The sequence below is a fragment of the Brienomyrus brachyistius genome, chromosome 8, assembly GCF_023856365.1.
Source record: "Brienomyrus brachyistius isolate T26 chromosome 8, BBRACH_0.4, whole genome shotgun sequence".
In the NCBI taxonomy this organism is placed as follows: Eukaryota; Metazoa; Chordata; class Actinopteri; order Osteoglossiformes; family Mormyridae; genus Brienomyrus; species Brienomyrus brachyistius.
In genome coordinates, this window is record NC_064540.1 from 10,241,634 (window position 1) to 10,302,581 (window position 60,948).

The following is a 60,948-nucleotide window of genomic DNA, read 5'->3' on the forward strand; positions in this document are numbered from 1 at the left end:
GAGTGTGTTTATGGGAATTTATGACCATTCTTCCAGGAGAGCATTTGTCAGATCAGGCACTGATATTGCACTTGGTAATGTAAGGCCATGGAAACCCAGTCCATTAAGTTCTCAAACGCACTGTTCTTGAGTTAATATGTAGGCCACATGAAGTTTGCAGGTCTGTAGCTACTGACTCTGCAGACAGTCGGTCACTTCTGCGCACTGTGCACCTCAGCATGCATTGTCCCCGCTCCGTGATTTTACGTGACCTACCACTTTGTGGCTGAGTTGATGTTGTTCCCAATTGCTGCCACTTTGTTATAATACCACTAGCCGTTGGCCGGGGAATATTTATTAGCGGGGAAATTTCAAGAATGGACTTATTGCACAAGTGGCATCCTATCACGGTACCAGGCTTCAATTCACTGAGCTCCTGAGAGCAGCCCATTCTTTTCGCAAATGTTTGTAGAAGCAATCTGTATGCTTAAGGGTTTGATTTTATATAGCTGTGGCAATGGAAGTGATTGGAACACCCGAATTCTATGATTTGGAGTCCCAGTACTTTTGACAATATGCTGTATATGAAGCTAAAACTTCCACTCTGGCATTGCTACCAATAACTTGATGCTGCTGAAAACTAATTAACCTACAAAATCTCATCAGATTTGTATGATGTTTAAGGGTCCCAACTTTGGTTTGAAAATGTGGTTAAAGCTTAAGCCTGTTCTTTCTATAGTTTCATACAAATTAGGATACTGATTTTTCTTACTGTGGCATACCAACTTTGTAGTATATATTTCAAATTTGCTGGAGGGACCACTGGCGACTGTGAGGCAGGAGTCGGAGGTACCACCAGAGGGGGCAAGGTGGAAGGCAGAAGGACAGGAAGGGAGGAGGAAGATGGATGGATGGCCAGAGGAGGGACTTGGAGCTGCAGCAGGCGACCGTGCGGCAACAGCCCACGAAGCACAGGTGACGGACAAGATGGAGCAGGGGGGACTGCAGGCAACCGACGAGCTGGAGTCGGAGGGCCTGGCTGCGACTGCCGAGCAGGAGCAAGGGGGACCGTAGGTGATCCTGGGGGTTGGGTGAATGGGACCTTAACCCAGGGTAGATGACCCCTTCCTTTTCAGGAAATGGAGACACGAGCCCCTGTTCTGGACCTTTTTTTGTTGGGGCATTTCTCCGGAAGGTGTTTTTAGGGAAGGTTTCAGGGTAAGCCTCGAAGGATCCCACTCCGATGAGGAAGGGGGAAAGATGGCTTGGAGGGCTAGGTTCTCTGGGTCTTGGACAGCAGGGAAGTGTGCCTCTAGGACAGGCGCAGTAGGAAGACTCGCCTCCGGGGCAGGCGTGGCGGGAAGACTCGCCTCCGGGGCAGGCGTGGCGGGAAGACTCGCCTTTGTGCATGGACTAGGGCAACATGGTTGTGGCATCTTCACGGCAACCCATAATCTAAGTGCACCCGCCTTATCATTGCCTCAGCAACCTAGCTTTCAGCTAGGTCAGGTTCCGCCGCACCTCCTCCATAAGGTGCGGGTCTTTAGAAACGGAAATTTCATGCAGGATTTCCCTCAACAGAACCGCGAGGGCTCTAGCCACTGGGTCCTCCTTGACCTCGGTCTGTCAGAGCCAGTATATCACCTCATCTACCAGACGTCTTCTCATGGAGTCTGGTCATTCTGTTATGATTCTGGTATGCAGGGCAGGGAAACAGGTGCAGGAGTCCCAGATGTCGGGCAAAACATGGGATTAATTAAAGGGGTAAACACACTTAATGACCAGACTGGGGAAAGACTCACAGGAAAGCACTTAAATACACAGAATCAATTGGACATGACTAGAAGACTAGCTGGTAACCAGGAGGATTCCACACGAGGTTAATAATTTAGAAGTGTTACAACCTAATAACCAAATTATATATCATTCATAAACCCTTTATATGGGTAGCCTTATTGTAAAGTGACACCCAATATTGTTACCTGAATCTTTCATTTTATCGTCTTTTGCGGATGTGGGGTCCTCAGGGTGGTAAGGCTCAGAGCCGTGCAGCAAGTCACATCAACTGTATTCCCTCCAATGGACTGTTTTTTTTTTTTTTTTTTTGGAGGATCCCGGAGCCTATCAAAGGTTCCCAAAAGTTATCAAATACTAGCAGCTCAGAGTTGCAGCAGAATAGACCATCTGTGATGCACTTTAAGGATAAGACTGTTAATAAAAAAGCAGCAACATTACGGGGCTGCGAGATGGCACTGCTTGGCCGAGAGGCGGCATGTCGTAGTTTGGAAGGCCAGCTGGCTCAGAAGCACCAGAAGCTGCTGGAGGTGGAGGCCCAGCACATGAAGGAAATTCGCGAGCAGTACGAGTTGGTGGCCAATCTGCTTGGCACACCTGCAAGAGGCCATCCACCTGGAGCAGCTTTATAGGGCCATCCGATCCTGCAAACAGGAGGCCCTGCGGCAGGACCCGCTTGTTGCACAACACCAGGGCTCTTCTAGGCGGGGTAGACAGAAGAGCCGGGGCCAAGAGGCCGTGCTGTCGTAAATCTCCAGCAGCCCTGTGGCTGGTTGTCTCTGAAGGGAGCCTGGCTGTGGGATGCCTACTCATGAGGTCAATCTGCAAGTTCAGCTTACTTGTACAAGTAATGCCAGTTCCTCCCCCAAGAACTACACCACCTACCATCTAGTGGTCCCAAAAAGTGAATGCTGGATTTGAGTGCTGCAAAGGAAGAGTGATGGTGCCACTTCAAGTAACCCACTCAAGTTTAATATTACCAATTTTATTCAGCACCAGTTTGATACAGCTGGAAAATGGCATTTCTTAGTCAGATGGTAGCTGGAATGTACTCCCAGTTGAATTCTTTTGATGCAAATCTTAATTTGCCAGACATTTACAGGTATTTAAATCAGTAACAGCAGTTGAATATAGACCATTCCATTTAAGGTTCACAGCTGCTCAGGAAATCAAGCAAACTGCCTAAAGTACATCAATATTCAGAAGCAAATACAAATCCATTCCATCAGTAAGCTACCCTAAACAGCACCACCCAATATGAGTCTATAGCAAAATTCATGGCGACCACCTTCCTGACTGGCAGTCTGGCACACAAGGCAAGCTGTGGGGAAAAGCCTAGCAGAAGATTGCAGTGAATGTACTGGGTAAACTGGTTGATAGTGGGGTTTTCCCAAAGCAGTGTTAGAGGGCATTGTGGAAAACTGGTTAGTGGACTAGATGAAGGGATTTAAGCAAATTGACTATAAGGATTTGACTGCTACAACCTCATTGGGACAATAGGATCAGAAAGTGCAGTAGGGGATTTGGTATGTTATTTGGGTCAGCTGATACATTACAGGGTGCTTAGGGAAAGGAACCACTGTACAGCTGGTATTGGAGGGCAGCAGTAGGTGGCGTAGGGGTAGGAGAACCCAAGGGATACCAGAATTTAAGGGGGTTTTGGAACTGGTATTGGACGGCAGCAGTAGGTTTTGGGGTAGGTAGACCCATTAAGGAATACCAGAATCTAGGGGGGTTTTGGAACTGGTATTGGAGGGCAGCAGGAGTAGGCTTTGGGGTAGTTGGACCCTTGAAATACCAGAATGGAAAGGGGTATTTGGGGACAGCAGGAGTAGGCTTTGGGGTAGGTAGACCTATCAAGGAATACCAGAATTTAGGGGGGTTTTGGAACTGGTATTTGGGGACAGCAGGAGTAGGCTTTGGGGTAGTTGGACCCTTGAAATACCAGAATGGAAAGGGGTATTTGGGGACAGCAGGAGTAGGCTTTGGGGTAGGTAGACCTATCAAGGAATACCAGAATTTAGGGGGGTTTTGGAACTGGTATTGGAGGGCAGCAGGAGTAGGCTTTGGGGTAGTTGGACCCTTGAAATACCAGAATGGAAAGGGGTATTTGGGGACAGCAGGAGTAGGCTTTGGGGTAACTGGGTAGTAAGGGACAGGATAGGGAGCAAACGGGGGATACACAGGTGGAAATACAGTGGGAGCAACAGTTGTAGTAACTGGAGCTTTTAACAAGCTAAAAGGAAACCACGGGTAGAATGCTGGGAATTTAGGATATGGGGGTGTGGTAGGTGCTGGAGTAGTAATGGTATAGTATGGGAAATATATCAAAGGTGTAGCTGGAGTAGGAGTACTTGTCAAAGGGCACACCAGGGTCATCTCTCCACCTGCAGAACGCAGCCTCAAGGTAGGGCCTGAGTCCTAGGACCAAAAAAAAAAAAAATAAAACTGGTTAAGCAATTCCACTTGTCAAACCTGTGTCTAGATGTGGAACACTTCTGGCTCCATGTCCAAGTGCTTTGCTTGCCTAGTTGATCTAGTAGATACTCAGAACTATGGAAAGACTGACATAGGCTAGAAGCATTGCATCTAATGAAATGTGTGCCTTGCATTTACTTCAGCAAGTTCTGTACTTGCATCCTCTCAGAAGGTCTGGCACCACGTGTCCCATCAAGGTTAAGCATGACCATTCCACTACACCAATGTCAACCCATTAATGATCACACTGATGAGCACAGCTTACCCTCAGCTCCACACAGGGTGTGGTAAAGGGAACTGTAATAAGCAGCTGTCCAGGGCCTTGGTCCACGTTGTAACCACATTTCCCACAGACTGCCAGCAGGGGTTCCCATGAGCCACTCACTGTAGCAACAACCCAGTGGTTAATGCTGATGTGGGGATCCAAGGAGCCACAGCTTGCTTAACTGAGCATGAAACCCAGCCATGTGTTCAGTAAAACCAATGTCATCCTGTACACATACAAAGCCAAGCTGCAGAAATGCATCCCTGTCACCATCTTAAGCACTCCCAATATGCATTAGCCAGTACCATTAATCCTTGAGTTAGAGAAAGAGGCCAGACACGGTTGAGACCCAAAGAAATGGCTAAACAAGATTCAGTCATGAATCAGTTGACCACAGCTGCAGAAAAATTTGAGCACACTCTTGTTTCCACCCACAATCATGAACCGCTTTCCCCACCAAGTTCAGTTACACTTCATATGGGGTTCTGTAGTGTACAAATACACTCCTGATATTGCTGTACATCACTAGAAATACATGGGATGATTCTTCAATATACACATTGCCCAGCCATTTGCAGCATATCACTATATGTGACCACATATTGTCCAAGTGGTTGTACTTCATGCAAAGTTGAATTTCACTCACCCTTTACACTAAGCTCTTCTGCTACAGCCCCCTCCAGCTTAACCACCATACTGGAGGAGCCACAGGAGACCGTAGGGGGAGAGGGGGAACTCTCAGGACAGGACATCATTACAGGAATCCCCCAGACTTGCAGTGGCAGGGTATAATAGCCACGCTGGGATCGAACACAAGGAACGAGAATCATTTGAAAGCCGTAGCTATGGGGGGGGAATCATGGGGCTACATGGCAATAACACACCTGTCTGGTCACATAGCAGCCATTATAGGGAGCCACCAGTGTTGCATCTCGTCGTGCCCGTCTGACAGAGAAGCCACAGTGGGAAGGCAGCTGTGACAGGGGTACTGCTGGGGCACCATCTACAGGACAGTCACCATACCACTATGAGCCACAAAGGGATCAATAACTGAAAATTCACCACCTCAAGTCACTCACCTCTACCCACCCGCAGGTGGGAAACCTTATTTCCCCTCAATTTCAATGACATGCCATCATGGCCACACTGCACTGACAGCCCCAACTGCTCCAGTCTCTCCTGATCACCTGCAAGACACACTCTAGTAATCACAGGATGTTCTGCATTATCCCAGAGACTAGAAACCCTCCAAATAGTGACCATTTTCACCACACAATAGACCCCCCTAAACATACAGTAACCACAACCTTTGTAAAGAACCTGGTCCGACTGGTAACCATGACCATAAACCAGACTCCCGTTAGCTGCCTCGATAGCGTTAGTCGCATTCCCAGCACTGGGTGGCATCAGAGAGCTGCGACCCATTTGTAACCTGCCGAAACCATTTCTCTCCGCATTTTGGTCTCGGTCATCGCTTTTCCGAATAACTTCGAGGTTCAAAGGAGGATCAACTCTGCTTGCAGTAATCATCCCATGGTTTAGTAACAAACAGCTGTATATCAGTATTAAAAGGTAATTTATCCCGATTACTGGCGCCATTGCACACGTACAATCTGATTCACAGGATGGCAAAAACCTAGCAAAACACTAAAAGGATTTTGAAAACACATCCTTATAAATACTGGTTCAGTCCAATTAAAATTAACGCAGACGTCATGCTACATTTTCACGTGTATTTTACGATATTCCGGTAAATAGACTTCTTTCTTAACAATCACATTAAGTTTTTACGCTCTCCTGGGATCAGTAAAGTTTCATTCAATGTGATGAAAGTTTATCCCATTTATTTGAACACCTCTTTTCTGCTTCTCATTCGAAACGTCACACCATGGATATGCACTCGGATCTTTACAAATGTAAAATAGTCTATTGTATGTTACTAAAATAGTCACTGTATTTGGAAGGTTTCTGTCCTCCGTTTTATTTCTTTCTACCAGTTGGTTCCCGGATTGTCCCAGATTTTGGTGAAAATTCACATATAACTTAGAATGTCGTAAATAAAACGTGACTTTCTTCTACCGCTGTTCTTTTTTCTTTCCTGGTTATGTTTATGCATCCAATGTGTCCGTAAACGGTTAAGAACTGGTAAAGACTACAGCAACGATTGGTCATGTTTATATTTTTGTTTGATTAATAAAAAGATATGAGAGCATATAAACGCCACTATAAAGTCGTATATACCAGTGGAAAAACTCGGGACTTTTTAAACCCGAATTGGGGGTATATCATTACAACAATCATGGCGTAGGCAATGGATAGCTCCACTGTGAAAGACAAATTACTGTATTTTTAAAGCAGTACATTTCTTATGTAGCGCGTTATTGCAAAACTCTATATTGTTTTAAATGTTGAGATTGTTATTAAATGGTGTACCATGGAAAAAAAATTTCACAAACCTGTCTGAGTAATTTTAAATAGCAAGGATGAAAATGATTTGGATGGTCTCAGAGAATGCATGCAGTCAGTTGGAGTACACCTGAAAATCTGTTGCTTTAAAACCTCCCAGTGCTTTTGTAATACACTAAATTGCCAACAGTATTGGGACATCCCTCCAAATCATTGAATTCTGGTGTTCCAATCATTTCCATAGCCACAGGTACAGTGAGGGGAATAATTATTTGACCCCCTGCTGAATTCCTAAGTTGCCCCATTAATAAATAAATGAGAAGTCTGTAATTTCAGTGGTATGTTTATTTAAACAGCAAAAGATATATTATTAACAAGAATTTAGCAGGGGGTCAAATAATTATTTCCCTGACTGTATATAAAATCAAGCACCTAGGCATGCAGGCTGCTTCTACAAACATTTGTGAAAGAGTGGGTTGCTTTCAGTTCAGTGAATTCAAGTCTGGTACCATAATAGGATGCCACCTGTACAATAAGTCCATTTGTGAAATTTCCTCGCTACTAAATATTCCACAGTCAACTGTTAGTGGTATTAAAACAAAGTGGAAGCAATTGGGAAAAACAACTTAGCCACAAATGTAAGGCCACGTAAAAACCACAGAGCGTGGGCAATGCATGCTGAGGCACATTGTGTATTAGTCATCAACTGTCTGCAGGGTCAGTAGCTACAGGCCTCCAAACTTCTTGTGGTCTTCATATTAGCTCAAGAACATCACCAAGTGCAACGCAAAGCGTCGGATGCAGTGGAGTAAAGCACGCCGCCACTGGATTCCAGAGCAGTAGAGACATGATTTCTGGAGTGACAAATCACGCTTCTGTGTGGCAGTCTGATGGACGAGTCTGGGTTTGGTGGTTGCCCAGAGAGCGGTAATTGCCTGAGTGCATTGTACCAGTTTAAAGATGTTAAACCCCAAGGGGTTGGGCTTGGCCCTTTAATTCCAGTGAAAGGAACTTTTAATGCTGCAGCATTTGATACCATTTTAGACAGCTTCATGCTCCCCAACCTTGTGGGAACAGTTTAGGGATGGCCCCTTCCTATTCCGACATGACTGCGCACCAGTGCACAAAGCAAGGTCCATAAGGATATGGATGAGCGAGTCTGATGTGGAAGAACTTGACTGGCCTGTGCAGAGCCCTGACCTCAACCCAACAGAACACCTTTGAGATGAATTAGAGCGGAGACTGTGAGCCAGTGCCTGACCTCACAAATGTTCTCTTGAAAGAATGGTCAAAAATTCCCATAAACACACTTCTAAACTTTGTGGACAGCCTTCCCAGAAGAGTGGAAGCTGTTATAGTTGCAAAGGGTGGGCCAACTCCATATTAAAGCCTATGTATTAATAATGGGATGTCAGTAAAGTTCATGTGTAAAGGTGTCCCAATACTTTTGGTAATATAGTGTAGCTTTGTCTCTATCCAAATTGAAGTAGGGTGACCAGATAATCCATGCCATCCCGAGAACCACAGGCAGGAATGATTTCCTGTGTCGTTCAGTGGAGCATTTGGGTAATCTTAGTCTCTCACTGAACATGCTCCTGTGACTATCCAGCACGTCATGGAGGGGGTGGGAGGTATTGTCCAGCATTGTCCTGAACTTAGATAACATCCGCCTCTCCAACACCACCTTTAGAGGGTCCAGCTCCATCCCCACAACATTACTGACCTTGCGGATCAGTTTTTTGAGTCTGTTGGCAGCCGCTACTCTCAGCCTGCTGCCCCAGCATGCAACAGCGTAGAGTACTGTATGGCACTGGCCACAACAGACTCATAGAATACCCTGAGCATTGTCCTACAGATGTTAAAAGACCTCAACCGCCTCAGAAAATAGAGGGCTCTGGCCCTTCTTGCGCAGTGCAGTTGTGTTTTTAGTCCAGTTTATCAATGTATACTCCAAGGTATTTGTAGTCCTCCACTATGTCCACTGAAACAAGGGTCACTGGTTTTCTGGTCCTCCTAAAGTCCACAATCATTTCCTTGGTCTTTGTCACATTCAGCTGCAGATGATTCTGCTCGCACCACGCGACAAAAGAATCCACCACAGCCCGATACCCCATCTTATCACCTCCACTGATGCATCCAACCACCGCTGAGCCATCAGAAAACTTCTGAAGATGGCAGGTCTCTGTGCAATAGCTGAAGTCTGTAGTGTAGAGGGTGAATAGGAAAGGAGAGAGGACTGTCCCTTGTGGTGCCCTGGTGTTGCTGATCACCTTGTTAGACACACAGCGGTTAAGACGCACATATTGTGGTCTTTCTGTCAGGTAATCTACAATCCAGGACACTAGAGAGGCATCCACCTGTATCGCAGTCAGCTTCTCACCCAGGGGAGTCGGCCTCATGGTATTGAATGCACTGGAAAAGTCAAAGAACATGACCCTCACAGTGCTCGCCAATTAGTCCAGATGGACGTAGACACGATTGAGCAGGTAGATGGCGTCCTCAGCTCCAAGGTGGGGCTGGTAAGCCAACTAAAGGGGGTCCAGATGTGGTCTGACCATGGGACAGAGATGGTCGAGGATGAGCCTTTCCAGGGTCTTCATGATGTGGGAAGTCAGTATCACAGGTCTGTAATCATGGGGACCAATGGATGTGACGCCTTTGGTACAGGAGTGAGGCATGACGTTTTCCATTGTACTGGGACCCTCTGCAGCCTCGAGGGCATGGGGACTCACCCCGTCTGGTCCTGGAGTCTTCTCAGCTGTCTCTGAACTTGGTTGTAAGTGAAAGCGACAGGTGAGAAAGGGGTGTCAGGTCTTTCATAGGAGGCTATGGTACAAGGAGGAGAGAGGGGGAGAGAGAGTGGCGTGGCTGAGGATTGCAGGCTGACTGCAGATAAGTGAGAAAGGGGGTAGGCATTAACTGCAGTGTCGAATCTGTTGAACAAATTCAACTCGTTGGCTTTGTCCTCACCGCCCTCAGCCCCTCTGCTGTTGGATGGCCTGAATCCAGTGATGTTCTTCATGCCTCTCCGCACCTCTCTCATGCTTTTCTGGAGTTTCCACTCCAGCTTTCTCCTATAATTGTCCTTAGCCTTTCTGATCTTGCCCCTCAATAATCTCTGAATCATTCTCACCTCCTCTCTATTGCCCTCTCTGAAGGCCCTCTTCTTGTTGAGGAGGGCTTTGATGTCTTTAGTATCCAGGGCTCTTTATTTACATAATTCTTATAATGGACAATAGAGTCGGTGCAGAAGGTTATGTAATCAGTGATACACTCAGTAAGCCCACTGATGTCCTCACCATGGGGCTCACATAGCGCTTGCCAGTCTGTCACCTCAAAGCAACCCTGTAGTTCTACCAAGGCCTCCTCTGACCACCTCCTAATACTCCTTGTGGTCACAGGCTCCCTCTTCACGATAGCCACATAGTAGGGGTGATGTGAATCAGTTTACAATCTGACTTACCCAGTGAGGGGAAGGGAGAGGAACTGTATGCGTGACAGTGTCACATGCAGCTGTGGCGTTAGTGGAGGGAGGAACATAAACAGCCACCAAGATCACAAAACTGTACACTTGGGTCAAAAATTAGAAATTAGGATTATGGTATCAAATGAAAGAGCACAAAAAAATCCTCAAAAAATATCTAAAACTATGGCCATGCGACTTCCATACAGTTTTGTGCTGGAGGGTCACATATGGCCTGAGTGCAACAGTGCTCAGTTAAATGTCCAGGCAACAAATCCGTTCTTTAATTGATATATGAGCAGGGTTACACCCCCGGTTGTTGTAAAGAACAGCAAGCCCCTCTCCTTTCTGCTTACCGCTTATGGAGCTGTCCCTATCAGCCCGAACAGTGTGGAAGCCTTCAACAGATGCATTCTCATCGGGAATATTCTGGTTCAGCTATAATTCCATGAGGCACATCAGGCTACACTCCTGATACTCCCGCTGACTCTGGGCTAACGCTGTTAGTTCTTCCATCGTATTAGCTAGCGATCGCTAATATGACAATTCAAATAAATGTAAAGTAGCCTACAGACTGACAATCAACTTTATTAACTTAATCCTCTCCTTCCAAGGTTCCCCCAATGTTATGGGTGTAAGACTGCACCTATGTCCATATCCAGGCCCCATTTGAACCTGTAGAGGCAGACTATGTCAACTGCAAATCTTTCCATAGCCTGAATATACAGGGTTCAGCTGGCCATACACCGTTAGGCAGAACAGTAGGACCCGGGTTTGAGTCTCTGCCTGGGTCACATGTGTGCATGTTCTCCCCATGTCGTCGTGGGGTTTCCTCCGGGTACTCCAGTTTCCCCCCACAGTCCAAAGACATGCTGAGGCTAAATGGAGTTACTAAATTGGCCGTAGGTGTACATGTGTGAGTGAATGGTGTGTGAGTGTGCCCTGCGATGGCCTGGTCCCCCCATCCTGGGTTGTTCCCTGCCTCGTGCCTATTACTTCCGGGATAGGCTCTGGACATCCCGCGATAGGATGGATAAGCAGGTTGGAAAATGGATGGATTATATTGTCATAACTGTTATTCTTTTCTTGCCAATAAAAGTTACTCAAATGGTGAACATACAGTAAATTTGTTAGAAGAGAATATTGAATGTATTTTTAGTAAATCTTAAGTAACATGCAAATATAGAAAATCTCAGTGTGTGTAACAACTGGAACATGGACAGATGGAAATATATTCAATGTTATTACAATCAAGTTGGAACCAGAAAAACTTGTCATCAAGTTAGAATGAAATAGGGCCATAAAAACATAATTAAAAATGGTAGGAGTTATTAATCCCAACATTTATCTGACTGTTGACTTTAGCTAATGTTAAGTATTCATTGGGGATGAATGGATGGATGGAATGGGGTGGACTTTGGAGATGTTTGTCCCCCCAGTACTTTTAACATAATCAACACTGACTTTTACATGTAATAAATGGTCTCTTCCCAAAGAGCAATGGTATTATTATCTAACAGATCCTACTACCACAATAGAGACTCATGCTTTTATACATAGTTGATTATTTCTCAGATGTTGCCTGATATCACTGAATGCATTACATAAATTAAACCATGTGTCAAAGGATGAAGATGAGGACCCATGTCATAGTAGTGCAGTGCTCCCCAACCATTTTGCTACCACTGACCGGTTTTATTCCGTTAACATTTCCACGAACCGGGGGCGGAGGGGCGGGCGTGTTAAGAGACGTACGGAGACGTGTAACCGTCCCCAACCTTTTTTGCGCTATGAACCAATTTCATGTCAAACATTATTTTCACGGACCGGTATAGAAACAACTAAAAACAAAGTGCGTAAAAAAATAACTCACCATCCCGCTGAATTAAAGTCCTGAATGAGAGCCTGTATGTCCGTTATAGCGAATAAAACTACAGCTGGATATCACTGGCACGCCACGCACTTTGTAGATGGAGCATGCATGCCCGTTATAACCGAACAAAACTACAGCTAAAAGCGGCCCTGAGGACCAAATCGTTTGTCCGTTATCAGCGAAATTTCGTTATAATGCGATTCCGCTGTATGAGATGCTTTTTCTGCATGTTCTTAAAGGCTCACGGCCGAGACCAGCGGACCTCGTCCGTTATAGACGATATTCTTAACGGGATTTTACTGTAATCACCAAGTGCGTTGCTTATGAGCCACAGATGGAAGTGTTTTCCAAAATAAAACAGCCTCTGTTATCCGTTCGCCGCGGCCCGGCACAAAATGCTCCACGACCCGGTGAATGGGGACTAGGGGACACACGGGGAAGTCATAGGCCTATCTGATTATATGTAGTTGCTTATTGTCCATCTGAAGATGAGGGTTCATTCACCTTAACAATACAGCTGAGCCCAGTAAGAATTTAAAAATTAAAGTATATGTAGAGAATTAACAAAATGTTCTTCTCCTAGTCGTCTTATAAGGAATAATACATGGTTTATCCGTATAAGCTTATAAACCCTTTAAATATTCTATGAAGTTTTTAAGGGAGAAAAACTAGAAAAATATGCAGTATCATTTTGAGTACACACATATTTTGTGGATAGCACGACATACCATTGGTTTGCCAATGTGTTCCGCATCTACTATATAATATAAAGGAAAAAACGAAGGCAATACATAAAGTTTGTAAAAATGTGACGGCAAATCCACGGTGGGTGATGTTTCAAATGAGAAGTTCAAATAAACCAATAAAAAAAGTAAAAGTTTAAATAAAATGAACACGTGTTCAAATAAATAGGATGAACTTACATCAAATTCAAATTAAGCTTTGCTGATCCAAAGGGAGCGTTAAGCTACTAAATAAATCATGGACTGGCATGAGAAACTGTACCGTTAGTGAAAATATTGGCCGGAAATGGACAGAATGTCTAGCCGGGGAATAATTTCTGGTTCTATGTCGACCGCCTCTTGAAGAAAAGGTTGCGCCAAATTAAACTTTAACGTGATTCTAAAGAAGGAAGTCTATTTACTGGAATTTCGTAAAATACACGTGAAAATGTAGCCTAACGCGTCCAGTAATTTTAATTGGGCAAAACCAGTATTTATAAACACATGTTTTCATTACTCCTTTTCGTGTTGTGTTAGGAGGTTTTTGCTATCCTGTGAGCCAGCTTGCAAGCGTGTAATGCCGTCAGTAATTGGCATACGTTACCTTTTAATACTGACATACAGCTGTTTGTTACTAAACCATGGGATGATTACTGCAAGCAGAGTTGATCCTCCTTTGAACCTCGGAGAAGCTATTCGGAAGAGCGATGACCGAGACCAAAATGCGGAGAGAAATGGTTTCGGCAGGTTACAAATGGGTCGCAGCTCTCTGATGCCACCCAGTGCTGGGAATGCGACTAACGCTATCGAGGCAGCTAACGGGAGTCTGGTTTATGGTCATGGTTACCAGTCGGACCAGGTTCTTTACAAAGGTTGTGGTTACTATATGTTTAGGGGGGTCTATTGTGTGGTGAAAATGCTCACTATTTGGAGGGTTTCTAGTCTCTGGGATAATGCAGAACATCCTGTGATTACTAGAGTGTGTCTTGCAGGTGATCAGGAGAGACTGGAGCAGTTGGGGCTGTCAGTGCAGTGTGGCCATGATGGCATGTCATTGAAATTGAGGGGAAATAAGGTTTCCCACCTGCGGGTGGGTAGAGGTGAGTGACTTGAGGTGGTGAATTTTCAGTTATTGATCCCTTTGTGGCTTATAGTGGTATGGTGACTGTCCTGTAGATGGTGCCCCAGCAGTACCCCTGTCACAGCTGCCTTCCCACTGTGGCTTCTCTGTCAGACGGGCACGACGAGATGCAACACTGGTGGCTCCCTATAATGGCTGCTATGTGACCAGACGGGTGTGTTATTGCCATGTAGCCCCATGATTTCCCCCCCCCCCCCCCCATAGCTACGGCTTTCAAATGATTCTCGTTCCTTGTGTTCGATCTCAGCGTGGCTATTATACCCTGCCACTGCAAGTCTGGGGGATTCCTGTAATGATGTCCTGTCCTGAGAGTTCCCCCTCTCCCCCTACGGTCTCCTGTGGCTCCTCCAGTATGGTGGTTAAGCTGGAGGGGGCTGTAACAGAAGAGCTTAGTGTAAAGGGTGAGTGAAATTCAACTTTGCATGAAGTACAACCACTTGGACAATATGTGGTCACATATAGTGATATGCTGCAAATGGCTGGGCAATGTGTATATTGAAGAATCATCCCATGTATTTCTAGTGATGTACAGCAATATCAGGAGAGTGTATTTGTACACTGTACAGAACCCCATATGAAGTGTAACTGAACTTGGTGGGGAAAGCAGTTCATGATTGTGGGTGGAAACAAGGGTGTGCTCAAATTTCTCTGCAGCTGTGGTCACAAGATTCATGACTGAATCTTGTTTAGCCATTTCTTTGGGTCTCAACCGTGTCTGGCCTCTTTCTCTAACTCAAGGATTAATGGTACTTGACCAAGTACTGGCTAATGCATGTTGGGAGTGCTTAAGATGGTGACAGGGATGCGTTTCTGCAGCTTGGCTTTGTATGTGTACAGGATGACATTGGTTTTACTGAACACATGGCTGGGTTTCATGCTCAGTTAAGCAAGCTGTGGCTCCTTGGATCCCCACATCAGCATTAACCACTGGGTTGTTGCTACAGTGAGTGGCTCATGGGAACCCCTGCTGGCAGTCTGTGGGAAATGTGGTTACAACGTGGACCAAGGCCCTGGACAGCTGCTTATTACAGTTCCCTTTACCACACCCTGTGTGGAGCTGAGGGTAAGCTGTGCTCGTCAATATGATGTGATCATTAATGGGTTGACATTGGTGTGGTGGAATGGTCATGCTTAACCTTGATGGGACACACGGTGCCGGACCTTCTGAGAGGATGCAAGTACAGAACTTGCTGAAGTAAATGCAAGGCACACATTTCATTAGATGCAATGCTTCCAGCCTATGTCAGTCTTTCCATAGTTCTGAGTATCTACTAGATCAACTAGGCAAGCAAAGCACTTGGACATGGAGCCAGAAGTGTTCCACATCTAGACACAGGTTTGACAAGTGGAATTGCTTAACCAGTTTATTATTTTTTTATTTTTTTGGTCCTAGGACTCAGGCCCTACCTTGAGGCTGCGTTCTGCAGGTGGAGAGATGACCCTGGTGTGCCCTTTGACAAGTACTCCTACTCCAGCTACACCTTTGATATATTTCCCATACTATACCATTACTACTCCAGCACCTACCACATTCCCATATCCTAAATTCCCAGCATTCTACCCGTGGTTTCCTTTTAGCTTGTCAAAAGCTCCAGTTACTACAACTGTTGCTCCCACTGCACTTCCACCTGTGTATCCCCTATTTGCTCCCTATCCCATCCCTTACTACCCAGTTACCCCAAAACCTACTCCTGCTGTCCCCAAATACCCCTTTCCATTCTGGTATTTCAAGGGTCTAACTACCCCAAAACCTACTCCTGCTGTCCCCAAATATCAATTATACCCAAACCCCTATGCCTTCTGGAATTTCAAGGGTCTAACAACCCCAAAACCTACTCCTGCTGTCCCCAAATACCCCTTTCCATTCTGGTATTTCAAGGGTCTAACTACCCCAAAACCTACTCCTGCTGTCCCCAAATATCAATTATACCCAAACCCCTATGCCTTCTGGAATTTTAATTGGCCTGTAATGCGTCCAGCTACCCCCAAACCCATTACTGCTGGCTGCAGTTGACAATTCTACCAAATCCCCCACTACGCTTTCTGGTATCCTATGGTCTCAATGATGCATTTGGCTACTGCAAAATCTATTGCCACTTCGACAAAATCCCTTCAGATGGTTCACTAATCAGTTTCCCCAGTGCCTTCTGTAACACTGCTTTGGGAAAAACCCAGCTACCCCACTATCAACCAGTTTACCCAGTACATGCACTGCAATCTTCGGCTAGGCTTTGCCCCACAGCTTGCCTTGTGTGCCAGACTGCCAGTCAGGAAGGTGGTCACCATGAATTTTGCTATAGACTCATATTGGGTGGTGCTGTTTAGGGTAGCTTACTGATGGAATGGATTTGTATTTGCTTCTGAATATTGATGTACTTTAGGCAGTTTGCTTGATTTCCTGAGCAGCTGTGAACCTTAAATGGAATGGTCTATATTCAACTGCTGTTACTCTGATTTAAATACCTGTAAATGTCTGGCAAATTAAGATTTGCATCAAAAGAATTCAACTGGGAGTACATTCCAGCTATCATCTGATTAAGAAATGCCGTTTTCCAGCTGTATCAAACTGGTGCTGAATAAAATTGGTAATATTAAACTTGAGTGGGTTACTTGAAGTGGCACCATCACTCTTCCTTTGCAGCACTCAAATCCAGCATTCACTTTTTGGGACCACTAGATGGTAGGTGGTGCAAGTTTCTTCTACAAGTAACCTAAACTTGCAGGTTGCTCTCAAAGCCATTACTTGTTGGACTAAGTTTGCTCAATGTAGTTCCATTAAAAATGAAATTGAATTGTTCGAACTTGATACCAAGTCCAAATTGGCTTTTTTTTTTTTTTTTAGGAACACAAAGATTCACATGACATAAATACTGGTTTGATCCAATTAAAATTAGTATATGCATTGGGCTACATTCTCGTGTATTGTATGAAATCCCAGTAGATGGACCTCCTCCTTTAGAATGATAAGTTTTGATTTGCTGGTTGACACAAGCATAAATTTTTCTCCAGTTAGACATTCTGTTCATCTGTTACATTAACACTTACTAAATGCTTGTAATTGTCAAAAGCCTAAGTTCATGCAGAGTCAATGTGTGTCCTTCATTTTCAAGACATCTGCGATTCACCTTGCATGTGTCAACTTCTGGGCTAAATCCTGTCTGATGGCAGCCCATTCTTGCATAATTAATGCTTGGAGTTTTTCAGATTTTGTGGGTTTCTGTTTGTACACCTGCCTCTTGAGGATTGATCGCAAGCTTGTGGGACTAAAGTCTGGGGAGTTTCCTGGACACGGATCCAAAATGTTTCGTTCCCCAGTCCACATCAGTTTTGCCTTATGGCACGGTGCTCCGACTTGCTGGAAAAGACATTGCTCATTAAACAGTTCTTGGATGGTTGGGAGAAGTTCCCCTTGGCTGTTTTGGTATCATTCTGTATTCATGACTGTTCTTAGGCAAAATTGTGAGTGAGCCCACTCTCTTGGCTGAGAAGGAGCCCCATACCTAAATGGTCTCAGGATGCTTAACTGTTGGTCTGAGACAGGACTGATGGTAGCACTCTCATCTCCGGACGATCTTTTTCCGGATGCCCCAAACAATCGGAAAGGGGATTCATCAGAGAAAATGACTTTACCCCAGTCCTCACCAATCATATGCCTTTTTCAGAATATCAGTATGTCCCTGATGTTTTTTTTGGAGTGAAATGGCTTTGCTGCCCTTCTTGACACCAGGCCATCCTCCAAAAGCCTTTGCCTCACTGTGGGCATAACCCCTTTTCTCTGCTTGATGAATGATGGAGGGCTAATGGTATGGGGCTGTTTTTCAGCAGTTGGGCTATACCCCTTAGTTCCAGTGAAGGGAACTCTTAATGCTTCAGCATGCCAAGACATTTTGGACAATTCTATGCTTCCAACATGGTTTGGGGAAGGCCCTTTTCTGTTCCAGCATGACTGTACCCCAGTGCAAGGTTCATAAAGACATGGTTGGTGAGTTTGTTGCAGAAGAACTTGATAAGCTAGAATGGGGATTGTGAGCCAGGCCTTCATGTCCAACATCAGTGCCTGACCTCTCAAATGCTCTTCTGGATGAATGGGCAAAAATTCCAGTCCAAAATCTTGTGTAAATCCTTCCCAGAAGAGTGGCGGCTGTTACAGCTGCTAAGGGCGGATCAACTCCTTATTGATGCCAATGGATTTATTGTCATAATAGTTCCTGTAGGTGTATTGGCCAGATGTCCCAATACATTTGTCCATATAGTGTATCTGTTTGAATGAAAGAGGAGGATGGCATGGTGGTGCAGTGGTTAGCACTGTTGCCTCACACCTCTGGGACCCGGGTTCAAGTCTCAGCCTGGGTCACATGTGTGTGGACTTTGCATGTTCTCCCCATGTTGTCGTGGGGTTTTCTCCGGATACTCCGCTTTCCCCCCACAGTCCAAAAACATGCTGAGACTAATTGGAGTTGCTAAATTGCCCGTAGGTGTGCATGTGTGAGTGAATGGTTTGTGAGTGTGCCCTGCGATGGGCTGGCCCCCCATCCTGGGTTGTTCCCTGCCTCGTGCCCATTGCTTCCGAGATAGGCTCCGGACCCCCCACGACCCAGTAGGATAAGTGGTTTGGAGGCTGGATGGATGAAAGTGGTGTCATTATGAAATTAAGTCTTCAGTCTAAGAGAGAGACTTAAGACCGTAAAGGTATAGAGTGGGAGGCAGGCAGCTGGTCAGCAAATTATGGGTAAGATCTCTGAAATGTGAAGAGACAACCTAACCCAGGCCCGCTCAGAGTCCTCAGAACAGTGATCACTGTGTGATGGAGGGACGTAACCAAAAGTCTCAGCCCCTGCATGAGTCTCAGACTGCATTTCTCTGTTGCATGGCTAATTCATGCTTAGAGTACCTGTGGTGGTCTGGTTAAAGAACTGTTATTGTGTACGCAAGTATGGATTAGAGGTGCGAAAGGAACTTGTGGAGTTCTGTAGTTGAGATAAACAAAAAGAAGAAGCGATTATACAATGGCATACGAGTTTGTTCACAATATCTATCACCACAGGTTCTATGTTGTGGACTAATTGGCCTAATTTAAGTAGGAAACATACTTTAATTTTGGTGAATATGAAAATTCCCTTTCTGTGTCAGCCTGACCAGTTGTGTGAGCTGTGTGAGTGGCAGTGCCGGAAAAGGGGGGGGAAGGGAGAGAAGGAGTAGGAGGAAATGTTTGAAAAATCAGAATCTGAAGCTATTGAACTAACCATATTATGATTGATCAAAGAACTGCTGCAGCTGCTCCGCTGTCACCAAACCAGTCAAGATGGTATAACGGGAGGAGGGGGGGCTCTATACTCCACATGTCCTATGCGAAGAAAGGAAAGGTAGAATGGAAGGATTTGGAACCATTAGTGTTGGATTGTGAAAACAGAACAGATTGGATGGTGGGTTACATCAGATGGGCAAGTGCGCAGTTGGGAAGTTAGACAAGTTGCAAAAGTGAAAAGAATGTCCACATCAGGTGTGGAGAAAAGAGGGAAAAAGAAAACATGCTTTCCCTGGTTGAGTAACATACCCGATTGTCTGATGGCAAAGGGGAAGAATGATTTTTGACAGCGGTCCCTGGTTGTTTAACCCAAGAAAATTGCAGTATTGTTTGTCCAAGGAGGCTAAGGAGGGAATAAAAGATATACATGCAGATTTGGTGAATGGGGGGGTGTATAAAATCATATAATACCCCATCAATTCTCCAATATTACTAGTGAAAAGGGCGTATGGGACATGGCCATTTGTGCAGGATTTGAGAGGCACCTATCATGCCCTGTCCAATGCCCATACTGTCCTCGATACCAGTAAAGGCTAAGTGGTTCACTGTGATTGATTTGGCTAATACATATTTCTCCATACCAGTGCGACCTTATTCTCAGTACTGGTTTGCCTTTACTTTCCAAGGAAAGAGACAGACCTGGACTGTGATGCTGCAGGGCTACACAGAAACACTCATTGTCTATAGTCAGGCAGTAACAATAAACTTAGAGGGTTTCTGTGTTCCTTTTGGCAGTGGCCTTGTCTAGTGTGTTGACCTCTTGTTGTGTTCTAAGAGTGGGGAGGCGTGTAAGAGGTCTGTTACTCTTTTTGGCAGTCATTAGGCTTGTGCAAGCAAAGAAAAGCTACAGCTGGTGTCCCAGAGTGTTAATGTCCTGGAACATGTTGTAACTAGCAAAGGAAGGTCATTAGGACCCAAAAGAGTAGCTTCATTACACGCTATGCCAAAACCTGACACAAAGAGACAGCTGTTGTCAGTGCTGGGGATGATTGGCTACTGTAAGCCCCAGCTACAAGACTGTATGCGGTGATCTCAACCCTTAGTGGATATGACTGTCAGGTTAGGGTTGACTGATGTGATGTGGACGGAATAGGAGGTGAAAGCATTGGAACTAATGATTGCACCTGCTTTTGGAATTCCAGATTATCAGAAACCCTTTGTGTAGTTTGTGGATGAGAAAAGGGGATCTATGACATTTTGATTCAGCCACATGAAGCTTGCCATAGGCCCATGGCCTACTTCTCAAATTTACTGGATTCTGAGGCCAGTGCTCTGCCTCTATGCCCTAGAGCTGAGGCTGTCATGGCTGGTGCTGATTTGGTACAGCTGCATACTTTGATCCTCCTAGTAGGACTACAAGAATGATTCCTGGTCTTAGAGGAATGTCTTATGAGAAGAGGTTAGCTGAGCTGAATCTGTTCAGCCTCGAGGAAAGGAGATTAAGGGGGGGACATGATCCAGGTATATAAGATTCTAACAGGTCTGGATGCCGTTCAGCCAAATGGCTATTTCAATATTAGGTTAAATACTAGAACTCGTGGCCATAGGTGGAAATTAGCGGGAGAACATTTTAAACTGAATCTGAGGAAGCATTTCTTTACACAGCATGTAGTTACAGTATGGAATAATCTTCCTGTTAGTGTAGTGCAAGCTAAAACCCTGTGTTCAAATCTGCTGTTTGGTCAGCAGATGTCACTGTTGGCCATCCTATCCCTTCTCGTTCGCGTGTACTATGTCTTTTGATTAGTTAATTACTATGATCCACACTTGGCCCTATATAAATGTAGATGATAAATGCGCAGAATGTAAAGCCTCCAAAGGAGGGTAAAGGAGCAACAAACCTCAAAGGCAGCATGAGCATTCAACAGGGGAACCCTTGAAAGGGACTTTAAGCTGATACAGCTACCAGAAATTCAGGAATTGAGACAACTACAGATAATGTCGGAAATGGGGAGCACAGGATGGGGACACACATATTTTACACGAGGGACAGGTGTGGATAATTACCTAAGGTTAATCACACTTAATGGAAAACACTTGGTGTAATGAAAAAGATGGACTCAGGATGGCCAGCAGCACCCTCTGCTGGCCAAATGCGAACAGGCAGAGCCAGGTTGCGACAGCTCTCACCCCAACCCACCCCACCCCCAAGGCATGTGCTCCAGGCAGGGGCGCTGCTAAAGTTTTTGGGCCCCATGAAAGCATATCATATTGGATGCCCCCAGTTCTGACCAATCCAGTTATTTTTAGTGTTTAGGGACCCTGTCACTCAAGGGCCTTTGGAATCGTCCTAACTTCCCACCCCCCTTTTGGGCAACCCTGGCTCCAGGCATGGGAGAACACACAGGAAAAGTACCAGGGGGATGAGACACAAGACTGGACAATACATACAAAACCAGGGACAGGGGGAGCAAAACAAAACCAGTTGAGACATGAGATCAGCAAAATGCAGGGAACACAACAGACTGGAGCAGGACACAATGCAAGAAGAGAGCCAGGACCTACAAGTAACACAGACGGAGATGGGTCAGAAATACACAAGGGAACATCAGAGCAACCAGGGTAAGGCCTGGTGAGCACAGAAGACGAGGAGCAGAGGGAGATCAGGGAACATGAGTAGGCACTGCAGGACCCCATGGTGGTCCTCGTGAGGGAGGGGACTGAACCAAGGATGTTGCTGGTCTGATTGATGGTCTGGGTCCGAGCTGCAGTGATTGTAGTGCAGAAGAAGTGTTGGCTCTTCGGGGTTATGGGATGGGCTGGCCAGGATCCTCTGGAGCTCCAGGCAGTACTGTATATCACAGATCCGTATCCTCAACAGAGTTCTTAACCTCGTTATATTCTGAACAAGAGACGACAAGATCTTGGCTGCCTCCTAAGGCTCAGTGACCACCAGTGCCAAGTTAGTCAGGGGGTCGGGCATGGGCAACAGCAGCCATGCAGCAGATCTTAGGCAAGGCAGCTGTGGAGAGGGCTCTAGAAGTGACAGCTGCGTAAATGACACCTGCCGGGACAGCATAGGTGAACCCTTACCAGGCATCTGAGAAGGCAGGTACAGACGAGTCAGCAGGCAAGGGGAGCGTTGACGGGATACAGGACATGGAGTAAGCAGATGTGTGATTGTTGGCGGCACGGCCTCTCCTGGGCTGGGGTGAACTGTGGGACTGTTGCAAGCTGAGCAGCAGCATGCTGCGGGAAGCTGGTGGATGGAGCAGCTTCTTGCTTCAGGGAAGGAAGTAGTGGGTGAAGTGGCAGGATCTGGCTGTGGGACAGCAGCAGATGACACAGCGGGCTCTGACCCAAGTGTGGCCAGAGGCAAGCCAGATGCTGGCTGGCTCCGAAGCTCTGCTCTCCTCCTCTGGCGCTTGCCGCGAGAGTCGGCATGCGCAGTGGTGACTTGCTGCGGGACGGCCGTGGGCTGAGCAGCATCTTGCTGCTGAGAACCATGAGGTTGAGAAACTTCTTGCTGCGGGGAATTGGTGGGCTGAGCGGAGAGAGGCTGTGGGAAATCTGGCATTTAAACCCCAAATACAATTCAATGTAATTTCGACACATTACAAATAAACTCAGGAATCTCTAATAGAAACTATTTTAGTTAAATTTTCCAAATCAACTTAAAGTTTTATGTATCAGACATATTAAGTACCCTGTACCTCCAAAAATGAAATGCATTTTAAACTGATCAATGGAATTTATCCTTCCAACAAATTACTTTGTATAAAATATAATCACGATCATCATGGTTGTACTTTTTTAATAGTGATACCGTATTTTCTTCTGTTGCTTTTGCTCCAAAACATTTTGGAATGACATGTATGAATGGCCTGCGACCCAGTAGGATAAGCGGTTTGGAAAATGGATGGATTGATGGATGTTCATGGGGACGGATGGGATTGGGAAAGACTCCATCCCCGTGTAACACTCTACACTGTATTCCGCAAAGTATGCAGTTATCAGTAACACTGACATTTTGTGCTTGGTGTTCAATTATGGGTCTAACAGACCCCGTAAGGGCAGGGAAGGTAAGTGAATTTTTACGAAAATTTTCCGATTCATTTTAGACTTTGCAATAAAAAAGATCTAGATTATATTTGCTAATAAGAAAAAACCATTTGTACAGTTTCTGCGCCCTAATTTTAATTGGACACAAGGGTTAAGAGGTGCATGCACGGGATTAATTAGGATACTAATGACACAAAATTGCAAAGACGATATGCATAGTGCTAAAAATATTGTTCATGAAATAAATAAAAATAGGTTAATGTATGTGCACTTTTGGGGGGTGGCACATTGGGAGGAGGCTTTCTAGAGGCAGATGGGAAGGACAGTGTAGTGCACGCTACTCGTATAGCAGTGCCACCGTTTGATAGCACACACCGTCTGCTTGAAGCGGGGTGTCTTGTATGCAAGAAACTTACTCATTAATAGTGTCAACTTGATTTATTAATACTTTAACTTTTCAATTTACCATTCACAATTCGCACTGAGCCCAATGTCCATATATATTTATTTGAAGAAGTAACTAAACAAAACTGACACGTATAACATAACACATTTAACAGAAAAGTTTCAAGTCCCTGCTAAATTACACTATTAGGGATAACAAGTAATTTGCCCTCCGCCACACCCATGTGACTCACAAACATCTCCTATAGGCAGGATTGTTGCCCAATAGTGCTTCGTAGTGTCACGCGTTGGAATGAGCTGGGCCCCCAGGTATAATGCCTTGCATAGAATTCACACTAAAACATAGTGTATGAACCATACTAGAAATGTGCACACACACAAAAAAATCAGATGCATAAAACTATGCGTAAGCAAATTTCTATGCTACAGGAAGGCAATCTTATCCAGAAAGGGCTGTTGGGTATGTGGGTTTTTGCTGCATCTCCCTAATTAGATTACTAATTAGAGGACCGATTGACTAAGGAGTCCTCACACCTGTGTTTGAACAGCTAACCAAAAAGTTATCCCAGAAATCTATTTGAATATGCAAACCTACATAAATTGCCCTTTTTATTCAGTGGCAGAAGAGCGTGCAAAAAATAAAAATTTCCATGAATGTGAAGTGGAAGTCCTGCTCGGTGAAATGGAGGCAAGGGAAAACTATTTGGCGAGTTAGGCAGTGGCAGAAGCAAAAAACAAAATTGGTGCAGCTGCACAGCGCGGTGGAGGCACTTAAAAGTCCCTGGACCCCTCACTCAATACAGCACAATTTAACCACAAGGGCCCCCCAGGGCCTTCTGCATGCACAGTGCAAGCTGACCACCATGAGGCCACCCAGGCCCCTCGACGTATGTAGTGAGTGCTGAGCACCAGGGTACTCTGCATCTATTGCAACAGGTGCCCCACGGAGCCCCAGGGCCCACTGCTCCTTAATGCGCATACTGCAAGCTTAAAAGAAGGGCCTTTCAGGGATTAAGTTGTGAACTGAACATCAAGGCACCGTGATGTTGACCTATTTGGCCTATTTAACAAGTCAAAACATAGCAAGCTAGCAAAAATGTAACTAGTTATGATATAAAGCCCTTGGCTCCAGTGTATCTCTGAAATGTAATGTTAGGCCCTTTTCTCAGTTTGTTTAGTTAAAATTTATAGTATGATAGCATACATGTACAATAGGTGGCTTTGTGAACCCGGTTATAATCCTAGCCAAATAGTTATTAATGGGAAAAAAAGGTTAATCATTTCCATGCTGTGTTGCTGTAGCTTCGTTGTTAATCCAAAACACGCCTTTAGTAAATTTATCTTGTGTCACTTAGAAATAATGGCTAACAATGCTAGCTCGGTAACTTGTCAGATAAGGTTAACCAGGTCCAGACCTGAAAAGCCACAATACAGCAAGCAAGCTGAAACGTAAGGCCTCAGTAGTGGAGCAGAACCCAGACCCTTTACGTGGTACATGTACTGTACCTGTATGTGCCCGTGCCCCTCCTCCCCACCATGACAGGGTGGCCTCCAAAACGCAAGAGTCCAGGAGCCTCACACAACCAGGGCCTGGCCCTGGTGTAAATAGGTAGACAGACAACAGGCTTTCGTGGACACTATCACACATTCTACAAAACAGGGCCTCCATGGGGTTAAGTGGAGGCCGTGGGAATTAACTCCTTCCTGGATAAAACCAGTTTAAGACAGTGATATCCAACTACAGTCTGATGTTTCTTTTTCAGTCCACCTTAAAAGTGTGAACAGGCAGTGGGTTGTGAAGGGAGCAGGGGGAGGCCCTCACTGACACATGCGGAGTTCTTTAAGGCAGTCTGGGACCCTGTTAAAGGCACAGAAATGCATTCTAATCTTCCATTTGATTTCAGTCAGCTATATTACATGTCGTTTGACTTACACCTTCTGCTGATAGAAGTCTTTGTTTTTGTATATATTCCATTATTATTACTCTTGTAATTTTGAATGTGTGAAGCACTTTGGTCAGAGGAAGCTGCAATAGAAAGTTTACTTACTAGTTACTTGTATGTAACTATATATGTTTGCAAGTATGTATAGCTTAAACCTCTGTATTGTATAACCGACTATGAAAGATAGTTTAAAACTAACTGTAAACTAAACACATCCAAATCTCAACGTTGATGTACTGTAAAAAAAATTTAACATTCACCAATGAACAACTACATTCATATGGACTGTTAAAAATATATATTAATTTATATATAAATATATAAAAATACTTACATCATTTGCAACTCGTTTTTGTTTTTTGGACTGCCGTCAAAATTCTAACAATTCTAATATTCTAATTAGTCATTGTAATGCCAAACCTTTCTTTTTCCATATATATATATATATATATGCAACTACATGACAAAGCATGAATGCATTACTGTGATATTATACACATTAGAGACTAAAACATAACGCCACATTTAGTATTAATTTGCAGATACATTACTTTAACATTGCGTTGGTCGCCACCGCCATTACCGCACTCAGTCTGGCAGAATACATGCAAGTTGCTCTGCACATATCTATTGTAGCGCAGTTGCCTTTCATTATTGTTCTAGAAAACTCAATACAACGCAGCTCAAAGCTATACGTAGTGTCATAGCTCATATTTGTCTCCTTTAAGACCTCTGTTTGGCGCCATACAAATCTCGCGGGTCTTGGCTATCGGCCCCTCGCGAGAACTGCGCACAGCCGTCTGATTGGCTGCGAGGGGTTGAATGTAAGATGGCGCTCAGCAAGAGCTGAGTCGTGGGAAGAGCAATAACAGTAATAACTATTTTAATTATTATTTAAGGAAGCGAGTTCCACGCATGTAAACCACACGAACAGCAAAGTATCCATTGATATAAAAAGCTTGAGCGCGGTGGTTCCGTGCCTCAGTAGCCAAGGAAGGAGAAGCGTAGCCGGCGAGGGCGGAGTGTAGCGGCCTGGCCCAGACTGAAAGGGGTAAGGGGCTACAGGGAATGGTTCTTCCCAGAGGTTTTGCATTAAATGCCAGTATGTGTCTTACATTTTTTCATATCGCTCTTTCGATCGAGTGCGAATTGTGAGCTTGGTTAGCCCAGGTTTATGGATACACTGATGTGATATTATTGCGATTACCAGTAATATGGGGAGGGAGGATAAGCGCTGCTCAGATCATGTTGTGCACATTTGATCAATACCCCCTTTCCACTAGTGAATGCCACAATAACACTGACCATTCAAAAGCATGCACTCCGGTGGCTTTAAACCATGCGACTTTATGTCAGTGTTTGTGCACTTTCACAGGATTTCAGTTTTCGCAAACTTGGCCAATGTGCTCACTTGACCGTCAGCCATTAATAATTAGTTTAATATCTAAATATGTATAGGAATTATTGATGACGTGTTATTGTTTGCCATGACACTAATGTCGTGAAAGAAATGTTTTGAATGAATATGCTGGTTAATAGATATAGTTTCTGTCCCAAACATGGGCTTTTTAGGGCAAGATACTTTATGACAGTTTCATTATTAAATGACAGAAATCTTTGTTTAACCTCGTTTTTTTGCCCGAGAGACAGTGTGAGCACTTGTATGTATATTCGTCAACCAGCAAAAGCCTCCTCTCTTGTTTAAAGTTAGTGTCAAGGGGGGTTTAGATTAGAATTCCTTTACATACTGGGCCCATGTGATCAACCTGTGCGACTGAAGTAGCAATATTATAAAAGTAGTATCTTTCGCAACAACTAATAATTAGTTGTCCGCTTGAACTTTCTGTAGTTACTGTATGTTACTGAGATATAAATCATACATGCAGTGACATACGGGATTTACTTTTGCTGAATTGTGAGGGCTTTGTTTCTTTACTGACAGCTAAGATGAAAAAAGACAGCCTTTCCTTAATTTGTCGAGAATACACGGGGCCTGAAAGTGTCACTAACGGTAGCCAACAATAAGACGACTGGAATGTGGGATCTTTACGTCTTCATCTGTAGAATGAGGCGATTTTTTTATTCATTCGTTCAGGATATCGTCGCCATGGTGATTTTAGCCGTGAAATGCATGTCAGCATATCGCGTGTGTCGTGGCCCCCTTGCCCCCTCCATTGTACTGCTGTGAGCCCCCTTTTACGTAGTGACAAAGCTCTCTGCTAGACCAAGTGTTCTTTGGCAAAGCATACCCATGTGTTGGGTAGTGCAACATTTAAGTATTATTATCAGAATAACTCATTAATTATAAAATGTTCAGCTGCTGGAACTTCCAATCCAGTGTAACACAAAGGCCCATCTGATTTATTGATAAATGAATTATTAATTAATGAATTAAATAAATGTAACACTTTTAGTAGTTTGATTACATGCATTAGTCATGTATCATTACATACGCTCGTGCTGTTCATATGGGACCCGGAATTGACAATTGTTGAAATGACTGTGGTCATGGCCGGGAGATTTTGTATACTAATTCGTATAAATCTTTCTTCCACATCGAATTCGCGTACAACAAAGGGTAAAATTATTGAGAGATTAGTAGTATTTGTTGTCATCTCACGACCCCGACTGCGATCCGAGCTGAAGCAGCATGGGACGTGGTAGGAAGGGGGCGCTCCCGGTATCACCTGGCTTCCCGGAGCGGGTTTCACTCTCAGGAAAGTCTGAGGATTGACTCTGCTAGGCGAGGCCTGGTCCAGTCGGTTTGCTGGCCATTTTTTGTTTGTTATTTTTAAATTCCCCACCGACTGAACTGTCGTTCGCAGAAACGACATAGGTTTCCTCGATTTTTATAAAGCTGAACATAACAGGTACAGATTACATCCGATCTCTGCCGGATTTTATAACGACATCAAGGAAGATATAAACCGTTTTGTTATTGACTGCGTTTATGTCTTGTAAAAAGACTGAGGAAACTGACGCGTGATCGCATATATGACCGGTGCACCAGGCAGCATGTAGCTGGGAATAAGTTAGGATTTTACAAGGTTTATTTCGAAAGCCTTATTTTGGCGGAACAACTCGCACTGCAGATATTTAAGGTAGCGTGGGAAGATACAGTCAAATAGGATTGGATGTCGAGGTTTTAAACGGTATATACTGACAAATACATATACTTTTTTCTTATTCAGTTGAGGAAGATAATGATTTTTAAAGACGAATGAGCTAGGGTTATATCTAGAGGGAGACTACTTGACTTTAAAATTCAAATCTTAAAATTCCGGGAATCAAGTTGTGTCCAGTCCGATATTTTTATATCCTCATGTTACCAATATTCTTTTTATCTTTATGAAGCAAACTTTTCAACGTTCAGAGTGCTCCCTGACTTTGTAGGACACTCTGAGAAGTTTTATCCCAGTTTTAATGGTTTTAAGGAATTAGTTGAAATAACAGTAATTTTACTTCACACGACAATGTTGGACCACATGTATGAAGTATGAGATAAACAGACTTTTGCAGTGAGTTATTTAGTGCCTGCATTTGTCTTATTTTTAATGTATTGTTGGCCTTTTAAAGTACAATCAGGATGTCATGTTGCAGTAATTTCACCCAGCATTTTATACCTGGAGCAGTTACCTGGCTCAGGGGACCCTGGTTGTGTGTAATTTCTGTATAAATCCCTCCTACAGGTCCGACAGTGGGAGGCGTGCAGTGACATGAACGAATCGCTGGAGAACGCAGTCCCTTTCGAAGAGTACGTGCGTCAGAAAGCGCGGACGGTCCCACAGCATCGCATGAAGAGCTTCCTGGAGTCGCTGGCCACCAAGGGCCCCGAAGCTTTGCAAGACTTCCAGCAGGGTGGCACCACTGTGGTCTATCAGCAGGGAGCAAACTGTGTCTATGCCGACAGCACAGAGGTGGCAGGTTCCCTGCTGGAGCTGGCCTGTCCGGTAGGAGTGCCTGTACAATGGGCCTGCTATACTGGGCTTCGAAAATTTGTGTTATGTTCAGTGATTATTAATGTAGTAGTATTAACCATTGCAACTTCTATATTCTGCATATGTTGTAACATTGCTTTGGATCCCACCACTTTATTTGTACAAGATGCATAGGAATTACAGTGGTACCTTGGCTCATGAACTTAATTCGTTCGAGGACTCAGTTCGCGACCTGAAAAGTTCGCCATCCAAATCAATTTTTCCCATTTAAAATAATGTAAATGCAAATAATTTGTTCAAACCTCAGAAATAATGCATTTTTTCATTTTTTTTGTTTTTCTGTGACCAATAATGTAGACTTTAAAATATCATTAATTATACACAAATAATGGTAAATTAAATAAAACGGTACAACTGAGCGTATACACTTGTTGGCGGGCTGGTGGCTCGAAAGACGCCAAAACACGGAAAAGAACCACAAAACATCCCCCCAAAAAACTATACAATTATAGTTTGTGGGGAGCAGCATGTGGCTCAGTGGGCTAAGCCTGTGTGCCTGTAATCAGAAGGTCGCAGGTTCAAACCCAGCCTGTGGGTCCTTGAGCAAGGCCCTTAACCCCCAGCTCCCTGGGCGCCACTACGGGTGGCAGCCCTTCGCAGACAACTTCCTCTATGAAAAAAAAAGAGGAAGTTGTGGGAGGCGTAAAGACAATTTCCCTACGGGGACAATAAAAGTATCGATTATTATTATTATTAATTATAATTAACGTTAAAAGACTAACAGTCAAAAACAATGCAGTAATTTTGAAAATCAGATTTTTTTAATTATTATTAGAATGTACATTATTTTCATATGCCTTTCATATTTTCATATGTACATTTCATGATGCAACACATTGTATGTAGAGATGAACTTCTTTGTACTGTAAACAAACAATACGTATGTCGCGGAGCAGGTAAATACGAGCTGGAATTAGGAAGTCAAGGAACACAGGATTTATTCAGGATCATACACAGGGAAACACGCAAGAACGTTGAATGACATTACAGTGACCGTATTGGGGGAAACAACGTGTTCTATAGTTACATTAATGGACTATTCAAATATTATGTGCACTTTTCCACATGCAGAATGTGTTTCATGTGGTTGCACCTTACTGCACAGCTGAGGTAATCTTTTACTGAGCCCAGCTGCCTCTTGCTCAGGTGCAGTTGCAGGTTCAGCAGTTGCCGCAGCACCAGCAGCAGGTGGCACCCACGCAGCTGTCTCCGCAGCTGACCGCCGCCGTGCACCAGGCTTCTGAGCAGCAAATCCAGGTGCAGGTCAGTGTAAGCGAGGTGGGGACTCGGTCTGCTGGAGGGGGGCGTGACTGGTGGGGGTCTTCAGTCACCAAACATTCTTCTGATGTTCAGGTGCAGATCCAGGGCCATCATTCGGTGGAGCAGGTGTTGCAGATTCCCAGCACCACCCAGCAGCACTTGTCGGGCTCCCAGCTGCAGCTGGTGCAGGGAGAGATATCTGAAGAACACCTACAGCAGCAGCAGGTGAGCTGGACCTTCATCTGTTTACCTGTGTATATTTCTATATCTTGATGCGCCATAGATCCATAGATGCGTTTTTACATACTCCATACACACGTGATCTTATCGTGCGTTCGATTGTCTCTCCAAAGTCGTAAATTTCGAGGTGCGTCTCGTCCGACCAATCTCCCATTCGAGCTGCACATCTCGGAACAAATATGGCTGCCACCACAAACACGCTGTTGTATGTTGTTGCTTTATATTTTAGCAGATTTGGAATGAGATTCTTCTTTCCGAGAGACAAGCAAGAAAAACACGAACTAGTCAGATCACATTAAAAGCTTTATAATATTTTAGTAGATCCACAGCGATATTCTTTTTTCAAGAGGCAAACTACAAACAAAAGACACGAACAAGTCTCGTAAAATATTGCATAATATTGTATGCTAGGATACTGTTTACAGTCATGATATGGTATTCTCTAAATTGACCATGCGCAATTACATTTATAACTATTAATACATTTAACAAAATAAACATTTTAAATATTTATAAAATAGAATTTCTGTTGACTGTAAGCCGTCACGGGAATCTCGGACAAGAAATTTCTGTCTGATATCAACGTCGGAAAGGAGGCTTGTTTCTGACAGGAAGTGACGTTTTTTCATGACATTTTTATCCAAGTTCTGACTCGGAGAGAGATAATCGAACATACTGGAGGTATGTTGAGTTCTCCATCCTGCCGGTGGGATTGGTCATGAATGACCTGCCTTTGTTCAGATCCAGGCAGAGCTGGTAGCAGCAGTTGCCGATGGGGGACAGCAGATTCAGATCCAGACAGTGGGGTTGGTATCACCCCAGCAAGTGGCGCAAGGCTCCCCGCTGGAGGGTGAGCGCAGAGTGGGGCCCGTGGGGGGCGTCCTTCAGCCGGCAAAGAAGCGCAAGGTGGACGTGCCCATCGCTGTGTCGTACACGCTCCCCGGGCAGCAGCTAGCGACTGTCCTAGCCATCCCCCAGGCCCCCCCGGGTCAGGGACAGGGACAGGGGCAGAGCTACCTATCTCTGCGGCCCGACCTGCTCACGGTGGACAGCTCGCACCTCTACAGCACAACTGGCACCATCACCAGCTCTACGGGCGAGACATGGACAATTCCTGTGTACTCCGCCCAGCAAGGCGTGACCCATGTCGCAATCTCACCCGAGGCCGTGACCAGCGACGGCACTGATAAGGACAAGGCTGTCGCCTCAATGGCTCCCCCGGTGGCCACGGCCGAGGAGGCGGTCCAGACACTGGCCAGCGCTCTTTTCCCAGCCCAGTTTGTCAATGGAAACATTCACATCCCAGTGGCCGTCCAGTACCCTGCCGGTGCACAGCCCGTCCACATCTGGGACCCACAGCAGCATGTGGTTCACACCACAGGGGGCACGGAGCAGGATCTGCAGGTGAGGGCCATTCTCTGCTTGGCCTGCGATTATGTTTTTTGACATTTGAGAGGTTTAATCTCGCAATATAAAGCATGAAAACGATGCCACCGCCATACAATTTGAGTATAATGCAAGAGATGTGGTCTGTAACCATGTATACTAGGTCTTCTGAGGGATAATCTGTTAATGGTGGCTTGGCCCCGCCCAGAGTCAGGCTGTGCAGGTTACAGAGGTGGATGCCACTGCGCAGCCCTCTACGGAACTGCTGGTGCCCATGATGCTGAAGCCCGACGAGGGCCTGGACGTGTGGCGCATCTGGGCGCAGAGCAAAAACACGGAGCTGGAGAAGGATAACCAGACCAGGCTGGCCCCCATTGGCCGTGAGTTACCGTGGCAATTGGGAAAGGGCTGTGGGGGGGCCTGGAATCATGTGACTGACTTGGTTTACAGGGCCCAATGTGCATGACTTTAAAACGCGTGTCTCTGTGGGGTTTCGGTATGCGTAGGCCGCCAGCCTCTGCGCTTTCAGGAGGACCTGGTATCGTGTGCCGTGGCCGAACTGAACATGGGTCTGTCCCTGATGATCCAGGAGGCTCGCGGGCTGGAGGGAGAGCCCTTCGAACCCGACGTGCTCTACTACATCTTTCTCTGTATACAGAAGGTATGAGCAAACGTGTAGCTCCGGGGTCTGGAAGGCTACAGGTTCAAATCCCATTGCCAGCAGAGTATTCATATGACCGTTGGGGCCCTTGAACAAGGCCCTTAACCTTGGGTGCCTCTGGGATGCTGGCTGACCCTGTGCAGTGAATCCAAACTTTCTTTACTTGTATGTCCCTTTGGAAAAACATCTCCTAAATAAATAAGCATAATATAAATGAAACCCTAAGACCTCTGACTCCTTGCCATCCTCCATATCTAATTGCAGTATCTGTTTGAAAACGGCCGAGTGGACGACATCTTCTCAGACCAGTATTACCTGCGCTTTTCCCAGTGCCTACACCGGGTGCTGGATGGCTGGAAGCCTCACGTCCATCCACTGGGTGAGCACGCAGTGTACCGTAGGCAGGCACAGTGAAGACTTTGGCCAGGGAAAGTCCCATCTGGTCTTCAGGTGCTAATGTGCCTCTGCCTTCCATTCCAGGTTATGTCATCCCTAGTCATGTGACCGAGGAGATGCTGTGGGAGTGCAAACAACTGGGGGCCCATTCTCCCAACACACTGCTGAGCACGCTCATGTTCTTCAATACTAAGTGAGTGCTTGTATACCTCAGTGTTGCTTGCTCGCTAACGCCACCTAGTGTGTGTGAGACACTGACTGCTATGAGCCCACACAGGTACTTCCAGCTGATGACGGTGGAACAGCACATGAAGGTAGCCTTTTCCAAAGTGCTACGGCACACCAAGAAGAACCCCTCCAACCCTAAGGACAAAAGCACCACCATCCGCTATCTGAAGGGGGTGGGGCTACACCAGGTGGGCCAGAAAGGTGAGTGAACGCTTGTCACCGACCATTACACCCCCTGCTGGTGTAAGCCCTGTGTCACCTCCGTGAGCATATGACCCTCTCTGCCAGTGACAGATGACATGTATGAAGAGCAGGCGGAAGACCCGGAGAACCCTCTGCGATGTCCCATCAAGCTCTATGACTTCTACCTCTTCAAGTGGTAAGTGGGTAGTGTTACAACTACATACAGCCTTTTAGCATCAACACTCTGTAATATCGAAACTTAGGGGAGCGTCTGTATATGTTGTTCAGGCTTTATTGATCATTGTATTAAAGTTTCATATACTTTCATCAATTCACAGAAAATAAACAGGCAACTCAAAATTCAAAAAAGCTGAATGCAAAAGGGGTCAGAGTAAATTATTGCTCACAAAAGCCAATTAAATGCTGGGATATCGCAAGAATCCTGCAGGCACGGTGTAACTAGATAACCTTCAGCCAATCCCTTCTCCGAATAGCAGAAGATGAATGAATTTATTCAAAGTCTATACCAGATGCTTTTATCCTGGGTTCGAACATGGATGCAGTATTATTCATTTAAGCTGACAAAATGTTTCCAGCTGTACTTTGTATTACACTTATGATGATTTCCACAAACATGTGGCATGTCCTTGAAAAGCCGCAATAACATGCATGCTTTCCCCAGTCCACTGAGCGCCAAAGGAAGGAACGACACTTTCTACTTGATGCCAGAACCAGTCGTCGCCCCAAACAGCCCCATCTGGTACTCCACCCAGCCTGTCACACGCGAGCAGCTGGAGCACATGCTTACACGCATCCTCGCCGTGCGGGAAATCCAGGAAGCCATTTCTATGGCAACAGAGAGCGTGCAATAAGGAGACAGTCTGGGAACCGGCAGCCAAAAGGGGGGGTGGGTTGGGGAGTTGACTGGGCTCACCTTCGGCTTCCTGACCAGTCCTCTGCCTCCCTACCTCCTACCCCCCACCCCCACTGGACTTGGGTAGCTGTCATACTGCCCTCTCCATCTCTGCCTGTTCGTCTCCTATACAGCAACTGTATAGATCTGGAGATGCCCGTCTGCCAGCTGGAAAATATGCACCCCCCCGCCCTTTCTCCAACACATTTGCCTTCAGTGGGAGAGACGACCCCCCCCCCAGACATCTAAGAATCTGTGCTGACACCATGGTAACCAAGATGTTCTGGACAGCAAATGACAGTGACTTTATCTCCCGTTTTGTATACATAACTATTAATGTCCCTTCAAACTTAACTCCATAGACATGGAAGCCCAGGGGACAGAGCACTGCACTGTAACATAATTCACTTGTATTTTTTACAGATATATACACATATATATGTATATGTATGTATGTATGTATGTGTATATGTGTATATATATGTGTATGTATATATATGTATATATGTGTGTGTATATATATATATATGTATACACATATATGTGTGTGTATGTATGTATGTGTATATATATATATATATATATATATATATATATATATATATATACACACACACACACATATATATACATATATGTGTGTATATATGTATATATAAAAAATGTACGTAGAGAGAGAAATTATGTTCTGGGTTAATTCCTTTTTGGCCTCCTTGTCGTATGAGTATTAGTTATGCTTAAGAATGGATAAGGAAGTCTGTGTTTTCAAACATGCCTTTTGTACAGTGATGTCCATTTGGGGCGTGTGGTTTCTCCCCACCCCCACTGGGTTGGACACCTTTATAAATGAGGTCTTCTTCATGGGCCGTGGGGGGGCCAGTGCTGAGGCTTTCCTGCACCCCTGTGCCAGCAGCAGGGAGCTGCCATAGTACGTGAACTGCTGTGAAATGCAGAAAGAGGAGGAATATGATTGCAGCTATGATGGCGCTTTCCCAGCGATTTTCACCGGACTATAGAGGTATGCACTCCTGTCCTGAGGAGGGATCCCTTTTAGGAACAGTTTTATTTTTAAATAGCCAGTCTATGAAGTGCGCTTTGTGAATGAATTCTTTACTATAATGTATTCAGGAAATCAAATTATATGAAATTGCACAACTTAAAGTAATTCTTATTTTGCCCTTATTTGACACTATTGCAAATTAAACATCTGAACAAAAGTAAAGGAAATTGGTCTAAGGATGCACTTGTGAAACAAAAACCTATAAATTACTATACCTGCTGTAGTATAACATGTTACTGCTATACTTTCACATAGTTTTATCTTGGAGCACGTGATTTCAGAGGAGTTGTGTGGCCTTCTGTCTTTCAGTCAGAGCCCTGGGGCATCTGACCATGTTAATGAAACCTCTATGGTTCATGAACTGTGTTCAGTGACTTCATTTCACCTTTCTGATGTAAATGCACTTATAATGGAGCAAGGCGTAGTGAAGCATAGGTGATTTGTTTCATGTGCAGTAGTACACCCCTACCTCACCACACATTTAAAATTCAATTTTAAAATACACTCCTCTACTTACAAATGAGATGCGTTTCGAATGGCCGTTCGCAACTTGGAATGTTAGTCGTTATTCAACATTTTAAGGGTATACGCCAGTACAAAGAAGTAGGATGCTGGGAGTACGCACGCTACACTGCTGCGTGGCGGGAGTAGCGGCCAGAAATCATACTAGGTGGAATTGGTGTGCAGAAAAACAAATGTTGAACAGGAAACAGGAGCCCAAGGAACACAGTTTGGACTTGCGGTCCTCTTTGTTCGTATGTCCGAAAGTTCGTAAGTAGAGGAGCGTCTGTATACGAGTTCTGTAAGAGTGCATTTACTTATATCGGAATGTTACATTACCATGGGTAGGTTCACACTTTTATATAAAGACTTCAAAACACACAGGTGGACTTTTGCACCTTTGATAAAGCCCCAAAATATTAGTATTGAAGCAGGTAGTTAATTCAACGTCCAGTCTGCAATTTAATTTGTTTTTGCTTTTTTCCTTGCTTGGTAAGTATTGTGAGGGCTGGTCAATCCTTCAGTGACATGGCCTAGGGTGCCATCTTCTGAGGGGGTGCAGACTTGGCAAATCGCTGACAGAGGCATCGGCAGTGAAGCTTGCCTAGGGTGCTATTTTTGTCTTTAACAGGCACTAGGTATCACAGTCCCCTAAAGGATGTGTTGATATCCAGGGTTTAGCCCTGGTTCTTGACCTGGACATTAAAACATCCCAAGTCTCGCGATGCCTCTGAATGCGTTTGTGGTCAGTTTACAGGTGCTGAAAGACTTCCGTATGGGGAGTGAGAGTTTAAAGGACTGTTATCCCGTCCAGGTTTTTCCCCACATCACTGCCTCACTTTTAGACAAAAATATCTGCTGAATAAATGTAAATTTGTTACCGCAAGTGACTGTGCCCTGCTTTCAATGAACATTGCAATTTCAGCTATTACTAATCCTGACTTTCATTTTTCAGCAAATGCAAGACATCTGAAATGATCACATCACCAAAGGCATTTACAATCAGTTCCTACATTTTCTTTGTGTTTATAGAGTGCTCAAAGACCAGAGAGGGTTAATGTAGAATTCCACGTAACAAACCAGGTAACATACATGGGTCTCTGCTTATTTTCAAACATTCTTTACAGTAAAAATTCTTGATTATTCAGTTTCCATCCTTCCACATTCTCCTCCATGGACAAAACCAATGTGCATAGTTTTAAAACTGCTTTATTGTATAACTGCATCACACATTTTCAAAAACTTGTTTGTTCAAAAACCAACCCAATTAATTCTGAAACTTTAACCAACCATTGATCTTTTCCTTCCTCTTAATCTAACTTCATCCAGTTTACTGATGACAGTGGATGACTTCTTTGAAGAGGCAACATAACTCTTCAGCAAGATCTGAAACAAAGTCTCTGTGTTTGGGTGGGTGCTAAGGAATGCCTTCTCCAACACATACAGGTCAACTCCTTTGTCCTCTGGCAAAGAAGAAATGTAGCTCAGTCCAAAGTCAATTAGCCACAACTCTGGTTCTCTGTCCTCAGATCCTTTCCTCAAAAGCATGTTAGATGTTGTCAGATCTCCATGGATCACATCTTCATCGTGCATCTTCGCAAGGATCTGCCCCATCTTTTCGGCCAGTAGCTTAAGGCATTCACTGCCTGCTTCAGACAGCTGGGTGGAATTTATGTGGTCTCTGACTGTAACTGATCCCACAATTTCTTCAAGAAAAATGCAGTGAGACACATAATCAACAAAATAGACAACAGGTGTCAAAATCCCTGGGGAGGGGGGGAGAAAAATACAAATCATGAAAACAAAATCCTACCATTCTCTGCATTACATTTGAATAAGCTCTTCCAGAAAAGCTGCAATTCCACTTTGTCCTTAAAGCATGATTCTCACACATTTGCTTTTATCTACTTGTTCTATCTTATTTTCGAAAGACGACGACCAATTTAATTAAATACACTCTATGGCTTCCGGCTTGGAGCCTGTAGGCCTACCTTGACGAAACTAACTCTGTTTTGAGTTTTTAGCTCGGAACTGCTCTCCGTTGACGTTAGTGTGATGGAGCGAGGCACGCTTTTATACGGAAAAATATTTATACTAGGAAGATTCAACACCATTGGGAAGTATTAACCGATAACCTTAAGTTTCTTTATATTCAACAGAGAGCAGTTACAAACATTTAGCTAATGTGAGTATGATCTGTGTGCATCCAGGACTTTAACACTTAGCATTTATTTTCCTGTTTTGGATGCCTTTTCTTCGAACACTGGTATAATATGATGGAGAACCTGAAATATTTAGTTAAGTCATTAGCTGAAGTCATTACGGTAATCACTGACATGTTTTTAGTGATAATCAGCCACATTATAATCTAAGATTGTTCTGCATGGACCTTTCTAACATGACCGCAAACGCTCACCTGCTTTTCTGCAGCGAAGTATGGAGCGCACCTCCTGCACGCTCCTGCGGTGCGTCAGCTTCTCGTCTAGAGCTGGGTGACGATACGACTTTGGGAATCTTTCCTTCAATATTACCGCTTTCCCTAAAAACTGTCCGCGGTAAACACGGGCTTCGGCGCCCTGCTTCAGCAGCGTTAAACCGCTAAGATACGACAAAACGGCACTACCGTCCCCCTTAGCAGACATGTTTTTCTTTTGTAGATTTATTCTGCCGTCAAAAATTCTGCCTCATCTGTAAGTGTAAAACAAACAAACTCCCCCTTGCGGATAGGAGTCGGAAAAGTTGAATTTTTTTAATACCTGTTTTCATAGAACCCGATGCTCGATTTGCTGCCACCTGCTGGTGTGGAGGTGCGGATCGATAATTTGTAAACTTTGTTTTTGATTCAAGACCGTTAATTAAACCCAATAGCAGCCCCGTACGGTGTTATTGCTCGGTGTATTTTTTAAATAAACCAATTAATTCGAATATTAAACCTAGCAGGTATACGAATATGAGAAGAGGATTGCGCATAATTTATAAGTTATTTGTAGTGTTCATAAAAGTTATCGCAGTTATATGTGCATACATTGAAACACATCAGCCTTTAACTTCTCGATTTGGAGCTAAATACCTGCCTATTGTCTCACAGTGCAAACATCTGCCTGCTGGTTGGTTCTGGAGTTGACAGCGGTCAGTTTGCCACGTAGTATTGACTTCCTGATGGAGGATGAAAGCCGCAACCGGGACGGGAGCTTGAGGGGTCGGCGGCGCAGTTACAAGTATCAGCTTCGTTTGAAACTCACCTTCCGAAGCTCTGTGCACTTTTATTAGGAGTTTAATAGCACCCTCCGTCTAAAGATTAGCGTAAATACCCAAGGAAAGCGTGGACATTCAACTTAACGCAAGCACGGTGAGGATGACAATAAGTGCATTTTTTTAAAAAGTTTCGTGACCTAAGGGTAGTAGACTACATCGGTACATATTTAAATTTTTTGGGTTTCCATCTCGTTTTCCATTTCAATACTGAGATGTTTCGTTGAAGTGACTTGTTAAAAATTCAAAAAGCATGAAAAGGTATGTATTTCTGTTTCACATAGCATTAACATATTGTAGTGTCGGTATTATTAAAGTGGTTATTTACTTTTACGTTTTCTTTTGCTGACCTCATTTTAAGAGTTAAGGATTCTAAACCGATAAAGGCAAATTAGAAGACTTTTAGTTATTACATACAGTTTGAGACCCCTTTGCTTACGATGGGGTTATGGCTTTATTTACGTTAGAATACAGGACCAAATGTGTTTTATCATTTGAATCCCAGCAGTGATTTCAGTAGACAGATTGTGCGCTGTCGTGCTTCTTTATTGTTACAAAAAGGGAATTTCAGTTCTTTGTATCGGTCGGTCGGTTACCTTTTCATCTTAGCAGCCTTAAGTGGATGTGTCTAATTATATCAGCAGCACAAGCAGCAGTTGTTATGGTTACAGTCTCGTTTGCCTCGTTCGTAGACACTGCTGTGAATTGCGATTTTTCTCTGCTTTTCTACACCATTACTTTAAATTCATTGCTTTTTTTCAGGGTATTCCGTAGGAATCATGGTTCTTGTTAGGATTTGCCTTTAAATGTGACATTTGGGTCTGGAACAAGCCTTAAACACAAATGCACATGAAAATGGGTAAGTTGAAAAGTACATTTCCTTGCACAGTACATTTAACTTCATCCTAAAGCAAAATTATTTCCCAGTTTGTTTAAATGGAACTGTAAACCTTTCTACTTTTGAATTTAACTATTTCAAATGTCTTGCATATTATTTGATTGGAGTATGCTGTTAAATTTTTTTTTATGAATTTAGATTTTTAAAGAAACAAAATATTAGTACATTAATTTACATTTAGGAGATAAAGAAAGTAAAGAGTAAGCAACATCCATTTAAATTAGTGCCGATACTAGCGTTGGCATGGAAGACTGTGAATGTGTCCGGATAAAGATCTCCTGAGGTTGCAGAACATAATGATGAGTTGTTTTGTAGTTTCTATTAATACGTGAGACCAAATTAAATTCCTAATTTTATAAAAGTTGAATAAAATAAAAACATTTGTAATTATCCAAATACATCAAGTATTGTACAAAATATATTTGAGTTACTATTAAAAATGGATTTATTTACTTTTAGGTCGCTCTGTTCTGGTCTTCACCTCCGTGGTATCCACGCTTGGCGGCTTTGTATTTGGGTATGAGCTGGGAATTATCTCTGGAGCCCTTCTCCAACTCCAGACACAGTTCCACCTCAACTGTGTCCAGCAGGAGGCGGTAGTGAGCTCTCTTCTTATTGGGGCACTTCTGGCCTCTGTGATCGGGGGGATCCTGATCGACCGGCATAGCCGGAGGAACCCCATAACGCTCAGCAACCTGCTCATCGTCGGCGGAAGCATCGTCCTGGTCTCCAGCTGCTCTGTCTCTGTGCTGGTGCTGGGCAGAATCACTGTGGGCTTCGCCATATCCTTATCCTCTATGTCCTGCTGCATTTTTGTGTCTGAGATGGTGAATCCAGAACGCAGGGGCCTCTTAGTCAGCCTCTATGAAGCTGGCATTACAGTCGGCATCCTGGCCGCCTATGCCATGAACTACATGCTATCCAGTGTCCCGGAAGGATGGAAATACATGTTTGGTTTTCCCATCGCTCCATCGCTGGTTCAGTTCATCTCCATCTGGTTCCTCCCATCCAACCCTGGAATGCCTTTGAGAGAGACCTCAGAGGCCCAGGCTCAGACTGGGCTTATGCAGCTGGCCAGTGCTGAGGAGACTGAAGCTGATGGGAATAACACAGACTGTTCAGACAAACGACAAAATGTCCTTGTTGTTCTGTTTCAGAGTAAAGACAACATGCGGATGAGGACGTTCATTGGTCTGGGCCTTGTGCTTTTCCAGCAGTTCACCGGCCAGCCCAACGTGCTGTTCTATGCCTCCACGATCTTTCATTCAGTGGGGTTTAAGTCCGGTGCCTCTGCTGTGCTAGCTTCCATGGGGGTGGGCGTCACGAAGGTCATTGCTACCTTGGTGTCAATGATCTATGCCGACAGAGCAGGTCGGAGAGTGCTGCTGATTGGAGGATGCACCGTGATGACGGTCTCTCTGATCATCATTGGCCTTCTTAGCAACCAATCACTACACAGTGAGAGGGGGAGGTACTGTGACACTAACAGGTTCCAAAACGGAAGCTCCCAGTTACAGGATCTCACAGATGGGAACTTAACACCCCTCCCACTAGTTATTCTGAACCGGACCCTCGAAAATTATGAAGATGTGAAGGTTGCAGAGGATGATGGTTCGCAGCATTTGGATACTTCTAGTTCCAAAGGTTTGCATTTGAACCCAGCACCACACAGCTCTGCTTCATCCCCAGTACCAGACAGGACCACAGATCAGGGGGTCATGAACTGGATCATCTTAATCAGCATGATGGCTTACGTCAGTGCCTATTCAATAGGATTTGGGCCGAGTAAGTTGGCACTACTTTTTACTGGCTGTATTGTGTGTGTGTGTCCCTGTATTTATAAAGGGACTCCAGTGTACTCCCATAGTGCAGAATGGTGTAGATAAGTAAACTGATGTCCCTGAATGCCCCAGAGTGTGTATGTATGCTTATGTGTCCCCTAGCATCCCATCTAGGGTGTCCCCCAGCCTTGTGCCCTCTGCTGCCTGAGAAAGGCTTCAGGTTCAGCCCCTGATAACTTGGTAGAGGATAGGTGACTGCAAGATGGAGGGATGGCCTTGTTAGAATTTAACTTGAACGTGACACCTAAAATTATCCCAGTTTAGTTCAGAAAAGTGAATATATGTTCACTGTTACATTTCGCTTTTACTTTATGGTTTGTGTAAAAATTTTACTTAGCATTTCATCTAGTATTATAAGCCTGTAAACCAGGTTGTTGTGATATATTCATGACTGACATTATAATGATTAGTTGGTTAATTTAATACCATTGGAAACATTTCAAGTTTTATTTGTTTATAAATTTTGTAATTGATGCTTGAATCAACCATTTCATGCTTTTTTTAAATTTGCAGTTAGGATTATGTTTTTCAGTATATAGTTAATTCTTAAAGTTCTGAGTAATGGCTGGTACCAGGTCTGACCTTATTTGTTCTGTTGTACAGTGACTTGGCTTGTACTCAGTGAGATATTCCCTGTTTGGCTGAGGGGAAGAGCTTTTGCCTTGGCGAGCTGCTTCAACTGGGCTGCTAATCTGATTGTTACTTTCTCCTTCTTAAGCCTGATCGGTGAGTATATGGTTTGTCCATGAGATTCATTTGCTGATTTTTGAGCTTCTGATATATAGCCTTACATTAAAAAAAAATGTTCGCTTGTTGAATTTTGCTGTTTTTGCTTAAATCAGGATATGCTGCCACAGAAGTGGTAATCTGGTATATCCAGATTGTATACTGCTTATACAGAGTTGTATTGCTTGTTTTGCTAATGCAAGGTTTACCACTGTGCAGAAATGCTCAGGAAGTTGTAGATTTTATGCTGGCAGAAAGCATGATATTGATATCATCATGACCTTAACTGACACCAAACAAGGTCCCACGTTTTGGAAAGTCCGTTATTTCCCAGTGATACTGGAAGTATGGTATAACAAAACATTTTCAGACCAAACATATTGCTTAAGCACTAAGCATTTCCAGAAACTGATGCACTGATGACGTCCCTTTTTACAGATATTGTAGGTCTGTCCTGGACTTTCCTTCTCTATGGCACGATTGGAGTAGTTGCTGTTGTGTTCATCTACATCATGTTACCTGAGACCAAAGGAAAATCCCTTCAAGAAATCGACAAGGAACTGTCCAGGAGCAGGTACACCTGAAGAGTGTGACCTCGGCACACAATGGGTCTTACTTCACATATGCTAAGCCAACAATTCTATGTACAGTCACACACAGTGATATTTTTCCTGTGAAAAATTGAGAATTAGAATTGTCAACTAAAATGGGGGATTCTCACAATTTACCAGTTCTACAGTTTTCAGTTTATGGGCCATATTTAAAATGAATGAATTGTTTATTTTTTTGATTGCAGACCATCAGTCTACAAACTACAAGGAGTTAGACATCAGTTGTCTTTGCCAGTAATATACAATATCTTTTTAAATGATATAGTACAAATAGCTTAATTTTTTGGGAGCTGGTTTAAAAGACATTGATTATAAACCTGGTTACAAGACAGTAACAAGTCTGCATACGAAATCTACACGCAGGTATATTGACAGCAAAATTGTAAATTTAGTTAGGTAAACACTTTTAAAAAATTGTTGCATAGAACATGCAAACATGCCCTCTGAACAAAATGTTGTACCCTACAGTTTTTGATTCCTTTCAGGTTTCACAATGGAGGAGAATGCTGTAACGTGATGAAAATAAGAGTTTCGTCAGTGGGCTATGAAAGAGTGACTGCAGCCAGCATGTCTGTGTTGTACGCAACAGTTCCATAGACCTACACTGGTTAATGGTAAGGATTAAATCACTGTGGGTGAAAAAAAAGTATTTCAGCCTTAGAGCAGCTAATCTTACCATCCAATCCCCTTCCAGTTCCTTTTTAGGTCTTGCTGCATGACATTTTCTCATGGTGGGAACTGCAAAGCAAAAAATCTGTGAATAGTAGGGAATCGTGACTACGGGTTCATGTGAGAATCCTCATGCTTATTTAAATAAGTTTTGTAGGAAGCTTCTTCCATATGTTGCAGAACAGTTATTCTTTCCAATTCATAGTTTTATTGATAAACGAGGGAACTTCTTAATGTTAAAAGAGATCCGTTCTTGGGGATGCAAATAAAGTTGTATTAAAGGGAGCCTTTGAAATACAGGAGAAATATAATTTTTAAAGGTGAAATAGAATGAAAAATTGACTTTACCTCAGCGTTGTTGAATAAGGAGAGTTTTGGTACATGGAACAAACATGCTGTGAGTCTGTGAATCTCAAACACTATTTTCCACTCTTTCCAATATAAATCCCGGATATGTAAGAGAAAATGGGTAAAATGGGCTGATTCAAAAATCCTAAACTGTTACATAACAGACACCCCCAAACTTAACACACACCAGCCCACTTTCAAGCCCAATGGACCTGCACTACCTGAAACGTATTAGTGATGGGCGGAATGAGTCCTTTTTTGGGATACAGTTAGTTTAACTCCCTTCACCTAAACGACTTGTTCTGATTCGTTCAATAGCTGCTGAATAGATGCTGAATTTCTGTTACGACTAAGGTACGGCTCTCTCATTCAGTAGCATATCTGAGTCTCTCGTTCACTGACTCGCTTACCAATTCGTTCACCCCTTCAGGTCCCTCCTTCAGAACTAAACTAGAGACTCGCGTTCATTTGTTCACTGTAGGTATTCAGCCCCAGGTTTAGTTTCCAGCCAATCAAATGCTCACTTACAGCACACCTTTACTGTACATGCCTCCCTGGGTCTTTCTGGCCAAAGTCAAGTAGGAAAGCAACATTCACGTTATATTTCTAAGAACAAGCGGAAGAACGAAAAGAACAAATCTTTGCAGATAGGTGAACATGAGTGATTAGTTACTGTAAGGGACTCTTTCCCTATGAGCAAATTGTTTGTGAACATTGCACCATTACAACATATATTTTCTCTCTAGGGGCATATGTGTACAGTTTTCCCTAAGTATGCCTGGGGAGGGAAGATACAGACAGACAGTCCAGCTACAATACGCGATAGCACACCGCAAATCTGTTCTAACGTGATTGATATTCTACTACCCAAATCCTTGCAGATACCAACAGCAGCACAACTGCGTCTGATAAAAGCAGACTAGCATGCAAACGAGAGTCTTAGTTGGAGATGTCTGCTGTGAAATCTTTCCTATGACCACAAAACTACATAGTGCATATCCTGAGTGGCGAGTGGGTGGACAGATGTGTGTATTAGTCCTGAAGGTGACCATTTATCATCTAAATATATCTGATGATACCAAAAAGTAGTTGCTTTTAAAAATATAATTCAGAAAATGGCAAATTGTTGCCAAAAGAGAATGTGAACGTTCGTTATCCATTTTTTCCATTTTTGATTTGAGCACAAAATTGGAAATCGTAACGTCATTCGTTTTGTCATTTTGTTTTCAGAAATGGATATTGAAAAAATGAGTGTTTTTGTTATTTGACTTTCGGCTTTATTTAGAAAGGCGAATGAGTGAATATACACAGAATTGAGTTCTGCACATTCAGTAGAAGCTGTTACTAGGCAATTTTCATGAAACTCATGGAAGATGTTTGATATTTTATTGTATTACTTTTCATTAAAATGTATATACTTACGTTATTGGCCACTGGTATCACTGTTATTATTAATTCATTTTGTTTGGCATAACAACTACTAAGTTTTGGAGGCTCATTCCCCTGACCCCATTTTTTCAAATTCGATTTGTATTTTAATGAACGTGAGGTTTTACCTGAAATGCTTTAGTCGCATTGTAATGACTGGGAATGACTGTACTGAAAGCCATTGATGTAAGGTTATTTATAACTTGTAGCCTAAGAAAGTAAGTCCTGTTGAGGGACATATTTTCCAAAAGCATAGTTAGAACATTCAGTTGCACGTTCCAACAATGTAACCTGCTAACCTGGAAACATACCCCAGGTTAGCAGGGTAGTAAACAGAGTAGTAAACAACATTATGAAGCCTGTGATACTGACATTCACAGGAAGCTCCTGTAGGCCTACTACCTGTAGCCTACTTTTGGTTAGCTAAACAAATATCTAATCAATAATGACAAATATCTAATCAATAATCATTTTAAACAAATTTCTGAGTTGCATAGCATATAGTGTTTGGAGTTATTGACAAATATTGCATGATGAAACTATCATCGTAAAGTCATTTGCTGATTGATACACAAAATAGTGTTCCCGTTACAATGCTTAAAGGGAAAAAAAATCACGACCATGTTAAGGTTGTGCCAAGGCTTAAGTGGGAGTATTACGTTTGACGAATTGTGTTAGGATAAACTGAATGACAAAACTTATGACAGGGATGGGTCTTGAGGAATGCATCATTAGGCAATTTCTGATGTTGTGCAAACATCAGAGTGTACAAAAGTAGATGGTTTAGCCCAACTACACACCTAGGCCACAGTAAACTTTTTTTGCGAGTACCTTCTAAAATAATAAAAGTACAGTAAATACATAACCAACTTGCAAGCACCTTATTGTGTATAAATGTGTATATATATATATATATATATATATATATATAGTACCTCAGATTCTATTTAATAGTTTACTATGCATTTGCTGACACGTTCCAAACCAAATCTCGTTGTACTTACAATGACAACAAAACATCTATCTTTATTTTTACATAAGCTAGTAAGTTATCAAGTACTGTGCATAATTGTATGTGCGATACTTTGATGGCTGGCAGTGCAGTAAGCTTGTGTTCACCAGCATCACCACAAACATGTAATGCGTTGCACCACAAGGGCACTAGGCAATAAGAATTTTTCAGCCCCATTATAATCGTTGACTGAAACGTCGTTATATGGCACACGACTGTAGAAATGTTGGTTCCGTGTGAGCTATCGCAGTGCCACAAACAGCCAATCAAAGCAGAGTTCATCAACATATTAATGTGCCCACCAAAAAGGGGGAAGCAGAGTGTTGCATTCTAGGGCCAAACAATACGACTTTAAACGAGCCAGTAAAACCACTTCAGGACGTTTTGACCAAAGAACAATTTGAAATACTGAATAGATGCATTCTATGGCACCGTTAAGCTGTACATTTCAGTAACCGTTTAAACTGTCAATGTAATGTGGGACATGTATTCTTGATAAATAAAACATTTATTTACACATTCTTACATACTGCTTTTCCACATAAAGACAAATATATACAGTGATGTCTTTAAACAACTTCACTCCAATGGTGCATGTATTACAGGATTTGAAGTTTTTGTTTTTTTTTGTTTTTTTTTTTAAACTAAAGTTTAATGCATACGTACAGCCTGGGTCAAAGTTTACAAGACCATGAACTGACAAAGTTCTTATCAATGGCACTATAATGTAAGGTTCCACCCTTCAAGTTTTTCCATTGTCATTCAATGTTTACAGAATATAACAAAGCGAAAACCAAGTGTTAAGGTAATTAACTGGTTAACAGGATATTGGTATGCAACTCAGTCAATCCTCAAGACACCTTTTGCATAAAAACTCACGTTTTAAACTTCTGCATGGGGGGGGGGGGGGGGGCTACTATCTTAATCCAAAAGTCCTGTTTGTTTGGAAACACAGTTTTGACGTCTGGATTGCCTGGAACACCGACTAATGTGATGTACTGTCCAAAACACTTGCTTCAGTACAGCAAGCAAACACTGATGTAGGATGTCAACTAGCCTGGGTCCTTATGGATGAGCACTGGGCCCAGCTAATCCACTAGACCACATGCCTAGCTCTTAAAGGCAGGTATACAAGACCACTCCACCCATCTCTAACAAAACAAAAAAGAATTTGGTCAGTCATTACAAGTAATTCAGTAAACTTTGGTTATTCTACTTGAATTCAACAAAAGCATCTTTATAAAAAAAAAAAAAAAACTAGAAAAGCACTGAAGGCGGCTGGCTTCTGGGGATTTCTGCCACCTGTAACTTAAACCACACACAAATGCACATAAAACGGTGGGGGGGGAAATTGAAATGAAAATGTAGCAGCAAGGTTCAGTAGAGCCACTCTCAAAGGCCCTTGTGTCTGCTGGGCAACGTCAAATTCTCTGCTAATTCAGTCATTTGCATGTTAAACACTTTTCAGTCCGGGGTGCACGAGCAAACTGATGTTAAATGAGTAAAACAGAAGTGGTTGGAGCAGAGTCCTGCATACAACCGGCCCTCCATAGATGGAGAATCCTGGGCAGAACAAACTTTAGCTGTGGCTCCCCATCTCGCTGTGCTGATAGACAGGTGATATATACAGGGCAGTAAATCATGTGATGAGTTTATTTCCAATCTGCATATACTGTCAGTATCAGGGCTTCTGTAGAACTGAAAACTCACATGCCAGCACCACAGGTGGGATCCTTGGCCAAGAAAAACAACATAAAAACGTTTTTGATCTTTAGTATCGTGTCACTGCAGCACGCAGTTGTTGGGCTGCTGCTCATCTCAAAGCAGAGTAGAAAGGTTTGGTTAAAAGGTCGAACATTGTCAAACAGGGATGGTAAAAAGTACAGTTACGGAACAGCACGAGTTGTAGAAGGTGGTGTTTAACATTCCATTTATAGGTATACAGCATGTTTTGGTCCATTTTCTTTCTACCTTTAGATTGCAGGTCATTTCCCATTTCATACTGTTTCACCTACATTAAAAATCTAGCCAGTTTTAAACCCCACAATCTTACAATTTTAAATTTTGCAGCACATATGTGCCTTTGACACGCATGTCACCGGTGAAACATAATACCTGTATGAGACATACAAAAACATTCACCTTCATTCTTATTTCAGGTTTACTTAAAAACTCAAATTCACAGAAGCAAGGGAACGCCGGTGGGGAAGGGAGGAGCCGGCATTCCCAGACTGCTTCGACAAACGACCCGATTGGAAAAGAAGTTTGCAGCAAGGTGGTCGCAATGGCATCTGGTGGCAGCTGGGGGGCCCCGTCACTGCTGGGCCCCTGCGGCGGCTGGCATGGGTGTGCCCAGTGTGCTGGTGGCAGAGATAATGGGCGACCCAGCAAGAGGCCCCAGAGGAGAAGCTGTTGGCAAGGCGGGGATCCCTGAAGGGGGTTTGAGAAGGGAGTAATTTAACATTAAACAACGTTACTTCTTCCCAGTAATGAGGTGCAAGGCTGAGCTGATGGTACAAATGTGAAACATGTTTTTTAGTACCTTGAACTGTGTACAATCAGTGTACATTTTGTCAAATTATGTAGGGTTTTAAAACAAGCATCAAGTTTTATACAAATATAAATTAAAATGTTTTCCTTTCCACAGTTTAATACCTGAAACTCTGTACAGACTCATATCAGTAACATGTAGTTACGGTAAACTGGTACATGACTGGTCATACTACACATAAGTTAACTGATCGTATGTATGATTTACCTGGCATTGATGAAAAGTTACACCAAGGCACCAATTACTGATACTATTAGCCAACTCTTAAAATTGATGACCTTGCAATATTGTAATCTACCATTATACAGTCAAACCTCGGATTGCGAGTAACTTGGTTTGCGAATGTTTTGCAAGACAGGCAAATTTTTAAAATAAAGTTTAACTTGATAAATGAGCGAGGTCTTGCAGTACGAGTATTATGTATACACTTTGTCTGCCTAGCATCACGTGATCACAACTGAGCCGATGGTTCTCTCTCTGCGGGATTGAGTAATCCTTTCCCATGCTCAGTCTGTCAGCATGCCTCACTCGTATAGTCAAAATTTAGTAGAAAAGCACCACCCGAATAAGGGCGCAGCAGTGCGAGCGATGAATCTGTTTAACGACAATGCAATATCCACATTTCCGCAAAATAGAAAAGGATGCAAAACCGGCTGTCATTGGATAGGTTCCTTGTTAAAATCGCACAAAAAGAAAAAGATTCCAGTGAGCCAACAGATAGCAGTGATTCCCATTAGTTATAGTGAAAGTCGTCCTACAAAATAACCCTCCTCTTCTCCTCTCTCGTCTCCCTCACACCATCCACGATTCTTTACCTTTATAAAGGTAAAGTGCAGGTTAATTTGTATTATGTATTTTTACTTAAAATTTTGTATTAATCATTTTTATATGAATATTTTTGGGTCGTGGAACGAATCATCTGAGTTTCCATTATTTCTAATGGGAAAATTCACTTTGATATACGAGTCCTTTGGATTATGAGCCCGTTTCTGGAACGAATTATGCTTGCAATCCGAGGTTTTACTGTTTAAGAGAATATTCCCAATAAACGTACTCTGTTTTACAGGGTTCAAACAAACAACAGTGGCGTCTGATTCATTCATATATAGAATTTGAATTAACAGCATGATGCAGTAATAGAGGGAGTTAGAAATAAAGGTCTGCCTGTAATATAAGCCTGTCTCAAAGGCCTGTTCCTTTATTTGGCTTAGGGTAAAGGCCCTGGGCTCAATAAGAGTAAATACAGTACATACAGTATCGCAGCGTTTCTCAAACTATGGGCCGTGCCGGTCTGTGAGAGGGTTCCTGCACCAATCAAAATTCAGTCAGATCAGGTATAATAATAATAATAATAATAATAATAATACTCCTACTACTATCTATCTATGGTAATATCTATGCGGATACGCATCTGCCGAGGGGGGGTGGTTGTCTATGCAGGGCCCTGCAGCCCCAAAACCTGACATGACTGTTTCCCAGAACAAATAAGTTTGAAAAACGCTGCAGTATAGTACTGGTGTCATGATAAAGCCAATTGTTGGTTATTATGTAAATTAATTTTGCATTTGGAGCAAACATTTTCCAGTCAGATTACTCAATTATACTATATTCTGTGATAGGCCTGGGCGATATGAGAAAAAAAAAAACAGTGATACTCTACTTTATGAAGTGGATTAAATGTTCAGTTGTCAAACCCAAATATGAGATGTCAAAAACACTTAACAGAATGTGGTCAAAACTAAATGCAATGATGAAAATATTCAACTAATACACTACTACAATTCAATACGATTCATATCTTCGTCTTCCCAAAGAGAAGTCTCCAAACAAAGAAAAATTGTGTCTAAATGTGAGATGCATTCATCAAAAAGCAGCCACGAAAAAAAGTATTTAACTGATACCAATATCAGTAATGTGTAAAATAAATGGGACAAAATATCGGCGGTATGTTAATATTTGTACGTTAACAACGAAATCCAAAGCATTGCAGGCTGCAAACTGCTCCACTAAACTATCAGGGAGCTACAAAATCATGGTTCATAAAACAATAGCAAATGTAATTAAATTTACGGAACATGATGAAATTGCAACACACTGCAACAACCAAACATGCTACATGTGCTAGTACAGGGAGAGAAAATGTCAAACTATAACTCTTGCGCAGTGAAAATAAGAAGATCTTACCCAGTATCAAATTAGACACAATGTCATAAGGGTGGTGTGTGATACTCTGAGGTGGTTCACAGTAGTATAAAATGTTTAAAACCTCTGAAGCAGTGGTTCACCAAGCGCCAAGTTTTTAAATCATTAAATAATTATTCAAACAATCATTTAAATAATTAACCCGCTGACCCCTTATTTTCCACAGAGACAAAAAAATGTTGATGAGAAAAGCAAAAGTACGGGCCAGAATTCCACACGGACACTAAAGCATGCTCTCGCACCCAGAAATGCCAGCACACGCCTATGGAAAACTAGAAAGTGACATTAGATCTCCAATGTGTATGGAGCAAAAGGCCCCCTCTCACCTGTTATCATGCTGGCTGAGCTCACAGGTGTGTTTCCACTCGGCAGGTTGGTCGAAGCACCCATTCTAGTCTGGTCTTTCACGATCGGATCTGCAAGTAGACCAATCTTCTCCATCAGCACCAATCACACTTCTATTACTGCATATCCAAGCACATGGTTCACAAGAAGGGAACTTGTGATTTCATTGAAATTAGCAAAAATGTGCACTGTACCATCATCTTGGGACTGATTGCTAGCTAATATCAGACACATTCTTCCCAGCCCATTACTACATACCGTGAACAAGGCCACTTTGTGTCAGATCAAAACTTAGTGGATAATTTATAGACTCAGAGTAGAAGAAAATGGACAAGCACCTAAGGCTGCATATTCAAATTAAAAGTCCAGCTAAATGTGGGTGAGAAAGGTTTGAAATTTAAAGTAGCAGGGTGAGTACTCACAGAAGTAAGGGTGCTCCATGGCCTCCCGGGCGGTCAGCCGGGCCTGGTGGTCGTATCGCAGCAGCTTGTCCAGGAAGTCCAGGGCCTCCGGGCTGACCAGGTGCTGGTTTTCACTGTGGACAAACCTCTCCCATCGCTTGCGGGAATGCCTGGCAGGGCAGAGGGTTTGGACCCATCACATCATCTGAAAATCCTCATTTCTTCCTCTAATAACTTAATCACTCTGGTTAAATGACAGACCACTTACCTTCCTAAAATATCGTTGAACCTCGGCTCCAGTTCAATGTTATATTTGTCAATGTAGTCATAAAGGTCTTCTGTTCCAAGGACTTTGGCTATTCTCACCAACTGGGGGAAGGAGAGGCGCAGAGTAAGATCAGCTTCATAAGCTGAAATTTATTACAACCGGGTACATAGTGGTACCAGTGAACATATCCCTGGGGTGTTCCTTTACCTGGTCATAGTTATCGTGACCATGGAAGAACGGCTCCTTCCTGAAGATCATGCTTGCCAACATACAGCCAAGACTCCACATGTCAAGGCTGTAATCATACATCTGCAAAAGACCTCACACATTAGCGATCTTCCTCTGGCTACCACTGTAGCGCTTCAAGACTTAAGATTCCTTTACAGTGTGAGGTTAAAAAAATAATAATAATCAACATAATTGCCTCCAACCAACAGAATGTTGTTCTTTCACTCAAAGTCAAATGATGCTTAAACAACTCTGAAGGAAATAAGTTAACCTCAATCCATTAGGCATCACAAAGCAGACACACCTGGTAGTCTACAAGCAGCTCTGGCCCTTTGAAGTAGCGAGATGCCACCCTGACATTGTACTCCTGTCCAGGGTGGTAGAACTCAGCCAGACCCCAGTCAATAAGCCTCAACTGTGAAAAGAGAACATGAGTTATGAAGAGCCTCAGAAGGAGGGCGTTCGAATACTACTGAACACCAAAATACAACAATCTCACTTTTCATTTATGCACAAAACACAAAAATTCAAAACAAAGCTGTTTAGGGGAACTTTCACCTTAAATTTGAACTTAAACTGGCATCTAAGTAACCACAAACAACTTGGACAATTAAGTTAAAAAGCAAATTTCTTTGAAATCTTATGAAAAAACGTGTTAAGAGTGGCGTTACCTTTCTATGCTCATGATCGATCATTACGTTGTGGGGTTTCACATCTCTGTGCATGATTCCCATACTGTGACAGTAATCTAAGGCCTGAGAAGAGAGACCATTCAAGACAAGAAAATGCTGACTTTTTCAAAACTTAACTTTCAGTCTCTTCCAGCCTAACTGCACTAAATAAGGAAACACCTTTAGCTAACCACAGACTCCATATGCAAGATCAATGTTTATCTGCAATGGTACCTGTTAAACCAGAAAATCTAGACAGATACCATTTAAATGTCAGTTTTTAACTGTATACCCACATCAAGGAAGACCAGACATGCACTCAGCTAGCAAAATGAAATACAAAAATAAAAAATTACTAAATGAAACCTATAACTATTGCTCCTGAAACTAAGTTAAAAAACCTTAACTGGATATAATAAAAATTGAATATAAAGTAAAACTTACAAAAAAAAAAGAGGAAAAAAAAACAAAAAAAACCACACACACACACACACACACACACACACACACACACACACACACACACACACACACACACACACACACACACAAACACAAACAACCACCACCACCACCACCACCACCACAAAAACACTGATCTATGTGCACAAACTGGGCCCTGTACTACGACGCAAAATGTAAGTGAACGAATACGAAATCCATTTAAACTGTGGTACCTTAAATCTGACAAGTTACCTGATAAGCCAGTAACCCTGCTTCATAGTACAAGCCACTGATTATCTAGAGTCCAAATATTTGTCATAACCTTGTGTTGATAAGGAAAACCCCTTTGGTACTGGAGACCTGAACACTAATGAAGATATTCCTAACCTAAAGTCTCCAAAGAAGAAATAAGTATAGTTATGATGGCACAGCATATGTGTGAGAAGAAATAAGCGAGTCAAGATTTAAATTATTACTAGATCGACAGGTAAACATGGCTGTCTTCTAGGGAAATATTTCCAGGTGCAGAATCGCTCAGGACAGAGATAAAGATCAACCTGTGGCAACGGAGAACATAACTTCGTATACTCACCTTGAGAATCTCATACATATAAAACCGTATGTCATAGTCCGTTAAGGTCTGGTACAATTGCTGTTGATTAAAACAAATCAGTATAAAAATTTTGGACAATCAACACAAGACCAGTCAATTAAAAATAGAATTCAAACCTTGAAATACTAAATCAGTTGTGTTAAGCTAAATTTAAGGAAACTGTCCTCTAGTAAAACACAGATCAGTTCTATTCCAAAAACTTCTGTATATACAGGCACTTCCCCACTGAAGTTCAGGAACCTAGTTCCAAGTTTCCTGGGCTATCTGAAATAGGAACATCTGTAGCCACTGGCCACTTTCATGTGTTGCTTTCCCACCACAAACAGGAACATGGCCTTTATGCTAAATAAGCATGGGAGACGCAAAAAGCTCGTAGGTTAAACTTCACACGTAATTTCATACAAAAATGGAACAAAACTGCACTTCATTTATATGATACACAACAGCAAAGATATCTTTTTTATTATTTGGAATATAAAAGTTGATATTCTGCTAATAAGCGCTGGCAAGTTTCACTTCCAGCCCCAGTGATAATAGACAGAGGTATGTCAGTTACCAATTTTAATTCAGCAATATCCCATTGTAGAAATGTAGAAGTGCAAGAAAAACAGGGATTCATTAATGCATTTGATGTGATACACAAAAACAATCTGCTCAATTTCTGCTCCATTACTACTCTTTTCCCGGTGCTTATGGTTAATCTATCAGCAAAGTTTATCTCTATTAGCCCCACCCAGCAGTACTTTTTCCAAGAGAAAAGTACCTTCCCTGGAGTAGGGACTAAAAAGGTTCAGGAACTACTTTAGATGAAATACATTCAGGCAGAGTTCCTGTGGTGGGAATGCAACAAGTTCTTTGGAAAAAGGTTCCAATGGTGGGAAAGCGCCTTATGCAGAGAAAAAATTTGAAATGCATCCAACATTCCATTCAAGTTTGCTAAGGAACCAGGAAAAGTAGAAAAGCTTAATATTACCTTGAAATCTGTGTTGTTGACATGTTCAAATACCAAAGCAGGTGTCCGTGACTGTATGGGGGAAGGGGGTGGGTTTAGTAAATTTCACAGAGACTGGGAATGTAAACATCGACACAGCAGTATTTCATTGTTGACACTTACCACAGGGTCTTTGACAATGTCGATGAGAGAGATTATGTTCGGTCCCCCGCGGAGGTTCTCCAGAATTTTGATTTCACGTTTTATTTTCTTCTTCTTCACAGGCTGTAAGAAGACATTACAATGGGAGCACATACAGGAACACAATGAAGTCGTAATGAAAACGCTAACCAATTTCTTATCTAATAAAAATCACCATTATTTTAACTATAAATACATGCAAATTTTAGTATCCTTAAGCTGCAAAATATCAAAAAGTCCCCTAACACATAAGAAGCCTCACCTTGAGTATTTTCACTACCACCTTCTCATTATTTGTGATGTTAATTGCTTCAAACACCTCACTATACTTGCCCCGCCCCAATTTTCGCACCAGCTGGAAGTCGTCTTGATTTCTGAAACAACGGCAAAACATGACTCAACATTTGCTCTCCAGAAAAATATCTACTACCAAAGCCTGACAACAACCAAAATCAAACTGTACTGTAAAATGAGCTCAATTAAGCAGTTAAATACTTGACCTGATTCACTTTAAGAATTTAAATCATTGGCTGCAACAATATTATTCCAAAACTCTACACCACATTGTCAGACCCGATTTGCTGTAAACCTACAGGGCTTCAAAAGCATACCAGGAATTTACCTACCCCCATTCAACTACATGGGACTCATAATCCCAATACTCTCGGGGTCGATGAGTGTTCACTTCAGTGTACACCCGTGCCCGACTAGGAACTGGTCCTGACATGTCTGACAGTTTGACGAAGAGAGTGGCACCTATTTTGTCGTAAAAGGGACAGGACAGAAAGAGATACAATTAGTTTTAATGCAATGATTTGAATCATGGTTCAAGAAAAAAGTGGGGTGAATAAAATGTTTAATATACAATCAAGCTTGCTTGTTTCCAACTGGTCCTTCAGTCTCCATGTACCATATGCATGACCTTCTTGTCTCCATCAAATCTTTACATACTGAATTAAAAAGCAAGCTTACTACAAAAGCTTGATATAACCTTCAGTGCAGCTAGCCAGTGACTTATCCACTCAATGCCATAATAGTGCCATCCAAATTCAGCAGGAAGAGTTCCCATTAAGAACCACCACACGACAACTTTGTCATAAATAATCTAATATGGCATAAATGTCTCACAGTGACGTGAAATGAATACGATTTCAAACAGTGGCATTTGTATAGGAATGAATCATCCAATGTTTGGGTCAAACCTTTTTCACCTAATATTTTCAATACACTGCAAAGGCCCACAAAACTCTAGCTAAGTGGTACAATCCAGCATATTTTCATGGTCAGTGAATGTATACAGCTTGATAATATTAAACATTAATAAACTGTATAACTTAAATACTACTTTTTTAGAAGATCAACTCTACAGTCCAATCAACTAGTAACTACTGCAAATTTCTATATATGATTGATTTCAGAATTTACCATCATAAACCTTCCCTAGACTAAAATAATCAACACAAATAATTTTTATTAAAAACTTAAAAAATAATTTTACAACATACTTATACATAAATGTAGATGGATTGCACCAACAGCACAGTACTGACAATTCCCTCCAAAGAACTATGCTTGTAAGAAATAAAATCTAAAAATGATCAGGGGACAGGTAGTGGAGATTAGATTGAAGTTAGCATGTCGTGTAAAAGTAAGATTTACATTTCTGGAACTGTAATGTCGAATTATGTAGGTTTGATATTTTTGTAAGTTCTTCACTTGAACATTAGCAACAAGTTACTACGGTTATTTATGTTTTAAAAACAGCATAACAAGTCAATAAATCTCCAGCTGCCGAATGGACCATTCTGCCTTGTTTAGCAGAATCACTGCCGCTCCAAAACTGAAGTGTAATTTTCGCTGGAGCATTTTCAGGGATTTTAAGAAATCCTGCTAGATGTACAATATCTGCCACTCTGTTGATCTTGGTTGGAAGGAAAACCAAAAAAAGGTTTTTTTCTTACAGCGGACTAACTGCTGAAAAGTGACAAAAAATTAACTTAGCTTTGGCACAAGCTTACCAAAACATTTACCAAAGAATATTGACCAATTTTATTTATACCACCTGCAATACATGCCATTAAAGATATTTTTCTTCGCCATTTACCACATGCAAAAGTGCTACCTGTAAAGCGACGATGCACCATGTCTTACATAGCAGGATGGGTAAAGCCAAGCCATGCCCACCAACTGCTAGACTTCAATCCACCAGCACTCTGAATTCTGTCTTATTAAATAAAACACGAGATTCCACATCAACAGAATACTATAGACTACTGACAGAGCGGTGCAATAACCGAGCACCCAGTTTAATTAGAACAGATCAATCATCCAGTTAACTGTCCAGAAGAAATCAAATAACTACAGTGGTACCTTGGAACATAAATTTAATTCATTCCAGAAGGCAAACTTGGCAAACTTCAATGGAATGTTGGATGCATTTTTTTATTTTATTTTTGTCGTGTTCTGTGTTTTCGGTTGAGTAGCGGTAAGATTTTTGAGTCTTGTTTGAGGTTCTAATTGGTAGAGTCATACAAGTCTCAACCCATACTAGTTTTTTCAAGAACAGTCGAGTTCCAAGATTTTGGTCGAAGTACAAGAAAAAAAAATTTTACTGACCGATTTGACATCCGAGTTGGTAAAGTTATGAGGTGCTAGAGTTTCAAGGTTCTACTGTATTTCACTGATCATTAAGACTATAGTATAATTTATCTATTTAGCCACATTTACTACACAGCTGACTGGAATTTAACAAAATTAAGTCAAATTCCAGTGTTGCTTAATTAATAAATATTAATTAGTAATATTAAAAATTTGCAGGGCGGAAGAAATTGTTTCAAACAATACATGAACCAACTGACAAAGAAAACATTTCAATTTAAATATGCCGTTTAAAAAAAACAACTTCTAGCAATGTGCCAGAAATTTCAATAAAGTTTTTAGAGTCCTATGACACAAATGGCGAACTAATAGGTTTAATGTTTTGCAAAAATTATCTGAAGCTTATCACATTAGGTCATGTAAATTTTCTCCAGGATAACTAAAGTATTCCAATTCAGTTCACTGTAGATTTGTCCTAAACCTGATATTAATTTATATTAATTTTCTGTCCACATAACAATAAAGCTTGTCGCAGTTCAGTATAAAAATTCAGATATACGCAGAGCCCCAGGCTTTAATTTAATGCCTAAGTCAACAGACTGACTATAATTATACTTCATTTATAATGTACAAAATACAAGCAAGAAATGCCTAGAAAAGTTTAATTAATGGCCATAATTTCATCGACAGCTAAATAGGGGTAATTAAGAAAATGGCAGAAACAAGAACCACCCTGGGGAGCCTGGAGCACCCTTAAACACCTCTATATTTATTTAAAACTATGAAGCACAGACATGTGCTAGGCGTGACACTCTGTAAATGACCAGTACGACATAGTAGTTAGCAACACACTTCCTTCAGACATAAATTTAACCAACATTACCGTGGCCACGATCAATTCGATTACACGAAACATGAATGAGAAGAAGACTGATTTCTATCAAATGCTTCGGTATAGCCTGAGGGTTTAAGTAGCTGGGTAAAACCAATACTACCCGGCCAAGTGAAGTTATCGATACACTTCAGCCAGTTCACGAGAAATGTACGGTGGGAGAGTGTTAACACGAAATAAAATACATCGTTTTAAACAGCCGCCACAGTATCCACTCAAATTTCACATCAGAATGTGTAACCTATGAAGAATGTGTCCAACTTGGTTAACTAAAAACAATAAACACTGAACAAGAAATAACCTTAGTTGGCTCCCGAGCACCTAGCTATCACTCCATATTAGCTCCTTACCCCCAGCACCCGGTGAATGTGGTTTGGGCCTAACGTTACTCGATGCCAGTAGTTTATCATAACGGGTCGCCAGATTATCATCTTGTAGTATTCGTTATCAAGTCAAGTCTTTCTCACATATCAGTGTACCTATATACAGATACTTCTATATATATATTCATTCATGTCCGGAACTTTATATCCATCCATTCCCTAAGACTCCCACCAGGGATACGGGTATTAACGTTTTAAAAGACTGCAGATGGACGATTAATGGACCGTTTCTTATTAACTAAGTAATCAGTTACATTAAACTACCAAAAACATCGGTCTTAGATTAGCTAGTCTGAGAGCCATCATCAGCACCTCGCCCTGTCCCTCGCCGGATATCCAGCATTAATCACACTTATGTGATTTTTACGTACTGCATTCAAGCCGATAACTAGTTTGAGAAAGTCCTCGGAAAGTTTTCCTCCTTACTTAACGCGGAGCCCTCCGTTCGCTTACCGGGTACCTTATCTGCCGGGCAGATTTCTGCTGTCTCAGAGAAAATATGGCCGGCCCCGCTACAAAGCAGCCACCGGAAGAGCAGGGGACCGGAAGCGGAAGATGAGAAATTAACACATCCGACTATTTAGGCCTCGGGGGCGCTCGTACCTTCGCCGTTGCCTGGTTACCTCCGTTTATCGGCTATTTTCAGGTTCAGTGTTGGCTAATGATCATGACAAAAGTTACACTTGCCCAGTTTCTGGTTATAAGGAGGCCCCTTTCACACTTTAATACGAAAGTATAACGTTAAAACGTGAAAATTATCTCATAAATTCAAAGGATTCCCGCTTTAACGTGAAAAACTTTCATTGATTATCCTTCACGTTTCAGGCGTCTTT

The 60,948-nt window shown here is 42.6% G+C and overlaps 6 protein-coding genes across 14 annotated transcripts; 3 read left to right on the forward strand and 3 right to left on the reverse strand.

The window, feature by feature from the left end:
- Positions 1–2,742: 2,742 nt before the first annotated feature.
- On the reverse strand, positions 2,743–13,989 carry LOC125748083 (WAS/WASL-interacting protein family member 3-like). Its single transcript, XM_049023895.1, has 7 exons — positions 13,982–13,989; positions 5,824–6,080; positions 5,596–5,703; positions 5,401–5,519; positions 5,163–5,316; positions 4,517–4,635; positions 2,743–4,194 (listed from the first exon to the last, which is right to left on the reverse strand). Exons 2-7 carry the CDS (start codon positions 6,044–6,046, stop codon positions 3,337–3,339), a joined length of 1,581 nt encoding a protein of 526 aa, XP_048879852.1. The 5' UTR covers positions 6,047–6,080; positions 13,982–13,989; the 3' UTR covers positions 2,743–3,336.
- LOC125748084 (mucin-2-like) lies at positions 13,507–16,717 on the forward strand. Of its 2 annotated transcripts, XM_049023897.1 has the most exons (7): positions 13,507–13,852; positions 13,973–14,080; positions 14,157–14,275; positions 14,369–14,522; positions 15,066–15,184; positions 15,515–15,953; positions 16,020–16,717. In XM_049023897.1, the coding sequence occupies exons 1-7, from the start codon at positions 13,558–13,560 to the stop codon at positions 16,133–16,135; spliced, it is 1,350 nt and encodes a 449-aa protein (XP_048879854.1). In that variant the 5' UTR covers positions 13,507–13,557; the 3' UTR covers positions 16,136–16,717. The 2 variants fall into 2 exon arrangements, with proteins under 2 accessions (XP_048879854.1, XP_048879853.1); XM_049023896.1 differs by having other exon boundaries at positions 15,515–16,717.
- Positions 16,718–26,568: 9,851 nt separating this feature from the next.
- LOC125747315 (transcriptional regulator QRICH1-like) lies at positions 26,569–35,233 on the forward strand. 3 transcript variants are annotated; one of them, XM_049022397.1, is made up of 12 exons: positions 26,569–26,827; positions 29,466–29,726; positions 30,921–31,037; positions 31,128–31,259; positions 32,016–32,678; positions 32,869–33,040; positions 33,167–33,321; positions 33,586–33,700; positions 33,802–33,910; positions 33,995–34,146; positions 34,234–34,324; positions 34,811–35,233. In XM_049022397.1, exons 2-12 carry the CDS (start codon positions 29,493–29,495, stop codon positions 34,998–35,000), a joined length of 2,130 nt encoding a protein of 709 aa, XP_048878354.1. In that variant the 5' UTR covers positions 26,569–26,827; positions 29,466–29,492; the 3' UTR covers positions 35,001–35,233. The 3 variants fall into 3 exon arrangements, with proteins under 3 accessions (XP_048878354.1, XP_048878356.1, XP_048878355.1); XM_049022399.1 differs by having other exon boundaries at positions 34,240–34,324; XM_049022398.1 differs by lacking the exon at positions 26,569–26,827 and adding an exon at positions 28,226–28,646.
- A 2,562-nt stretch (positions 35,234–37,795) lies between these two features.
- tp53rk (TP53 regulating kinase) lies at positions 37,796–39,512 on the reverse strand. 2 transcript variants are annotated; one of them, XM_049022416.1, is made up of 2 exons: positions 39,019–39,512; positions 37,796–38,308 (listed from the first exon to the last, which is right to left on the reverse strand). In XM_049022416.1, the coding sequence occupies exons 1-2, from the start codon at positions 39,242–39,244 to the stop codon at positions 37,884–37,886; spliced, it is 651 nt and encodes a 216-aa protein (XP_048878373.1). In that variant the 5' UTR covers positions 39,245–39,512; the 3' UTR covers positions 37,796–37,883. The 2 variants fall into 2 exon arrangements, with proteins under 2 accessions (XP_048878373.1, XP_048878372.1); XM_049022415.1 differs by having other exon boundaries at positions 37,796–38,368; positions 39,019–39,461.
- A 399-nt stretch (positions 39,513–39,911) lies between these two features.
- On the forward strand, positions 39,912–49,680 carry slc2a10 (solute carrier family 2 member 10). Of its 2 annotated transcripts, none has more exons than XM_049022400.1 (7): positions 39,912–39,951; positions 40,617–40,713; positions 41,212–42,537; positions 43,197–43,319; positions 43,758–43,893; positions 44,416–44,544; positions 49,547–49,680. In XM_049022400.1, the coding sequence occupies exons 2-6, from the start codon at positions 40,698–40,700 to the stop codon at positions 44,525–44,527; spliced, it is 1,713 nt and encodes a 570-aa protein (XP_048878357.1). In that variant the 5' UTR covers positions 39,912–39,951; positions 40,617–40,697; the 3' UTR covers positions 44,528–44,544; positions 49,547–49,680. The 2 variants fall into 2 exon arrangements, with proteins under 2 accessions (XP_048878357.1, XP_048878358.1); XM_049022401.1 differs by lacking the exon at positions 49,547–49,680 and adding an exon at positions 44,625–48,274.
- On the reverse strand, positions 47,877–60,706 carry LOC125747320 (casein kinase II subunit alpha). 4 transcript variants are annotated; one of them, XM_049022407.1, is made up of 13 exons: positions 60,569–60,706; positions 56,869–56,998; positions 56,505–56,616; positions 56,225–56,326; positions 56,084–56,134; positions 55,090–55,149; positions 54,054–54,137; positions 53,687–53,797; positions 53,362–53,463; positions 53,155–53,255; positions 52,908–53,056; positions 52,467–52,556; positions 47,877–49,817 (listed from the first exon to the last, which is right to left on the reverse strand). In XM_049022407.1, exons 2-13 carry the CDS (start codon positions 56,967–56,969, stop codon positions 49,702–49,704), a joined length of 1,179 nt encoding a protein of 392 aa, XP_048878364.1. In that variant the 5' UTR covers positions 56,970–56,998; positions 60,569–60,706; the 3' UTR covers positions 47,877–49,701. The 4 variants fall into 4 exon arrangements, with proteins under 4 accessions (XP_048878364.1, XP_048878366.1, XP_048878365.1 ...); XM_049022409.1 differs by having other exon boundaries at positions 60,542–60,642; XM_049022408.1 differs by having other exon boundaries at positions 60,487–60,640.
- Between the last annotated feature and the right edge of the window lie 242 nt (positions 60,707–60,948).

Bases quoted from the DNA above. Each gene is read 5' to 3' on its own strand.
- LOC125748083 (XM_049023895.1), bottom strand. From the start codon at position 6,046: ATGATTACTGCAAGCAGAGTTGATCCTCCTTTGAACCTCGAAGTTATT. The intron at 5,704-5,823 runs GTTGTGGTTACT...TGTGTCTTGCAG, and splicing joins GGACCAGGTTCTTTACAAAG to GTGATCAGGAGAGACTGGAG. The intron at 4,195-4,516 runs GTAAGCTGTGCT...TTTTGGTCCTAG, and splicing joins CACCCTGTGTGGAGCTGAGG to GACTCAGGCCCTACCTTGAG.
- LOC125748084 (XM_049023896.1), top strand. From the start codon at position 13,558: ATGCCGTCAGTAATTGGCATACGTTACCTTTTAATACTGACATACAGC. The intron at 13,853-13,972 runs GTTGTGGTTACT...TGTGTCTTGCAG, and splicing joins GGACCAGGTTCTTTACAAAG to GTGATCAGGAGAGACTGGAG. The intron at 14,081-14,156 runs GTGAGTGACTTG...ACTGTCCTGTAG, and splicing joins CCACCTGCGGGTGGGTAGAG to ATGGTGCCCCAGCAGTACCC.
- LOC125747315 (XM_049022397.1), top strand. From the start codon at position 29,493: ATGAACGAATCGCTGGAGAACGCAGTCCCTTTCGAAGAGTACGTGCGT. The intron at 33,911-33,994 runs GTGAGTGCTTGT...GAGCCCACACAG, and splicing joins CTCATGTTCTTCAATACTAA to GTACTTCCAGCTGATGACGG. The intron at 34,147-34,233 runs GTGAGTGAACGC...CCTCTCTGCCAG, and splicing joins ACACCAGGTGGGCCAGAAAG to TGACAGATGACATGTATGAA.
- tp53rk (XM_049022415.1), bottom strand. From the start codon at position 39,244: ATGTCTGCTAAGGGGGACGGTAGTGCCGTTTTGTCGTATCTTAGCGGT. The intron at 38,369-39,018 runs GTGAGCGTTTGC...CCCCCTCCCCAG, and splicing joins ACTTCGCTGCAGAAAAGCAG to GGATTTTGACACCTGTTGTC.
- slc2a10 (XM_049022400.1), top strand. The intron at 42,538-43,196 runs GTAAGTTGGCAC...TCTGTTGTACAG, and splicing joins TTCAATAGGATTTGGGCCGA to TGACTTGGCTTGTACTCAGT. The intron at 43,894-44,415 runs GTACACCTGAAG...GATTCCTTTCAG, and splicing joins AAGGAACTGTCCAGGAGCAG to GTTTCACAATGGAGGAGAAT.
- LOC125747320 (XM_049022407.1), bottom strand. From the start codon at position 56,969: ATGTCAGGACCAGTTCCTAGTCGGGCACGGGTGTACACTGAAGTGAAC. The intron at 56,327-56,504 runs GTGAGGCTTCTT...GTCTTCTTACAG, and splicing joins TGGTAGTGAAAATACTCAAG to CCTGTGAAGAAGAAGAAAAT. The intron at 53,057-53,154 runs GTAAGTGGTCTG...CTGCCCTGCCAG, and splicing joins TTCAACGATATTTTAGGAAG to GCATTCCCGCAAGCGATGGG.